The following is a 64233-nucleotide window of genomic DNA, read 5'->3' as shown; positions in this document are numbered from 1 at the left end:
AAATTGTCCTGGGCAGGAAAGGGGGAGTGGCCAGCATTGAGATGATTATGTTCGTATGGATGAAGTGCTAGGACATGCAGATATTGTAGGGTGTGTAACGCTACTCCTGGTGGAGCTGCTGGATCCTCTGTTCTTTGCCTCAACCTCCTCCAGAACCTCAGCCCCTCTGACACAACAAGCTGAGGGTACCAACATACATTATCCCAGGAAATCACTGAAAGTAATACTTTGTACCCGATAGTAGCGCTATATCACATAAAACCAGGTAGTAAAGGCAAACCTCATATATTGTCACCCAATACAGTTGGTAATTGGGCAGCATAAAACGGAATAACAATGGTAATAACGCAAAGTGTTTACCAGTAAGGACTCGGCATAAGATGACGGTTGGCCTCCAGATCAGCACAGACAGCAGCAAGGCCGTCTCAAGTACAGCAGTGAACAGTAGTGATGGGCTGAACACCCCCTGTTTGGTTCACACCAGAACTCCCGAACATGTAAAAAGTTCTGTCCCGAGCCGCGAACCCTATTAAAGTCTATGAGACCTCATTTTTGAAGGCTTATATGCAAGGTATTAGTCATAAAAAGGGTATGGGGGCTCGGGTAAAAAAAAATGTAATAAAGAAAAATAAATGAATGAAATTACATTTAAATTGCCGGCAATACAAAAATGTGAAAAAAACAACAAAAAGGCCTGAGGGTCCCCACAATCTATACCACACCCTTATCCGAGCATGCAGCCCAGCAGGTCAGGAAAGGGGGGACGAGCGAGCGGCTCCGCCCTCCTGAACCATACCAGGTCACATGCCCTCAACATGTGGGGGATGGGGACAAGGGCCTCTTCCCGACAACCCTAGGCAGTGGTTGTTGGGGTCTGTGGGCAGGGGGCTTATTGGAATCTGTAAGCCTCCTTTACCAAGAGGGTCCCCAGATTCTGCCCCCCCATTTGAATAAGCATGCCTACCCTTTCACCAAAAAAGTGCAAAAGTGAACAAAGTCAGTACAAGAGTTTTTGACAATTCCTTTATTAAAAAACAAAAATAATGTCCCCCGATATAAATCCATCATCAATCACGATGCCAGCCGCACCGCAGGATCCGAAAAAAGAAAAAAAAAATCTTCCCCCCCAGGAAAGGCTAACCGCCGAATGCCTGCTCCTTAATTAGGTAGGGACGGGGCCACCTGGTTACATCACATAGTGACACCGCCCCCTTGTGACATCATTGACCGATGCATTGTTTATTTGTCTGTAAAAAACTCTTGTACTGTCTTTATTCACTTTACACTTTTTTTGTAAGAGAGCAGAGCCCCCCACCCCAAAGCACCCTCCCATATTGAGGGCATGTGGCCTGGTATGGTTCAGGAGGGGGACTGCTCGCTCATCGCCCCCTCTTTCCTGACCTGCCAGGTGGCATGGTCGGATAAGGGTCTAATATGAATTTTGGGGAGGCCCATGCTTTTTTTTTTTTTTTTTTTAGCATGGGTTTCCCCTTAAAATCCATACTAGAACCAAAGTGCCTGGTTTTGATGGGGGCCCCTCAAACCATTTTTTTAAACATTTTTGTATTGCCAGCAATGTAAATGTCATTTCATACATTTTTTTTTTTTAGAAATGTCAGTTTTGCTGCAGCAGGTTCTATACATGGTACAGATGCGCCAATTTTCGGGCAAACTAATGCTGACCATATAGGCACAGGATTTTGGCCGTTTGCAGATTAAACAATTATTCGTTGGTCAAATTCGAAATTGCCCACTAACTGACAGAATAAACTTGTTTACGTGATCGTTTCCATGATTGTCATTACCGTTGGATAACAATAAAAACATATAAAAATTATACAAGACAGAATATTCTTATTGTTTCTATTACAACATATGCACTTTAGTTAAAACTGTACAAGTTTTCTCTTCAGATCCATCGACATTAGCCGGGCCCACGATCAAAATCGTTGGTAAAGTTGGGCCACTAACGGCACGATTGTTGAACGATCTTTAGCAAAAACGATCAGTTTTGGCTGAAATTCTTTTTTTCATAAAAGCCTTCAAAATGATTCTTCATGTTTGGGTCCCATAGACTTCAATAGGGTTTGCGGCTTGGGTCCGAACTTTTTCTCTGTAAAGCAAACACCTGAACGTGCGATGTTTGAGCTGAACTGTTCGCCCATCCCTAGTGAGCAGTAGTAAAGTTTAATCTACTGAGTGCTGGAATTATACTGCCAGAGTGCATTTATGACGGCGATGCTAGTCCTAGACCAACTGGTCATGCACTGTCTAAAATAAAAGGAGGCTGGTAGCAGAGGGGGCAGGGGAATAAAAGGGGCTTGCAGAAATATTATTATAGGAGGGGTGGTGCTTTGAGATGTTCTTCTGCCGGCTATCGCTGGAGCCCTTTAAGATCATTTTTGCACTGAACAACAGTCCCAGTTAACCTGCAGATTCCAATAAGCCCCCCCGCCCACAGACCTCCACAACCACCGGCCACGGTTTTTGGGATGAGGCCCTTGTCCCCATCAACATGGAGCAATGTGCCTTGGGGTGGGGGGCATATTGAGGGCATGTGGCCTGGTATTGTTCAGGAGGGAGGGGCCGCTCTCTCGTCCCCCCTATTCTTGACCTGCCAGGCTGCATGCCCGAGTAAGGGTCTGGTATGGATTGTGGGGGGACTCTACGCATTTTTTTTATTTTGGCATGGGGTTCGCCTCCAAATCCATACCAGTCCCTAAGGGTCTGATATGGACTGGGGGGACCCCATGCCATTTTTTTTCATTGAATAGCTGGGTGCCAGCAATTGTATCTGCGAGTCATTTTAACCACTTAAGCCCGGGACCATTTGGCTGGCCAAAGACCGGAGGACTTTTTACAATTTGGCACTGCGCTGCTTTAACCGGTAATTGCGCAGTCATGCAATGTTGTACTCAAATGAAATTTGTGACCTTTTTTTCCCACAAATAGAGCTTTCTTTTGATGGTATTTGATTGCCTCTGCGATTTTTATTTTTTGCGATATAAACGTTATAAGAAAAATCCAATAAACTCAATTTTAGTCATACATTTAGGCCAAAATGTATTCGGCCACATGTCTTTGGTAAAAAAAAGTCAATAAGCGTATATTTATTGGTTTGCACAAAAGTTATAGCGCCTACAAACTAGGGTACATTTTCTGGAATTTACACAGCTTTTAGTTTATGACTGCCTATCTCATTTCTTGAGGTGCTAAGATGGCAGGGCAGTACAAACCCCCCCCCCCCCCCCCAAATGACCCCATTTTGGAAAGTAGACACCCTAAGGAAATTGCTAAGAGGCATGTTGAGCCCATTGAATATTTTATTTTTTTGTCCCAAGTGATTGAATAATGACAAAAAAAAAAAAATATTTTTTTTTTTACAAAAAGTTGTCACTAAATGATATATTGCTCAAACAGGCCATGGACATATGTGGAATTACACCCCAAAATACATTCTGCTGCTTCTCCTGAGTACAGGGATACCACATGTGTGGGACTTCTTGGGAGCCTAGCTGCGTACGGGACCCCGAAAATCAAGCACCGCCTTCAGGATTTCTAAGGGCTTAAATTTTTGATTTCACTCCTCACTACCTATCACAGTTTCAAAGGAAATCAAATGCCCAGATGGCACAAACCCCCCCAAATGACCCCATTTTGGAAAGTAGACACCCCAAGCTATTTCCTGAGAGGCATGTTGAGTATTTTGCAGCTCTCATTTGTTTTTGAAAATTAAGAAAGAAAAGAAAAATGTATTTTTTTTTTCTTTTTTCAAATTTCAAAACTTTCTGACAAAAAGTGACGTCTCCAAAATACTCACCATGCCTCTCAGCTAATAGCTTGGGGTGTCTACTTTCCAAAATGGGGTCATTTGGGGGGGGTTTGTGCCATCTGGGCATTCCATGGCCTCCGAAACTGTGATAGGCAGTGAAGAGTGAAATAAAAAAATTGACACCCTTAGAAAGGCGGTGCTTGGTTTTCAGGGTCCCTTACGCGGCTAGGCTCCCAAAAAGTCCCACACATGTGGTATCCCCGTACTCAGGAGAAGCAACAGAATGTATTTTGGGGTGTAATTCCACATATGCCCATGGCATGCTTGAGCAATATATCATTTAGTGACAACTTTGTGCAAAAAAAAATGTAATTTTCCCGCAACTTGTGTCAAAATATAAATTATTCCATGGACTCGACATGCCTCTCAGCAAATAGCTTGGGGTGTCTACTTTCCAAAATGGGGTCATTTGGGGGGGGTTGAACTGTCCTGGCATTTTATGCACAACATTTAGAAGCTTATGTCACACATCACCCACTCTTCTAACCACTTGAAGACAAAGCCCTTTCTGACACTTTTTGTTTACATGAAAAATTTTTTTTTTTTTGCAAGAAAATTACTTTGAACCCCCAAACATTGTATATTTTTTTAAAGCAAAGGCCCTACAGAATAAAATGGTGGGTGTTTCATTTTTTTTTCACACAGTATTTGGGCAGCGATTTTTCACTATACACTATATTGCCTAAATGTTTGATGAAATAAATTGGGATCTATTAGACCCTAGATCTCTCCTCTGCTCTCAAAGCATCTGACCACACCAAGATCGGTGTGATAAAATGTTTTTCCAATTTCCCAATGGCGCTGTTTATATCCGGCAAAATCTAAGTCATGAAATGCTGGTAGCTTCCGGTTTCTTAGGCCATAGAGATGTTTGGAGCCATTCTGGTCTCTGATCAGCTCTATGGTCAGCTGGCTGAATCACCGGTTGCATTCTCAGGTTCCCTGTTGGGACAAGAGAGCCAGAGAAAACCATGGAAGACGGTGGGGGGGACTTTCCTTCCCACTGCTTGTAGAAGCAGTCTAGAGGCTAATTAGCCACTAGGATTGCTTTTACATGAAAGCCGACCACTGGCTGAAAAGAATGTTACCAAGATGATACCTAAACCCGCAGGCATTATTCTGGTATAACCACTCAAAGTCCAGCAACATACCAGTATGTTGCTGGTCCTTGCTGGGCATATATTATAATCTTTTCTTTCATGCAGCCTGTGGGCTGAATGAAAAAAAGATATTGATCCGTGGGTAAGCCCACCATTAGAATACCTCCCTTCATCCACCAACTTCTAATAATGGGCATACATGCACCGTTTTGTTTTTAACTGTGGTGGTGAAATCACCTCCTACAGCGCTGGAGTCACGGCTTTATGTATCGTGGGAGCAAACGCTGTTGCTGTCAAGATAAGTAAATCTGTGCTGCAGCCGAATGGCATACCTGCTAAGCAAATGATGGATAACAATAAAACAAAGTAACATTACAGTATAACAGTAATGCCCCGTACACACGTTCGGATTTTCCGATGGAAAATGTCCGATCGGAGCATGTGTGGGCTCCATCGGACATTTTCCATCGGATTTTCCGACACACAAAGTTGGAGAGCAGGAGATAAAATTTTCCGACAACAAAATCCGTTGTCGGAAATTCCGATCGTGTGTACACAAATCCGACGGACAAAGTGCCGCGCATGCTCAGAATAAATAAAGAGATGAAAGCTATTGGCCACTGCCCCGTTTATAGTCCCGACGTACATGTTTTACGTCACCGCATTTAAAACGATCGGATTTTCCGACAACTTTGTGTGACCGTGTGTATGCAAGACAAGTTTGAGCCAACATCCGTCGGAAAAAATCCTAGGATTTTGTTGTCGGAATGTCCAAACAAAGTCCGACCGTGTGTACGGGGCATAAGACTTACCATACCTGCAAAGCAAAAAACAGTAAAAAAAAAAAACAGTTTTTTAATGCAACCTGTGCCTAAAATATATATATGCCAAATCATGGGGGCATCCACCCGCAAAAGTTAGGAACAAATTGCTCCTCCGCCCCTGCTGCCCCCATGCTTAGGCATATATGTTCTTTTTTTTAATTGTGGTGGTGAAATCACCTCCGACAGCGCTGGAGTCATGGCTTTATGTATCGTGGGAGCAAACGCTGTTGCTGTCAAGATAAATAAATCCGCGCTGCAGCTGAATGGCGTACCTGAAAACAAAAAAATGGTTAACAAGAAAACACAGTAAACAGTAAAGTATAAAAAAATTACATACCTGAAAAGCAAACATGATAAAACATAATAACAATAAAACATTGCAGAATAGAATACAGTAAAAAAGAGCAGAATAATAAAACGACAACTAATTTTGTTTTTTTTATTTTGTATTTTTTGTGTTTTTTTATTTTTTACTTTTTTTTTTTACACTTTTTTTTGTAACTTTAACTTTTTTAACTGGTACCAGGTTTGGGTCTCTCAAAATGCGATGGCATCTTGGGAGACCCTGTGAAAGTGTGTCCTAGTCTGTGCAGTGCTGTACCCTACGCTAATACTCAACTAGTGTATGGTAGCGTTCAAAACATTCACCAATGCAAAGACCAGGATTGTCAGGACAGGAGGGACAATAACACCGGGTGTCACGCCTAAATCCACGCTTGCTGCAGACACAACATCTTTTTTGGGGGGCTCGTTGGGTAGGGGTACTCAGGAGGACATAAGGAAAATGCCTCTCATGCAGCCGGCTTACTGCATTTGGTTGGGGAAGGTGTGGTGGAGCACCGTCTGGATACAGAAGGGCTCTGACGATCTCTTCCTGGAATTTAAGGAAGGATCCAGTCCATCCTGAAGCTCTGTATAGCACATGAGCGTTCAGCAAAGCCAATTGAAATAAATAAACAGACACTTTCTTGTACCAGCGTCTGGCCTTATGGGCAACTAGGTACGGCGCCAACAACTGGTCGTTGAGGTCCACCCCTCCCATATTTTGGTTATATTCGTGGACACAGAGGGGTTTCTTCACAACACCAGTCGCCGTAGGAATTTAGACCGTTGTGTCTGCATGAAGGGAGGTAAGAACAAAAACATTCTTATTATCGCTCCACTTCACAGCGAGCAAATTATTACACTGCAAGCAGGCTCTCTCCCCCAGCCTAAGACGGGAATCTACAAGCCGCTGGGGAAAGCCCCGGCGATTAGGTCACACGGTGCCACATGCTCCAATCTGATGATCAAACAAGTGACTAAAAAGTGGCACGCTCGTATAATAATTGTCCACATACAAGTGGTACCCCTTACCGAATAAAGGTGACACCAAGTCCCACACTATCTTGCCAGCGCTTCCTATGTAGTCAGGGCAGTTTGTTGGCTCTACGTGACTATCTCTTCCCTCGTAAACCATAAAACTACTATGTATAGCCTGTGGCCCTGTCACAGAGTTTATACATCTTGACCCCGTATCTGGCACGCTTGCTGGGAAGATACTGTTAGAATGACAAGTGGCCAGAAAACGTAATCAAGGACTCATCAATGCAGACAACTTGATGGGGAGTAAACAAGTCTGCAAAACGTTGGTTGAAGTGGTTTACGAGGGGCCGAATTTTGTAGAGCCGATCGTATGCAGGGTCTCCACGAGGACGTCAGAGTTCATTGTCATTGAAGTGCATGAACCGCAAAATCTGCTCGTATCGTGCCCTGGCCATGGAAGCAGAGAACACGGGCATATGGTAAATTGGGTCAGTGGACCAATATGACCGCAACATACTCATTTTAACTATGCCCACATCGAGGGATAGGCCCAGAAAGGTCTTAAATTCGGAAACCGTAATCGACTGTTTCCACCTGAATTCCGGGTTGGCCAGTGAATGGGGGAAGTACGGGTGCTGCAGAAGTGGTGGGTTCCCAGTTAGGATTGGCAAATTCTGCAGGAAGGACACTATGGGCATGACGAGCCTGTCTTTGTCTTCTTCTTGGTGGCAGCAGGACACTACTTGTGCTTGCCACCTCGCCAGCTTGAACTGCACTTATGGGTGCTGGATGTACGGACCGGGATGTACTAAGTGCTTGCCAGTTCACCAGAAGGAATAGCGGCGCTAGTACTTCTCTGCTCCATACGAGGGACCTGCGGTTCTTGCACCTCAATAACAGCAGAAGAAGATCGGGGTCTGGTACGCCTGACCTTGGCAGGGACCACAACTCCATCGTCAGAGCTATCTGTCATGTTGCCGCTGTCCTCTACAGGATCGTATTCTGAGCCTGAATCTGACAGATGAGTGACTTCCTCTTCACTATCTGTCATGCTCAGAAACGTGTAGGTCTCTTCACTAGTGTACCTTCGATTTGACATTTTGGGCTCTAAATTTACTGGTACACTAGTGAGACTCACAGGTAAAAAAGATCCTAACTGTTAGCGACTGATTCAAACGCTACCAAAAAAACTGTTAGCGATCGCAGGGATCAGGCCTGACTCTGCAAACGCTGCAGTTATGTGTTTAGTGTTTTGTAAGTGACAGTGATCGATCGATACTGCACTTGGGTGGGCTGGGCGGAGGGGCAAAACGCAGGTGCTAGCAGGTATCTGGGCTGATCCCGCTAACACTGCGTTTTTGGGAACCCTAAACTGCTGGGGACGCTAGTATAGATCTGATCGGATCAGATATTGATCCGTTCAGATACTATACCACTAAGGGAGGCGTATGCTGCGTGCGTGGGTGTTACTGCCACTAACCTGAGGCTGCCTGGGGCGATGCAGACCCTATCTGACCCTAAAACCTAACTTGTATCACCCGCCGGGCGATCAGGGGGCTAAACCTTTATTCGGTAATAAACGGCGGGTGCCCTGACACTATAAAAAACAAACTAACTAACCAGCGTCAACCGTAACTGTTATACGGTGATCAGAGGTGAAAGGGTTAACTAGGGGGCAATCAAGGGGTTAAAACCTTTATTAGGTAGTATATGGGGGTCCTTGACGCTATAAAAAGCTAACGGTGAACCTAAATACTTACCTGGCTACCTAGCGTCACCTGTGACACTAATACAGCGATCAGAAAAAAGATCACTTAGTGACATTGGCAACAGGGGGTGATCAAGGGGTTAAACTTTTATTAGGGGGGTTAGGGGGGTACCCTAGACCTAAAGGGGTCTAACAGTAACTGCCCTACCACTTATAACAGTCACAAATGACACCAATGCAGTGATCAGTAAAAAAATAAAGACTGCTATTGGTGTCACTGTGACAGGGGGTGCAGGGGGGGGGTGATCGGGGGTGATTGGGGGGTGATTTGTGTGCCTGCGTGTTTTACTGTACGTGTAGTGTTTGGTGCACTTACTTGATGTCTTCTCTCCTCGGCGCCGGAACGAAAAGACCGACACGAGGAGAGATGACATCACTTCCTCTGCTTCTGTTTACATTACAGAAGCAGAGCAAGCATTCCATTCGTCAGGAGCGATCGTGAGGGGGTGGCCATGAATCGGTGGCCTCCCCCTCAGCACGGATCGCTCCTGTAACGAATCCGATGGCCGCAGGCAGCGGGGGAGGCCCCACGCTCGCTGGGAGGCAGGGACATACAGGTACGCCCATATGCCTGCTCGTGCCATTCTGCCCACGTACATCGGCGTGCAGTGGTCGGCAAGTGGTTAATAAAAAAGGGTAAAAAATCATCACTCACAAGTTTCAGTGTCTGAAGACCGGCACAGAGTCTTTCCAGCAGTGCTTATGGGGCTGATATGCAACGTTCGTTCCCCCTTGGCTGGAGTGCGGTCCAAGCCTCGATTTTGTTCAGGTTATGGCCGGAAGTGATGTCGGCGTTACCTAGAAGCCTCTACGCATTTCACATTCAGTCATGCGTCTTCCGGAAGCTAATGGTGCCATATATATTGTGGTATTACTTGGCCAATCATTTAGCCGCGGAACCGGAAGTGCATATACCGCCATTTTACTTACTGGACACCCATTCCCATTCTGAATCTAGTGACTTCCTTGTCTCCCCATATGTGTTGTCTCTGTGGAACCAGAGCCCGCTCACCCGAACTATATCATACTCCTCCCTTTTTTTATTTGTTAATTGTGTACTCTCCCCCATAAGAATGGCTGGAAGGGCTTCATAATCTTAACGTCACTAAGCGAGTTAATTAAAATAAGATAAAATAAAATCATCAATAATTTATTCATCACAAGTATGTTATCATTATTTAGAAATACAATGCGTTTAGACTAAACTAAAATCACCACTGTTATAAAAATGTGTATGTGTATATTTGCTCAAAAAGGGAAAACCAGGTGCTACTGGTAAATTTAAAATTGGCTATCGCCAAATTGAAAATAATTCTAAACATAGGAAATGAAAATGGGAATAAAAAAGGAAATAAAAATAGATAAAGGATCAAAAAATTTAACAATAATAAAAAAATGAATAATAAATGACAATAAAAAAAAATATATATATTAATAAAAATGAAAAAAAAAAATAAAAAAAGGAAAAAAAAAAAAATATATATATATATATATATACAATGAAAAATTGTATTAATAAAATTGGCTATGCAGACAAAAAATGTCTTTAATCTAGTAATCCTCTATAAAGCAGTTAATGTCTAGGTCCACATTTAACCCATTTTATCATATTTAATTTAAAAATCCAGTATGTTTCATTACGTGATATTTCCCTCCGTAAATTCGAGTTCCTCCAGTTCTGATCTACTTTACCTATGGTGTAAAATTTCAAATGACGTGGGTCTCTCTTATGTGTATCCCTAAAATGCTTAGAGACACTATGGTATTTGAACCCCTTTTTTATATTTCTGATATGCTCCCCTATCCTGACGGAGAGTTTCCTTGTTGTTCTCCCCACGTACTGCAGTCCACAACTACATTCCAATATGTAGTTCACATGGTTACTGCAGCACGTGATGAGTTTTTTAATATTATATTTTAACTTAGTTGTGTTAGATTGGAATTCCATTGTTTTTCTTGTTCCTTTGTTGGTAATTCTGCAGGGTTTACATTTACCACATTTGTAAAAACCTTTGTGGTTAAAAAAGGTTACCATTTTTTTGGAGGGGTCAGGCACATTTTTCACAATACCATCTCTAATTCTCCTTGCTCTTCTGTAGATGAATTTCGGTTTGGGTGGTAAAATCTTACTCAATTGGGGGTCATTACAAATGATTGGCCATTTTTTCTTTACAATTTCCTCTAGTACTTTGTACTCTGTATTGAATCCCGTTATGAATGGTACACCGTTCCTTTCTGTTTGCTTCCTGGTAGTATCTTGTAGTATAGTATCTCTATTCAAACATCCTACTTGATCTCTGGTGCGTTCCAGTTCTTTTCTTTCATAACCCTTATCCACAAACCTTTCAATTAGGACGCTTGTTTGTGCGAGATAGTCTCCCATCAGGTCACAGTTACGTTTGATCATAATGAATTGGCCTTTGGGAAAGGTTCTCTTCCACTGGGGGTGGTGACAACTGCTAAACGGCATATAGCCTTTGAGGTCCGTATCTCTGAAATGCGTTCTGGTGTTCAGCTGATCCCCATTTTTAAAAATCTCCAGGTCTAGAAAGTTTTTTTTTTTATGTACATGTACAGTAAATTTGATACCATATTGGTTTGCTCCTATATGCTCTACAAATCTATCTTTAGGTTAGGGTCAGGGTTAGGGTCAGGGTTTAGGGGTTAGGGTTTTAGGGGTTAGGGTCAGGGTCAGGGTTTCCCCTTGAAGAAAAAGGCTAAGACTCAGGAATTGGAATAGGGACCTTCCCAGAGGTCAATGGTCACAAGGCATGGCTGACACACCCCCACCAAAGTGTACCACCTACCCCAACTAAGTCAGGAAATGAACAAGTCGCAATACCAAAATTTCGGAGATTTCGAAAATTCTATATTTTGGAAATTTGGAGATTAGGTATTTCCTTTCAAATTTGGCTGTTAGTGAACGTAACAAATACAAAATTCATCCGAAGTTACGAATTATCCAAATGAATGAATGCCGCATCTAAATGTATGGAACGTAACGATCTAATAATAATAAATACTAATAAAAACTTTTATTATTAATTTGTTCCATTCTGTTTGTTTAGATGTTCCATTTGTTATTTTGGATAATTCGTAACTTCAGATAAATTTGTATTCCTTACGTTCACTAACAGTCAAATTTGAAAGGAAATTCCAATACTTGTAATTTAATAGTTATTATTTCGAACTTTACTGATTTTCTTTCTTTTTTTTCAGATTTTTGAAAATTCGAAAATCGGAAATTAGAAAATTAGAAATTTGGAAAATTGGATTTTCGAATTTCCAAATTTCCGAATTTTCGAATTTTCCAAATTTCCAAAAAAAGCAAAAAACAGAATGGAATGAAAACGAAAACAAATTTTTCAGCAGTGCACATGTCTAATAGGAAGTATCCAGGAGCAGTTGGTCTGTGAAGGCTAGTTTAAATCGCTTACTCTCCTCTCTGCATGAGTCCTTCAGAAAACTGATGCATTGCCCAAAATGAAAAGCGCAGGATTGGGGGAGTGAGAAGGTTTTGGCTATGGTTGAGAAATTGAGAGGCAGCCCGGTTTCCACATGGCATAGAGTAGAGAACTTTTGAGGCCTTTCCGTTGCCAGATGGAAAAGGCGTTGTGTTACAATCCAGGAGGGAAGCTGGGGTTCCCTTATATCGGTAGGTATCTGGACATGAAAGGGGAAAGTTTGAGGCTCTTTCTAACTTCTCGCCAGGTTATAGCAGTGTCCTGCAGCAGAAGATTATGTTGGAGTAGAGGTGGGACAGATTTCCATTTGCAGTGGAGGAGTACCGCCAGGGAGAAGGGTTGAGCCATTACAGATTCTAAGGAGTAGTTTGAGTACCGGGAGTACTGGGATATCCAGTCGAGGCCTATCCTCAGTAAGCACGCCAAATTCTAATCTCTAAGATTTGGAAGACTGATACCCCCTTCGCGTCTGGGAAGATATAGTTTTACAAATGCTATGCGTGGTCGTTTGTTTTGCCAGATGAACTTAGATATGGCCTTGTTGAGGGTTTTCGTATCTTTGATCCCGATCCATCACACATGCTGAGCCAGCATTTGGCTCCCCCAGAACACAGGAGATTCACAGGAAGACCCTAGTGGATGACCAGTGTGCTCAAAGACTCACCACTGCAGGAGATCCCTGATGTGCTTGTTTGTATATACCAAAATGTGATTGGTTTTATACTTTGTCAATTAAATGTCTACAGTCTTACATTTAGAAGGCGCCCCTACTTTTGTCTTTCTACATGTCCCTGGAGAATGCTTCTGCCTCATAGAGAAGACTTGCCCTGAGTTGTGATCATCTCCATCCCAGGATTATCTGCTGCTGAATCACCTTTTGACTTTCTGTTGGAGAAATTAGATGCTTATTTTATAATCATTTATGCCTACTTGCAAAAGATTGCTTAAGAAGCTAGGTTCATTTTTTTGAAATACATGTCAACCGCAAGCTAGTTTTGTTTCTTATCTAAGTTTGTAAGGCTAAGCTACACCTACTTCTAGGAAATTAAAATAAAGGTTAAGCCCAGACACACATGTCAACCAATCATTGTCCAGAAGAGGTGGCTAAGTCGACACTTGTAAAAGTATATAAAATTTAGGTTAATCATTTGCCAATTAGACAAGTTCAGATAGACGTCTATCAGGCTAACTGCTGTGTATGCAGCCCTATTGCACGGGTCACAGTGGTTAGAACTAATAGACAAATATCTGTACACTCGCAGTATCTTGTCTCCTCGTACAAGTCAATAAAAAGAAAACTTCTTAACTTGATCCTGAGTGAGGTCTAAGGTGAGCTTCCCTCACACTTTCCCCTTTCTGCCCATCCTCACCCTTGCCCATACACAGACTGATGGTTCCGGTATCGGTTATCATAACCTTGTGCCAATACCGTCTTATTGTATTTCCCTATCGTGTCTGGATTAGTGTCAGTGGGAGGAATAGTATTCCATTGTTGGTGTCAGTAACAGGAATTTTGTCCTATTGTTGGTGTCAGTGACAGGAATTTTTTCCTATTGTTGGTGTTAGTGACAGGAATTTTGTCCTATTGTTGGTGTCAGTGACAGGAATTTTGTCCTATTGCTGGTGTCAGTGAATGGAATAGTGCCCCAAGGGCCAGATAAAGGCAAGCAAAGGGCCGCAGTTTGGAGACCAATGGTTTATAGGATGGCTGCTCTCTACTAGGGATGAGCTTCGAGTTCGAGCCGAACCCATGTTCGACTCGAACATCGCATGCTCGACCGTTGGTCGAATTGCGAACGTTATGGGCCGTTCGCGCCAAATTTGTGTGGCGCGTCATGGCCCATAATTCACTGCGGCATTGCAGTGCATTGCTGGCTGATGATTGGCCAAGCATGCACTATGACCCGCATGCTTGGCCAATCACAGTGCCGTCTGTACAGAGAGCTGTAATTGGCCAAAGCCAGGCTTTGGCCAATTATGGCTAAGGGGGTTTAGTACACGCCCCACACTATATAAGGCCGCCTGCATGTCGGCCCTGTGTAGTGTGTTCCGGCGTTGAGAGAGAGATAGAGAGAGACAGTGTCATTTGATTTAAGTTAGAAAGAGTAGGCAGGCGAGTCAGTTATCTGCACTTACAGTGTATTGTGTATATATATATATATATATATATATATATGCATCCTAGGTGTTGTGTGTGTGTGTGTGTGTGTGTGTATATATATATATATATATATATATATATATATATATATATATATACACACTGTATTCAGTTAATCTAGATTTGTTCCTGTTATTCTCTTCCTACTGACAGGCAGGCAGGTGTTTTTATAGCATTTACAGCTACCTGAAGAAAATTGCTGGTGTTCTTCTTATCCTATTAGTACCACAGGCAGGCATCTACAGTATTTACAGTTAGTGTAGTGCGTCCTCTGCACAGTGTGCACCTAAAGCAACCTGAAGAAAGTTGGTGCTGTTCTTCTGATCCTATTAGTACCGCAGGCAGCTGCAGTATTTACAGTTAGTGTAGTGCGTCCTCTGCACAGTGAGCACCTAAAGCTACCTGAAGAAACTTGGTGTTCTTCTGATTCTATTAGTACCGCAGGCAGCTGCAGTATTTACAGTTAGTGTAGTGCGTCCTCTGCACAGTGTGCACCTAAAGCTACCTGCAGAAAATTGGTGGTGTTCTTCTGATCCTATTAGTACCACAGGAAGCTGCAGTATTTACAGTTAGTGTAGTGTGTCCTCTGCACAGTGTGCACCTAAAGCTACCTGAAAACAATTGCTGTTGTTCTGATCCTATTAATACTACAGGCAGGCAGCTGCAGTATTTACAGTTAGTGTACTGCGTACTCTGCACAGTGTTCACCTAAAGCTACCTGAAGAAAATCGGTGGTGTTCTTCTGATCCTATTAGTACCTCAGGCAGCTGCAGTATTTACAGTTAGTGTAGTGCATCCAAAGCTACCTGAAGAAAATTGGTGGTGTTCTTCTGATCCTATTAGTACCGCAGGCAGCTGCAGTATTTACAGTTAGTGTAGTGCGTCCAAAGCTACCTGAAGAAAATTGGTGGTGTTCTTCTGATCCTATTAGTACCGCAGGCAGCTGCAGTATTTACAGTTAGTGTAGTGCGTCCAAAGCTACCTGAAGAAAATTGGTGGTGTTCTTCTGATCCTATTAGTACCACAGGCAGCTGCAGTATTTACAGTTAGTGTAGTGTGTCCTCTGCACAGTGTGCACCTAAAGCTACCTGAAGAAAATTGGTGGTTATCTTCTGATCCTATTAGTACCGCAGGCAGCTGCAGTATTTACAGTTAGTGTAGTGCATCCTCTGCACAGTGTGCACCTAAAGCTACCTGATGACAATTGCTGTTGTTCTGATCCTATTAATACCACAGGCAGGCAGCTACAGTATTTACAGTTAGTGTACTGTGTCCTCTGCACAGTGTGCACCTAAAGCTACCTGAAGACAGTTGCTGGTGTTCTCACACTAATAATACTACAGGCAGGCAGTTGATTCTGCTAGCTGCAGTATCCCAGCTTTGTGCAGCTACATCTCACTGCAGGCCATTAGTATGTCTGGAAGGCCAACAAAGAGAGGCAGACAGTCACAAGCCAATAAAAGAGGGCAAGCAGGCTCTGTGTCTAGAGGCAACAGTGCTGGTCGTGGAGACGGTGCATCCTCTTCAGCATGTGGCCAAGGGACACGCTTGTCCTTTTTTTCAGCAGCTGGCCATGTTGAGCCGCAACATGCAGAAGACTTGTTAGAGTGGATGACCAAGCCATCCTCATCCTCCTCATCCTCTCTCACCCAGGTTCAGGGTGCTTTGTCTGGCAAAGCAGCTGCCAATGCGGCCTCTTCCCATGGCTCAATGGCATCAGTCACTCCTTCCCTAGCCCCACCATGTCCTCCTGAGGAGTCACCCGAACTGTTTGACCACAGTGTTGGGTACATGCTCCAGGAGGATGCCCAGCATTTTGAAGGCTCCAATGATGGTACCCAGCTAGAGGAAGGCAGTAACATGAGCCCAGAGAGAGGGGGTGCCCAAGAAGGACAGCAATCTGGCAGTCATGTTCCCCCAGCTGCAGCATACTGCCAGGTTTGCTCCAGTGATGAGGAGGGAGGGGATGATGAGGTCACTGAATCCACGTGGGTGCCTGATAGGAGAGAGGAGGAGGAGGAGGAGGAGGCACATCACCAATGAGGCAGGATGCCCTCCAGGGGCCAGCTTAAGGGCGCTGCTGTCTCTGCACATTATTCCAAAAGTTTTTGGTGTGGGCTTTTTTTGAGACTAGTGCATCAGATCGCACCACTGCTATTTGCAACATATGTCCCAAGCGTATCTCGCGTTGCCAAAACATCACCCGCTTGGGCACCACATGCTTGACCAGACATATGTCGACCTGCCATGCAATTCGTTGGCAAGCGTACCTAAAAGACCCACACCAAAGAAGAAAGAGGACCTCTCCTTGCTCCTCATCAGCTAAGATCTCCAACCCCACTATACCTTCAGTCCTCTCTGAGACCTGCACTGAGAGGAATGAAGGTGTAGAATTAGGTGTGTGGTACACCAACGTCAGATTGTACCAGGCAAATTTCCCTGCCCCAGCTGCTGCACCGCCGAAAGAAGTTCACTTCCAGCCATCCACATGCCCAGCAGTTGAATGCTAGCTTGGCTAAATTGCTAGCAATTCAACTGCTGCCTTTTCAGTTGGTAGACTCTGCCCCCTTCCGTGAGTTTGTGGAATGTGTGGTTCCTCAGTGGCAGGTTCCCAAGCACCATTTTTTATCATGGAAGGCGATTCCGTCTCTCTACCGGCATGTGGAAGGCAATGTCTTGGCCTCGCTGGACAGGCCGGTCAGCGGTAAGGTACATATTACCGCTGACTCATGATCCAGCAGCCATGGACAGGGACGTTACCTATCTTTCATGGCGCATTGGGTGACTCTGCTGGCAGCTGGGGAGGATGCAGGACAAGGTGCAGTAGTGTTGGAGGTTATTCCGCCACCACGCCTCCAAAATGCTACTACTGGTGATTCTGGCACACCTCTCTCCTCCACCCTCTCCTCTTCTTCTTCCTCCATGGCCTCTTCCTGTGCTTTGTCCTTGGAATTAGCGGTACCACGTAGGCGTTCAAGGGGCTACGCAATTATGCAGGCCAAAAGATGCCATGCGGTGCTTGAGCTGGTGTGCTTGGGGGACAGGAGCCACACTGGGGCAGAGATTCTGTCAGCTCTGCAGAAGCAGGCTCAGAGGTGGTTGACGCCACGCCAGCTTAAGGCGACAATGACACCAACCTCCTCTCTGCCCTCCAACAGGGACAACTGACCCATGTGCCCTGTTTAGCACACGTCCCTAACTTGGTGGTGCAGTGGTTCTTGGGCAGATACCCAGGCTTACAGAATGTCCTAAGGCAGGCCAGGAAAGTCTGTGTGGATTTTCGCCAGTCATATAATGCCAGTGCTCGACTGGCTGACCTCCAATAGGAATTTAATCTGCCCAAGAACCACCTAATCTGTGACATGCCCACCAGGTGGAACTCCACGTCGGCCATGCTGCAGTGGCTGCACACGCAGTAGAGGGCCATCAATGAGTACCTGTGCGACTATGGCACCAGGAAAGGTTCAGGGGAGCTTGTTTTTTTTCCCCACACCTGTGGGCCATGATCAGGGATGCATGCACTGTCCTGTCATCATTTGAGGAGGCCACGAGGATGGTGAGCAGTGACAGTGCATGCATCAGTGACACTGTCCCCCTTGTCCACCTGTTGGAGCACACGCTGCATGGAATAATGGACAGGGCACTTGAGGCAGAACAGAGGCAGGAAGAGGAGGACTTCCTTAGCTCTCAAGGCCCCCTTTATCCAGACAGTGTTCCTGCGTGCCCACCAATCACACAGGAAGAGGAGGAGGAGGAGGATTGTGTCAGCATGGAGGTGGAGCCTGGCACTCAGCATCAGCAGTCTTCAAGGGATCATTTACAGTCCCAAGAAACCCATGTACGTGGCTGGGAGGAGGTGGCTGTGGATCAGGGCTGCAAAGCCTGCGGAAGGATCCTCATATTTGTGGTATCAAGGAGAGGAATCAATACTGGCTGGCAACCCTCCTTGATCCACGTTACAAGGGTCAGGATGCGGACCTTATCTTGCCGTCACAGGGGGAGCAGAGCATGAAACATCTTCGGGAGGCCTTGCAGAAAGGTCTGTGCAATGCGTTCCCAGAGACCGGGAGGTTACAAACTCCTGTTCGTGGACAACGTGTTGCTGAGGCTTCGGTCAGTCAAAGAAGGAGCGGTGGAGAAGGTGGCTGTCTGAACTATGCGTTCAGACAATTTTTTTAGTCCACAGCCCCAAGGTATGATCGGTTCCAGCAACCATCGCTAGCGTCTGTTTTACATGGTGCAGGAATACCTAGGGGCAAGATCTGACTTGGACACCTTTCCCACTGAAAATCCTCTGGGTTACTGGGTCTTGAGGATGGATCACTGGCCAGAGCTTGCACAGTATGCAATTGAGCTACTGGCCTGTCCTGCATCCAGCGTTCTTTCAGAACGCACATTCAGTGCTGCTGGAGGCTTTGTAACCGATCACAGGGTGTGCCTCAGTCTTGGATCACCACCAGCTACCAAGCACTTGATGCTGATGTAACCGAATATTTTTTTTTTGAAATGTCAGATCCCTTCAAGACTGCCTATGCTGATGCTGAGTGACTATCCTGTTATGCTGGGTGATTATCCTCTTCCTCCTCAATGATCATGCTGATAGCTTGTAAGAACATTTTTGGTTCTGGGCACCGCCACCAGTGGCTAAGGCCCAATTTCTCAGCCCCTGTTTAACAGGGGCGTGTAATTACAATTTTTGATACAATATTTTGCAGGAGGGTTCGTTGCTGCGCTCAACTAGAGTATCTGTAAGAGGTTGCAGTGTTGTGCCACCAGCACCAGTGCCTAAGGCCCAATTTTTCAGCCCCTGTTTAACAGGGCATGTAATTACAATTTTTTATGCAATACTTTGCAGGGCTCATTCCTGCGCTCCAACTATAGCATCTGTGAGGGGTTGCAGTGTTGTGGCACCAGCACCAGTGCCTAAGGCCCAATTTTTCTTGCCCAACAGGGGCAACAGGGGCATGTAATTACAATTCTTGATCTAATATTTCACAGCAGGGCCCTGTGAGGACTTACAGTGTTGTGGCCACAACAACACCTAAGGCCCAAATTTCTGCTGAGTATATAGGGCAGGCCCCTACTTTCAAACATCTAACTTACAAACGACTCCTACTTGCAAACGGAAGGAGACAACAGGAAGTGAGATGAAATCTACCCCTAGGAAGGGAAATTCTCTTCTGTAAGAGTTAATATGGAAAAAACATTTCTCCTTTCCACTGATGCTTTCCAATCCTTGTTTCACTAAAAACACCAAATTTTCAAAAAACATTTGTCATTGGGACAAAAAGTGAGGTGAAATCTTCTGAAGAGGAGCACAGACAGCAAAACAAATGTCACAGGTGTGATAACCCTTCCCTATGTTTTCCAAAAAGCTTAAAAAAGATTTTTTGGCTGGAGCTAAACACGTTAAAAATGTACCAGTTCAAAATTACAAACAGATTCTACTTAACAACAAACCTACAGTCCCTGTCTTGTTTGCACCGCCTGTATACTGCTGTTCAGAGTATATAGGGCCTGGTGGCCCCACACCTTTCCTTATTTTAATTTGGGTGTGGGGTTCCCCTTAATATCCATACAAGACCCAAAGGGCCTGGTAATGGACTGGGGGGTACCCATGCCGTTTGTCTCACTGATTTTCATCCATATTGGCAGGACCCGACAATACATTAAAGCCGCAAGCAGTTTTAAATGACTTTTTTTCCTTTACAAATGTCATTTTGTGCAGGGACTGTTCTAAACACGGGAAACACGCGCCACTTTACAGGCATACTATAGACACCCCCCAGGTAGGATATTTAAAGGAATATTTCACTTTTTTTTCACTTTAAGCATCATTAAAATCACTGCTCCCGAAAAAACAGCCGTTTTTAAAACTTTTTTTTGCATTGATACATGTCTCCTGGGGCAGGACCCGGGTCCCCAAACTCTTTTTAGGACAATACCATGCATATAAGCCTTTAAAATTAGCACTTTTGATTTTGAACGCTTGAGTCCTATAGACTTTAATGGGGTTCTAAAGTTTGCGCGATCTTTCGGTTCTGGTGCGAACCAAGCCGGGGGGTGTTCAGCTCATTTCTAATGAGGATGTAAAAATGTATTATATATATATTAGCCGAAAGATTGAAACCCTACATGCCAGATTGTATTGAGAAGGATCAGACAGGCTTTGTTTTTCGGGGAGGGAAGCAAAAGACGATATATTAAGAACTTCTCTATTAATGCATGAAGCAAAAAAAGGGAAGAAATCTTTCCTCTTCCTATCGGTAGATGCCGAAAAGGCTTTTGATAGGTTAGTTTGGGAATATATGCTGCAGACACTACAAAAATTTGGTATAGGCCCGTGTATGCTGAGGTGGATAGAGGCATTGTACTTTAAACCTACGGCCCAAATTCAGGTTAATGGAACTCTGACAGAAAAATTTTAGACTTTATAACGGGACACATCAGGGCTGTCCACTTTCCCTTTCACTTTTTATGTTTTCCCTAGAACCTTTTTTAGAATCTATAAGAGTTAATCATGAAATTGAGGGTTTAGGAGCCGATGGACAAGAGCATAAGATATCCGCATTTATCTGCAGTTATACATAACAAATCCTGTGCAAACACTCCCAAAGATTTTGGTAGAATTGGGTGATTATGGGGCAATATTGAACCTTAAGATTAATTTGGAGAAAACAGAGATATTAAATATCTCCATTCCCCCACTAGAAAGAAGGGCCCTCGGGAACTTGTTTCCCTTTGCGTGGAAGACAAGGGGGCTGAGATACCTGGGCATATTCTTATCAACATCAACAGTAGATTTATACCAGGATAATTATCTACTTCTTTTGAATAAAATTAAACAAGATCTGAAAGGATATCCTATACATATGCACTGTACACACGGTCGGATTTTCCGACGGAAAATGTGTGATAGGACTTTGTTGTCGGAAATTTCGACCGTGTGTGGGCTCCATCACACATTTTCCATCGGAATTTCCGACATACAAAGTTTGAGAACTTGCTATAAGGTTTTTCTGTCAACAAAATCCGTTGTCTGAAATTCCGATCGTGTGTACACAAACCCGACGCACAAAGTGCAACGCATGCTCAGAATAAATTAAGAGACGAAAGCTATTGGCTACTGCCCCATTTATAGACCCAATGTACGTGTTTTACGTCACCGCGTTTAGAACGATCGGATTTTCTGACAACTTTGTGTGACCGTGTGTATGCAAGACAGGTTTGAGCCAACATCCGTCTGAAAAAATACATGGATTTTGTTGTCGAAATGTCCGATCAATGTCCGATCGTGTGTACAGGGCAATAGACTATCATGGTTCATAAGATAAGCGTGATTAAAATGATGATCCTCCCCAAGGCCTTATATATCTTTCAAAGTTTGCCAATAAATATCCCAGGGGTCTATTTTAAAACCCTTAGATTTTTGGTGCATACATTTGTATGGAATAATAGAAGTTATCGTATTGTTCATATAATAATGAGTAGACCAAAGGATAAGGGAGGAATATTCCTCCCAGACTTTGAGAAATATCATAGAGCAGCAGTACTGCGTTGAATCATAGTTTGGGTCCATAATGCCCCACATAAAAAATGGGTAAAATTGGAGGAGCACATGAGTAAATTTGTGTTGGGTCAGACTATTTGAATTCCAAGGGAATATAGGGGGTTATCTAGAGAACTGGCCCCGATTACAAGAGAAACATTAGGAGCATGGGATAATTTACATAAAAGTATATCATGGCAGTACAACAGCCCTTTGATGTCCCTGACGGCAAATAATTATTTTACTCCGGGGAAAGATAACAATCTGTATTTAAAATGGACCCACTCGGAACATCTGAGGTTAAAAGATGTTCTAAAAGGGAATGCCCTATGTCCACTACAGGAGCTACGAAAAAAATATGGCCAAATGCCATGGGATGTATGGAGATATAGACAACTCCAACATTTTATTGAATCCCTTCCTAAACCCCTTAGTTCGGACAGTAGGTTGAATCCATGGGTAAGACTAATCGATCAAGGAGGAATAAATAGACAAGGGATTTCTAGAATATATAAGCTGTTGATAGCATCTGTAGATGATGGCTCCATGTGTCCCTTGGAGAGCTGGGAAATAGAATTGCACCAGCCACTGCCGGAGGCAATGAAAGGCAAAGTACTGGATTATGTTCACTCCACTTCAATGGACACGAGGATAAAAGAAATGAATTATAAACTTTTAACTAAATGGTATTATGTTCCATCCAAGTTGCACAAGATTAACTTTGATCTATCACCCTTAAGTTGGAGGGAGTGTGGGAGGGTCGGAACTCATGCTCATATATGGTGGCAGTGCAGTGTGATCCAGCCATATTGGGTAGATGCGATAGAATTAATCAAGAAGATCAGTGGCATTGAAAGTAGGACTAGACCCTTGGCAGTATCTGTTTCATGCGATGGGGACATAAGGAAGAAGTATAGAGTAACAATTATTCCATTTCTGGGGAGTGGCTTGGCACGCAGCGGGGATGGCAGCATAGAGAGAAAGCTCCGCTCTTCCCGCAGCCCTTCAGCCACACACTGACCACTCAAATCCGGATCATGGGCAAAGCGAACCAGTCTCAGTCCAGTACACCTGCCAGGAGCTCATCCACAGTCCCGCGATCGCACAGCATACGGGACCTTTTCAGTCCGCTTGGAGCTCAGATACCTCCAAGATGGCGCCCGACGACTACGAGGATAACTACAGCAAAGACTCACAGGCAGCATCAGATGATATGGTGAGACACCACTCTCCTCCCGACCAGCCCCTGACATACGCTGATATGTCAGCATTTGTTGCTGACATAAAGAATACCTTCTCCTCTGCTGTTACGGAGCTAAAAGCAAATATGCTGGCCCTGAATGAAATGGCGCATAATGCTGAACACCTAGGGCAAAAGAGGGATAAAGCGATCGCCAGATTAGAATTTGTCTCTGATGCTCATACAGCCCAACAGAAGTTGATTGTCACCTGGAAGATTTGGACAATAGAGGTAGGAGGCACAACATCAGGGTGAGGGGGGTGCCGGAGAAAACCTCACCTGAACAAATTGTCCCAGCTCTGACCTCCATATTCAACAACCTGCTGGAGAGGCCTGTGGACACTACCATTGATTTTGAGAGAGCACACCGGGCCCTCAGGCCCAAGCCGAATGAACCGGCACTGCCTAGAGATATAATATGTTGTATTCTAAACTATAAGCTTAAAGAGGACATTTTAGCTCATGCACGTCAAAATGAGCTGATCACCATTAATGAGCAAAAAAATCACACTATTCTAGGACCTTTTGCCGATCACAATAAGCAACAGCAGGGCTCTGCATCCTCTGCTGGAAGCTCTGAGAGATCACCACCTTAATTACAGATGGAAGTTCCCATTTGCCCTATCAGTCACTCTGGATGGGGTTCCACACACCTTCAAAACCCTGGATGAGTTACCATCATTCTGCGCAGCTCTGCAATTACCACCAGTGGATCTGCCTGACTGGTACCGGGAATTCCGGTTTCCTTCAGCGCCTCCCAGCCTGCCAGTCTAACCGCACTCCACGCCGACCAAACATGTACCCAAGAAGGGGAAATATCAGAAGCAGCAAGGAGTGAACCCCATGAGATCTTCTCAAGCCACCAGGAGTACAAGAGCTAAAGAATACACCTGAGGTAACTGAACTATGTATTTTTCTCCCTTTCTCCAGATAAACTGCAATGCGGAAGTGTACGTCATAAGTTACAGTTTTGGCCATTACACCTCCCTGAGTATTTGCCTGTTGAATTTCCCACTGGAAGTGGGATCATTTCGGTTGTTTGGATGTTACCTAGGCGGGCACTTGAACGTTGCTCTTTGTTTCTTTAACCGCCATTTCAATTCTTCAAAGTACAATCATGTGGGCTCGAGGATCCACTGGGCTCTCTGTCACGGCTGTTACCATCATCCCTTATAGGGGTTCACTGGTACACAGACGGAACATATGATCGCTCTACATATATTGTTTGACAGCTTATCATTATCTATGCATTATTGCTGTACCCTCTAGATGTGTGCATGCTGCCTCTATGCACCCCCCCCCCCCCGGGGTTGTGCGGGATGCAGCATGTGCACATTCTCTAATATTCTTAAAGCTTGGTTGCCATTTCTGGAATTTTTGATACCTTCGTGGAAATCCCCAGAAGGAATGGCCCCATACAAAAACCAAAATGCATCTATGAATATAATTTGTTCATGGGGGGAGTCCACTTCAATGACCAAATGATGGAACCATACCTTGCCACAAGACGGACATACCATTGGTATAAAAAAGTCGCAATTAATTTTTTTCAATTGGCCATATACAACACATATGTAATTTGCTGCAACTCCACCCAAAAACCCAAATGCTTCCTTGGCTACAAGGAAGAAGTTTTCACTGCCCTTATATTCCCGAATGGCCCACCAGAAAATATCCGATCAGATGTTCTTGGTCGACTCTCCGAACGCCACTTTCCAGATAAACTCCCTCCCAGACCAACAGGCCAACGACGTAAAAAAAATGTAAGGTGTGTACCAGAGCAGGAGTCAGAAGAGACACATCTTATTACTGTGCCCAATGCCCTTCCGAACCAGGACTCTGCATAGGTGAATGTTTTTGCTTTTACCATACTTCAATAAAATATTAGTGAGATATGATAAAAGTAATCCTCAGTTCCTGCCTTTACACACCTTCACACCCCTTATGCCACTGCCTGCTCTGTAACTGACCCTGGCTTGTTATTTGACCATGTTTCTGCCTGCCGATTCTGTACATACTGCTGCCTGATCTGGAACTGACCTTGGACTGTTTGACCATGATATTTGCCTGCCTCTTGGACTGATCTTGTACCCTGCTACTGGACTAGTGGCATTCAACACAGGGGTCTCACATATGTGAGGGGCTCCAGAATAGTTTTTCTGGATAAAGAAAACAATTTTATTTGTTTTCTCATTCCTAGATTAGGGTCTGGAGACTCGGAGGCTTCAAAGAGATTTGGGTGGGAGAAGCCTCTACCCCTGTCCCCATTCTGTCCTGAAAGAGGCCATACTTCATACTGCTGCCTGTAGGACTTACTGCCATTATGTCTCTTCCTGTCACACTGACCACACCACATGGACCTGCCTACTACCAGGACCAATATTTTTGCCACTGCTGACAATATCTCTGCCTGCACTGACCCTGGACCTTATATGGACAGTATCCCTGCCTGCTGCCTGGACTTGTGCTGACCAAGTCCCTGCCTGCTGCCTGGACCAGTGCTATCCTCCTGTGTACAACTGCGCTACTACATCCACAGGTAATCTTTTGTTTACGCTTTGCTCAGCATAATGTATTTTGAGGTGTAATTCTTGGTATCTGCATGCTATGTGTCCCTGGAACACCTGACGGTGTTCCTTGCATGTTGGATCTCTGTATGTGGTCAGGCTGTGTAGAAGTTTCACACATGTGGTATCGCCATACTCAGGAAGAGTAGCAGAATGTAGCTTTCCAAAATGGGGTCATTTTGTGGGTGTTGTCATTGTCCTGGTGCTCCAGGGCCTTCAAAAATGTATTAGGTGGTTGAGAAATGAGATGTGTAATTTTTGCTCCTAGAACACCTGATGGCGCTCCCTGCATGTTGGGCCTCTGTATGTGGCCAGGCAGTGAAAAAGTCCCACACATGTGGTATCGTAATACTCAGGAAGAGTAGCAGAATGTATTTTGGGGTGTTGTTTTTGCTATCTAAATGCTATGTGTTGGAAATATCTTATAAACGGACAACTTTGTGTAAAAAAAATGCTTTTTCATTTTTTTTCCACATTTTCCAAAAACTTCTGGAAAAAAATGAACCATTTAAAAGACTCATTATGCCTCATAGTTTATACGTTTGGGTGTTAGCTTGACAAAATGGTGTCATTTTGTGGGTGTTTCTATTGTCCTGGTGCTCCAGGGCCTTCAAAAGTGTAATAGGCGGTTGAGAAATGAGATGTGTAATTTTTGCTCCTAGAACACCTTATGGTGCTCCCTGCATGTTGGGCCTCTCTATGTGGCCAGGCAGTGAAAAAGTCCCACACATGTGGTATTGTAATACTCAGGAGGAGTAGCAGAATGTATTTTGGGGTGTTATTTGTGGTATGCACATGCCATATGAGAGACATAAGCTATTACAATGACAATTTTGTGAAAAAATAAACATCTTAATTTTGCAAAGAATTGTGGGAAAAAATTACAACTTCAAATAACTCACCATGCCTCTTACTAAATACACTGGAATGTCTACTTTCCAAAAAGGGGTCATTTGGGGGGCATTTGTACTTTCCTGGCTTGTTAGGGTCTCAAGAAATGAGCGAAGCCGCCAGTACATCAGATGTGATACATTTTTTTATAATTTGCACCATAGCTTGTAGACTCTAAAACTTTCTCACAGACCAAATAATTTCCACTACTTTTGGGTTATTTTTACCAAAGATATGTAGCAGTATAAATTGTGCCCAAAATTTATGAAGAAAAATTACAAATTTGCAAAATATTATCACAGAAATTAAGAAAAATTTGTTTTTTTTTTCAAAATTTTCGGTCTTTTTTTCATTTATAGCGCAAAAAATAAAAAACCCAGAGGTTATCAAATGCCACCAAATGAAAGCTCTATTTGTATGAAAAAAAGGACAAAAAAATCATTTTGGTACAGTGTTGCATTACTGAGTAATTGTCATTCAAAGTGTGAGAGCACTGAAAGCTGAAAATTGGTCTGGACAGGAGGGGAGTTTAAGTGCCCAGTAAGCAAGTGGTTAAGGGTTGGACATCTAAACCCTGTTCATGGTTTGGCAGGGCTGCCATACTTAAGATGGTAATACTGCCTAGAATTCTATACCATTTCCATACCCTGCCCATACTAATCCCCTGAAGACTGGGTCTCCTTGGAGGAGGCATCGTCTACACTGCACCTGAGATTCCTCCCCTGGATTCCCAGGAAAAAACTGCCACGCAATCTGCAACATCACCCACTTGTGGGAGCGACATTGAAAACATTCCACGCGATGACAAGATGCTACAAACTGTCTTCATCCCCAGGCCCCCTCACACCCATCACCCGCAATCCAGATTTCCCACCCGGGATGGATTTACGATTATCCTTACCCTCTGACCAACAAGTGCCCCTTTTAATAACACACTGTGTTGATGCTAACAAGCTAAAAACCTTTTGCCTCTCCGAAGCAAGACTTGAGCTCCCAAAACGATTTCTCATACTGGACTTATCGCCAAGTGCACAACTATATTCACACTTCTCCTGCCAAACAACAGCTAATCAGACACACCACCTCCTTTGAACAGGTCTGCCTCTCTGGAACCCCGGTAGCCAAATCTACCTCCCTAATGTACTCTTGGCTTCAGATGCACAGAGGTGGGGAGAGCCTTGAAGCAAACTTTACCGACAAACAATGGCGACAAGCCTCAATTTTCGCACACAAATGTTCCATTGGTACAAGATTGCAAGAAATGTCTTATGAACTATTAACGCATTGGTACGCCACACCGGTTAAGGTTAAAAAGTGGTACCCACTGTCCTCAGACTCTTGTTGGAGATGTGAGCAAGCTCAGGGCACATTACTACACATCTGGCGGGACTGTCCCCTACTGAGGCCCTTCTGGAATAAGGTGTGTGAACTGATTAAACTCATCACAGACACAAAAATCTCTCTCACACCCATGTGCTACATATTGCATATTGCGGATTGCTCCACGAGACGTTACAAAAAGTCCTTGACAAGACACTTGCTGAATGCAGCAAAAATCCTTTTTCCCAGGCACTGGGAATCGAAGGACATTCCTTCCATATCCGAATGGCTTAACTCCATAGGAGATATTTATCACATGGAAGAAAACAGTAGCCATTGCCAGGGAATCCTTTGAAAAATTTAACAAACTATGGTCTCCCTGGGTGGTGTTCCGGTATTCTGACCAATATTTACAACTTGATACTGGTTGAAACCATCATTGTAGCTTGGTTCACTACTCTTTATCACCTCTAGTAGGTTGGAACACTGATTGAAAGTTCACCACTGTAGAAGATTGATGTCATTGTTTCTTTTATAGGCACTAACGATATTCATATTCGCTCTATTGACAAATCCGTCATTAGGCTCTATTACCAAGGACCTTTTATCAACGACCCTTAATTTTTTTTTTTTTTTTTTGTATAGCTCATCGTACTGGCCCAGGGCCCAGATAAGCCAACAAGACTAAAGTATTAGATTACAGGCCTTGCTGTGATCCAAGGCCAGGGTCTGGCTAGAGACTAGCTACCATTTCATTGTATATATTTATGTTTTTTTTTTATTGTTTTGTTTTCCTTTCTTGTCTTGAAAAGTTCATGACTGTTTATGTTCAATGTACTGATTTACTGTACTCACGTACACTCTGAACTCTGTAAACCATCCTTTCCTTAATAAAAATTTTATTGATAAAAAAAAACCAAAAACAATTATTCCATTTCTGTTAAATGCAGCGAAAGCATTGATTCCAAAGCACTGGAAGTTAAAGGGAATACGGAGGATAAAGGATTGGTTGAGGGAGATAAAACCATATTAATGGAAGAATTAATTAGTTCCCAAAAAGATTTGGAGACGAGATTTCATAGTACCTGGAAGAGCTGGTTAGAATTTAAACAATCCCCGGAGCATACAAGGTACAAGGTATATGGGGAGTGAGAGTGGTATTTAGGGGTTCCCCCTGGTTGTCCCTCCCCCCCTTTTCATCATCCCTCCTTCGCTCCCCCTTCATTACCCTTCCTTTACTGCTCCCCCCTTCCCCTTCACCCCTACCCCCCTTTCACTCCCTTCTACACCATTCCCTTCTTCACTTCCCTCCCTTTACACCCCTTCCCCCTATCCCTTCACTACCCCTTTCACTAACCCTCTCCCCCTTCACTCCCTCCCCCTCTTTAACCGCCCCTCTTTTTCACCCCCCCTTCACACCCCTCCCTCCACTCCTCCCCCCCGTTTCCCCCCACAGTTTGTAGAAGAGTAGTATGGGGTAGTGGGATTAGATTCCCCCTCCCCCTCTTTACTTAAATAATATATATATATATATATATATATATATATATATATATATATATATATATATATATATATATATGGGAAGGATATGTAACCACCCCCTCCCTCACCCCCCCTTTCACTCCCCTTTCTCACCCCCTTCACACCCCTTCCCTCTTACCCTTTTACTATTTCCTTCACTACCCCCTCTTCCCCTTCACTCCCTTCCCCCTCCTTCACCCCCCCCTCCACCACTCCCCCTTTTTACCACCTTCTCCTTTTCACTCCCCCCTTCACCACCACCCCCTTTTTTTTCTCCTTCTTCCATTCCTGGAGGGGGGGCTGGGGTGGGATGGTGTGGGGACTTTGACTCTCGCCTGCTCCGTTAGGTTTCTGGTACAGTCATTTTTGCTTTATGGTTTGCCCTACTTTTCTTTTATCTGGGGAAACAAAAAAAGGAGCATATGCTATGGATGGTTTCATTCTTGTGTTTTATGTGTTTTTATGAATGTAATGTAGAAATGTTTTTGGAAAAGTATGTAATGTTTTGTATTTGTATGAAAACTTAATAAAAAGATATCAAATAGAAATCACGAACTATAAACTTCAACCTTTTATTATTGGACCCCCTCAGTCGTTCTACAACTATATAACAGGCGTGATGTGCAGCTATTGTGATAGAAGAGATCATTCAGCGGTGTCACTCCCATCGCCCTCTGGTGGTCAGACTCTACTGAAAGCTGACCTTGCAGCAGCGGGCCGTTGTCATGTCCACATTGGAGCACTGACATTTACAGTTTTTATCAGACTCTACGCTCCACGACCAGCAGCCATTCGTGCAGACACAAGTCGTAGGGGTGTAACCTGAATAAAATGAGAAGAGGCAGTGATGAAATATCTGTTTATAACATTCTACAATCATACATATACACACAGCAATATACAGAAGATTGGAGCCCCCCGAGGTGCACCCCAAAAATACCCTCATATAGAGGCTTTGGGTGAATGTCCAGCACTCCCTCCTGTCATTTCCTAAAATGTTCTCACTCGGTTCTGCTGGGGAGTGACAGCGGTTCTTCTTCTCATATTTAGTCTGAGATCTCTAGGACCTCATGGGTGGTCTGAGAGCTCTAGGACCTCATGGGTGGTCTGAGATCTCTAGGACCTCATGGGTGGTCTGAGATCTCTAGGACCTCATGGGTGGTCTGGAGTGAAGGACATGTCTCTCTCACACTGATACTGAGCTCTTTTTGGGGTCTTGTGGTCACTTACCGTCAGGACAGATAGCATATAATCCTGGGGTGCTGACAGCGGTGCAGACGAGTTTAACGCTCGCCAGGACTCCAGTGGCTGGAAGAGAAGACAGAGATATGAGGAACCTACAAATGTAAATGAGAAGATATAGCCGCCCCTTCAATACTAGTGTAGCCAGGTGGCAGCTATGCCATGATGGAGTAAGACGTTACTCGGGGACAGCTGACCTAACATTCCCCTCTAGTGCCTGTTTTATCGAAGACTACCTAATTTCCTGTCAGAGGAGTGGAGAATGCCTGTCCTGGATGAAGCAGAGAATCTTGTGACATGTAGTCCTGATGCATACCTGCCAACTTTCTGGGATGGGAATGAGGGACACATATTAGCAAAAATATGTAGGCATAGGACACGCCCCCTAGCATGCCCCCTCTAAAGGTGCAGCGCCTGCGCAGTAGGAGCCGGTGGAAATAGCCGAAGCGAAATAGAGAAGAAATCAGCTGTACACGGCGCCTGTAAGAGGGCCCCTCGCGGGCTCGCTTCGCTCGCCACGCTTCAGGCACGGCCTCGCTGCACTCGCCACTTTTTTATTCCCCCTCTAGGTCCACTTGGATGGTGGGGCTTCAGCCTGGACCCAGGGCGCAGGCGCCGTGTACAGCTGATTGAAGATTTTAATCTTCGGCTATTTTCGGCGGCTGCTAGTCCTTCGTACTGCGCAAGCACGGGGGGGGGGTCCTTATCCGCCGAGGGAACTTTCTCGGCAAGACACCGGCACTCCACCCTAGTGAGTAAATAATTTGTAAAATCTGGGTCTGATTAAAAGGTGCGTCCCTATCTTATACTGGGAATGTATCCTCACTCCAACCAACCTAAAACTGCAGGCTGCACATTTTGTTAACATCGCAGTGTAAATGTAGCAGAATACTGCAATACATTTGTAAACGCCCAATTTCTTGTAGCATAATAACTCAGCCACAGTTCTTATGTCCTAGATTGACATTAAAAACATTAAACTAGCATAAAACATTACATACAAAGATAACTGTAGTATTGTGTATGTACAGTTAGATCTTTGAGATACAGAGAGGCACCGTAGAATCTACTATTAACCTCCGTTTTCTTACCTTTGGAAATGTTTTTTTTATAGTTTGCCATTTAGGTGATTACAATTTGACTGGATTTAAATCAATATTACCTGTTTGATTTTATTACAAGTTCCGCTGTTGCTATGATTATATGCGATGATATGCGATTTTGTATATAATGTTTTATGCTAGTTTAATGTTTTTAATGTCAATCTAGGACATAAGAACTGTGGCTGAGTTATTATGCTACAAGAAATTGGGCATTTACAGATGTATTGCAGTATTCTGCTACATTTACACTGCGATGTTAATAAAATGTACAGCCTGCAGATTTAGGTTGGTTGGAGTGAGGATACGTTCCCAGTATAAGATAGGGATGCACCTTTTAATCAGACCCAGATTTTACAAATTATTTACTCACTAGGGCGGAGTGCCGGCCGCACTCCACCCCCTGTCTCTAAGATAAATTCTGTTCAACATGCCGTGAAGTCACGCTCTTTGAAAAAGTCTCAATGACGAAACTTGTCAGAGCTTGATACCACGGCAACCGTTATCATGTGAGGATGCAGTGCGCGCTAAGCCTGAAGCTTCAGACATGAGAGGGAGGAAGTGCCGATCAGCTGAGACTGGTTGACACGCAGTGCGCTCCAAGCTCGTTGTTTTCTGTTATTGGTGGGATGAAGGGCTGATCGGCTTTGAGTGAGTATCATCCATCCAGTCTGTAACCAGCTCCCTTGTGCTTTGAGAGAAGCTATTTTGAGTTATCCACTATTACCAACCAACTGAAAGCTAGAAGGCTATCCTCTGAAAGGACCTGCGCCCACTGATTTTTACAGTTTATTTTATTTTATTTTCCATTATTTGTTTAATAAATTATCAAAACGGTACTGGACTATTTTGGGGTCTCTTTTTTACATATGGACATTGTTGCTGGTGTTTGACTATCAACCCTGGAGGACTTTGGGAGTAATCGGAGTGAGGATACTATCCAAGGCCTATTAACCTCTTGGTTCCGGTGAGTTTGAACCCCTTGCGGGGTGTGTGCAGCACAAGGTGTCCTAACAGATGGTGAAAGGTGCACTCATCAGATCTACTATACGTTTAAGAGACTCCAGATTGTGTCCTAGCCTTTGTGTCTTTGCTGGAATTTTCCTGCCTGCATTTGTTTTGCCTGCATTTTACAAAGACTTTTTGATTTATCAGTCAGCATTTAGGACTGAGAATAGCGCCGCTTTGATGGGTTAAGGGTTGATATATAGTGATTATTTACTCATCCATATTTATATTTTTTTTTGTATTTAGTGGCTGCTGAGAGATATCTCATTTAGAATCAGGTGACATCAGGTCAAATCACTGCGGTTTATATTTTCCATCTTCTTATACCTAATATTCTTAAGCGCTGAGATAGGAGGATTGTAGTAGGGCATATTGTCTCATTTTTGTCTGTATATATATATATATATATATATATATATATATATATATATATACAGTCAGTCTCACCCATAGTGCAGTTTCTGCTACTTTACACTGCCACAATACAGTGCACCCATATTTGTTATTACACTTCTGTTGGTGTACACAGTACCGTGCACCCCTAGTGCAGTTGCTACTAATTTTCTGGTTGTGTACACAATACAGTGTAGTGTGGTTTTGCTAAACAAAATTTACAGCATGTCTGGAAGGCCACCAAGGAAAGGCAGACACTCACAGGCCACTAAAAGAGGGCAAGCAGGCTCTGGGTCTACAGTCAACAGTGCTGGTCGTGGACACAGTGCATCCTCAGCACGTGGCCGTGGGTCACGATTGTCCTTTTTTTCTGCAGCTGGCCGTGTTATTGAGTCACAACATGCAGAAGAGTTGGTGGAATGGATAACAAAGCCGTCCTCATCCTCCTCATCCTCTGTGACCCAGGCTCAGAGTAGTTTGCCTGCCAATGCAGCTGCCAAAGCGGCCTATTCCATCGGCTCCATGTCAACAGTCACTCCTTCCCTAGCCCCACCATCATGCATGGAGGACTCCCCCGAACAATTTGACCACAGTGTCAGGTACATGCTGCAGGAGGATGCGCAGCAATTTGAAGGCTCCGATGATGGTACCCAGGTTGAGGAAGGGAGTAACGTGAGCCTAGAGAGAGGGGTGCCCAAGAAGGACAAGAAACTGGCAGTCATGTTCCCCCAGCTGCAGCATACTGCCAAGTTTGCTCTAGTGACAAGGAGGGAGGGGATGATGAGGTCACTGACTCTACTTGGGTGCCTGATAGAAGAGAGGAGGAGGAGGCACATCTCCAACGAGGTAGGATGAGGATTTGGTGTGGGCCTTTTTTGACACGTGTGCAGCAGATTGCACCGTTGCTGTTTGCAACCTATGTCTGAAGTGTATCAAGCGTGGCCAAAACAGCAGCCCCTTGGGCACCACATGCTTGACCAGACATATGAAGACCTCCCATGCAGTCTGTTGGCAACAGCACTTAAAAGACCCACATCAAAGAACAAAGAGTACCCCTCCTTGCTCCTCATCAGCTGGCATCTCCAACCCCACTATACCTCCAGTCCTCTCAGAAACCTGCACTGAGAGGAATGAAGGTATAGAAATAGGTGTCCCAAGTACTTGCAGCCAATCTGCTAGAGGTACACCAACATCTGATTTTAGCAGGAAAATTTCTCTACCCCAGTTGCTAAACCGTCAAAAGAAATTCAGTCCCAGCCATCCACATGCTCAGTGTCTGAATGCTAGCTTGGCCAAATTGCTAGCACTGCAACTGCTACCTTTTCAGCTGATAGACTCTGCCCCCTTTCGTGAATTTGTTGAATGTGCGGTACCTCAGTGGCAGGTTCCCAAATGCCATTTCTTTTTACGGAAGGCCATTCCGGCTCTCTACCAGCATGTGGAAGGCAATGTCTTGGCCCTGTTGGACAGGGCTGTCAGCAGTAAGGTGCATATTACCGCTGACTCATGGTCCAGCAGGCATGGACAGGGATGTCACTTTTCTTTCACGGTGCACTGGGTAACTCTGCTGGCAGCTGGGAAGGATGCAGGACAGGGTTTTCGTATTGTTGGAGCTTGTTCCACCACCACGTCTCCAAAATGCTAGTGGTGGTTCTGCCACAGCTCTCTCCTCCACCCCATCCTCCTCTTCTTCCTCTATGGCCTCTTTCTCTGCAGATTGTCCTCTGAACCAGCGGTGCTCTGTAGGCGTTCAAGGGGCTACGCAAGCACTCAGGCAAAAAGATGCCATGCGGTGCTTGAGTTGGTTTGCTTAGGGGACAGGATCCATACTGGGGCAGAGATCCTATCAGCTCTGCAGGGGCAGGCTCAGAGGTGGTTGATGCCACACCAGCTTCAGCCAGGAATGGTTGCATGCGACAATGGCACCAACCTCCTCTCCGCCCTCCAACAGAGACACTTGAACCATGTTCCCTGTTTGGCTCATGTCCTGAATTTGGTGGTGCAGCGGTTCTTGAGCAGGTACCTGGGCTTACAGGATCCTCTGAGGCAAGACAGGAAAGTCTGTGGTAATTTCCGCTGGTCATATAATGCCAGTGCTTAGCTTGCCGACCTTCAAAGGGAATGCAACCTGCCCAAGAACCGCCTCATTTGTGACATGCCCACCAGGTGGAACTCAACGTTGGCAATGCGGCAGCAGCTGCACACGCAGCAGAGGGCCATCAATGACTACCTGTGTGAGTATGGCACCAGGACAGGTTCAGGGGAGCTTGGCTTTTTTTGCCACGCCAGTGGCTACTGATCAAGGATGCATGCACTGTCTTGTCACCATTTGAGGAGGCCACGAGGCTGGTGAGCAGTGACAGTGCATGCATCAGTGATACTGTCCCTCTTGTCTTCCTGTTGGAGCACATGCTTCATGGAATAATGAACAAGGCACTTGAGGCAGAACAGTGGGAGGAAGAGGAGGACTTCCTTACCTTTCAAGGCCCCCTTTATCCACATAGTATTCTGCCAATCACACAGGAAGAAGAAGAGGAGGAGGAGGAGGATTCTGTCAGCATGGAGGTGGAGGATAACACTCAGCATCAGCAGCAGTCTTCAAGGGATCATTTTCAGTCCCCAGAAACCCATGGAGTTGTACGTGGCTGGGAGGAGGTGGTTGCGGATCATGTGATCCTTAGTGACCCAGAGGACTCAGGATCGAATGCCTCTGCAAACTTATGCTGCATGGCCTCCCTGATCCTGCAAAGCCTGCGAAAGGACCCTCGGATTCGTGGTATCAAGGAGAGGGATCATTACTGGCTGGCAACCCTTCTTAATCCACGTTACAAGGGTAAGGTTGCAGAACTTAACAGCCTTCGCAGAGTCAGTCTTGGATCACCAGCTACCAAGCACCTGATGCTGATGTAACCGATTGATTCCTGCGCTCAACAAGAGTGTCTGTGAGGCTTTACAGTGTTGTGCCACCACCACCGCCTGAGGCCCAATTTTTATGCCCCTGTTTAACAGGGGCATGTAATTACAATTTTTGATCAAATATTTCACAGCAGGGCTCGTTCCTGCACTCTACAAGAGAATCTGTAAGGGGTTACAGTGTTGTGGAACCACCACCACTGCCTAAGGCCCAATTTTTCTGCCCCTGTTTTACAGGGGCGTGTAATTACATTTTTTGACCTAATATTTCACAGCAGGGCCCGTTCTTGTACTCAACAAGAGTAACTGTGAGGGCTTACAGTGTTGTGGCACCACCAAGACCTAAGGCCCAATTTTCTGCAGAGTGTATAGGGCAGGCTTTTCAAACATCCGACTTACAAACGACTCCTTACAAAAAGAGGGAGACAGGAGGTGAGAGGAAATCTACCCATAGGAAGGGAAATTCTCTCAAGTAAGAGTTAATATTGGGGAAAAGGTGACTCCCCACTAATGCTTTATCAACAATCCTTATTTCCCTAATAACGCAAAATTTTCAAAATCCAATTGTCATTGGGGCAGAAAGTGAGGTGAAATCTTCTGAACAGGGGCACAGACAGCAAAACAAATGTCACAGGGGTGATAACCCTTCCATATGTTTTCCAAAAAGCTTAAAAATAGATTTTTTGGCTGGAGCTACACTTAAAAAATGTACCTGTTCAAAATTACAAACAGATTCTACTTAACAACAAACCTACAGTCCCTGTCTTGTTTGTACCGCCTGTATACTGCTGTTCAGAGTATATAGGGCCTGGGGGCCCCACTCCTTTCCTTTTTTTCTTATTTGGGTGCGGGGTTCCCCTTAATATCTATACAATACCCAAAGGGCCTGGTAATGGGCTGGGGGGGTACCCATGATGTTTTTCTCAATAATTTTCATACATATTGCCAGGACCCGACATTACATTAAAGCCGCAAGCAGTTTTAAATGATTTTTTTCCTTTAGAAATGTCATTTTGCTGTCAGACTGTTCTAAACACGGGAAACATGCGCCCCTTTACAGGCATACTATAGACACCCCCCAGATATGAAATTTAAAGGAATATTTAACTTTTATTGTTTCACTTTAAGCATTATTAAAATCACTGCTCCCGAAAAAACGTTAGTTTTTAAAGCTTTTTTTGCATTGATACATGTCCCCTGGGGCAAGACCCGGGTCCCCAAACCCTTTTTATGACAATAACTTGTAAATTAGCACTTTTGATTTTTCACGAGGGGTGAACCTGGCAGAGCTGCACGGGCAGAAGGGGCGCTGGGAGACAGTACAAGGGGACTGAAGAACAGCAGGGAACAGGAGAAGAGCACGAGGGGGAGGGGAACCAGAGAACAGCATGGAGACCAGAGCATAGGGGGGACCCGGAGAAGAGCATGAGGACCTGAGAAGAGCACAGGGGGGACTGGAGAACAGCACAGGGGGGGGGGAATGGAGAACAGAATGGGGGGACTGGAGAACAGCACAGGGGGACCAGAGAACAGCACAGGGGGGGACCGGAGAACAGCACAGGGGGGGACCGGAGAACAGCACAGGGGGGCTAAAGAACAGCACGGGGGGGGGACCAGCGAACAGCATGGGGGGGACCGGAGAACAGCTCAGGGGGGGACCGGAGAACAGCTCAGGGGGGACCAGAGAAAAGCACGGGGGGAATGGAGAACAGCACGGGGGGGACCAGGGAACAGCACGGGGGGGGATGGAGTACAGCACTGGGGGGGTGGAGAACAGCTCAGGGGGGGACCGGAGAACAGCATGGGGGGAATGGAGAACAGCACAGGGGGGGGACCGGAGAACAGCACAGGGGGGCTAAAGAACAGCACGGGGGGGACCGGCGAACAGCACGGGGGGGACCGGCGAACAGCACGGGGGGGGATGGAGTACAGCACTGGGGGGGTGGAGAACAGCTCAGGGGGGGACCGGAGAACAGCACGGGGGGAATGGAGAACAGCACAGGGGGGGGACCGGAGAACAGCACAGGGGGGCTAAAGAACAGCACGGGGGGGACCGGCGAACAGCATGGGGGGGACCGGAGAACAGCTCAGGGGGGGACCGGAGAACAGCTCAGGGGGGGACCGGAGAACAGCACGGGGGGGCTAAAGAACAGCACGGGGGAGACCGGCGAACAGCATGGGGGGGACCGGAGAACAGCTCAGGGGGGGACCGGAGAACAGCTCAGGGGGGGACCGGAGAACAGCACGGGGGGAATGGAGAACAGCACAGGGGGGTCCGGAGAACAGCATTGGGGGGGACCGGAGAACAGCTCGGGGGGGGACCGGAGAACAGCACAGGGGGGGACCGGAGAACAGCACAGGGGGGACCAGGGAACAGCACGGGGGGGGACCGGAGAACAGCTCAGGGGGGGGACCGGAGAACAGCACGGGGGGAATGGAGAACAGCACAGGGGGGGGACCAGGGAACAGCACGGGGGGGGGGAATGGAGAACAGCACAGGGGGGAACCAGAGAACAGCATGGGGTGAGGGACTGAAGCGGAGCACAGGTGGGACCAGATGACAGCAGGGGCTTGGAGAAGCGAGCCTCTCAGTGCACTGTGCCGATAAGGGTCGGCAGGTAAAGGTCGGCAGGAGAGGACACTGACAGATGAGATTATACCCTGGATGGAAGGAAGACACATCCTTAGATATCAGGGCAGGGTTCATGCTGGGACTTGTAGTCCTTCACTTTTGGGGGATGTGACTCTTCTGATGCCCTTCATGTTCTTCTTGCAGCCGCTGAATGCCGGCTTTTACTCCTTTACTTCCTGCAGGCATTCAGTGGCTGCAAGAAGAACATGGAGGGCATCAGTTCCTCTATATCCAGGTTCAGAGGGGGAGTATGGAGTATGAGGCTGGGTTGCAATGGTGACCACTGTAGTTGCACCGCTGCAGTGGAGATAAAAAAAAAATTCTGGCAGGTTGAAGGAGCAATGAATGGAGTGCTGGCAAGATTCTGAGGCTGTGATAGTAGATGAGAGATGGGCCACTGCTGAGAGGATTGCTTAGCATACAGAGGGGTTAAGAAGACTAGTAGGTGAGAAGGTGGCAGAACATGAAAGGCTGAGGATGAAGGAGGAGGAGGAGGAGGGGGGCTGCTGCAGGTGTAGTGAGAGCCAAAGAAGTAGTGGGAGAGAAGAGACAGTGACCAGCTGGACAGAAGGTGTGAGGAGTTATCATGTGTGCAATGATGCAGGAAACATCTTCAGCTCTGAGGGGTTCATGATGGGACCTGTAGTTCTTCAGTTTTGGGGGGGTCACATCCCCCAAAAGTGAAGGACTACAAGTCCCAACATGAACCCTGCCCTGATATCTAAGGATGTGTCCTCCTTCCATCCAGGGTGTAATCTCATCTGTCAGTGTCCTCTCCTGCTGACCCTTATCTGTTGGCCGTCCTCTCTGCACAGTACACTGAGAGGCTCGCTCCAGGCTGACACACACACTGAGCTCCTGAGAAGTGCTGACAGTTCAGCACAGAACTCTGGCTGCTGGGGGAGAGCTGACTGAAGATTTTATCCCCAATGGATCCGTCATGTTGGTGAGTGTTTTGCATTTTACTTGCCTTTCTACCATCTCTCCTTTCGTTTGTGCACTGCAGTCTGCCTCAGATGTTTCTTCTGCATGTCGCTGCCTGGCTGGACTCGAGAACATACAGGGAGGAGGTGGGTGGAGCTAAACAGTAGGTGCGGAGGAGGAAGTTAAATCTCCTCCGCTGTGAATGCTGGGTCTCTGCCTCTCTCCTGCTCGTGATGTCACTGGTTGCTAGATGCCAAGCAGGCGGCAAATAGCAACCAGTTTGGGCACTGAGCCAGCAGCGGTGGTTAATAAAGTAAAAACCATGCAAAGGCTATTTTATGGGCATTAGATCGGGGGGCAATTCCTGGACCCTGTATTGTCCTGGAATGAGGATGCCCGGGACCGGGACAGAGCCAACAATTGCGGGAAGGTCCCGCGGAATCCGGGACGGTTGGGAGGTATGCCGATGTCATTAGACAAAAGGTTTCCACACCACTCATTGAATTACACCTTCCAAGTGGCTGAACCACACAATGGACTTATGGGAGAGACTATATGTATTTGAATGTATTTGAATGAAATCAGCGGACTCGCTCTCATGGCCCCGGGGATTTCACACAGAGCGTCAGAGCCAGCTCTGCTATTATTACTCACAAAACAAGCTGATCGGAAGGTGTTGGCCAATGGATGACCGCCGGCACCCGCTGATCAGCGAGGAGGAAGACAGGACAAAGCTCTTTCTATGTAACCAATGCAGAGCTCTGTCCTGTCAGCGGGAGGATGTGCCAGTTTTTATTTCCCTGCAAAGCACTTCCCTTTGTCAAAGCAGCACACAAAACACATAAACACTGGCTAGGCACACAGGTAACCCTTTGATCACCCTAGATATTTAACCCCTTCCCAGCCAGTGTCATTAGTACAGTGACAGTGTTTATTTTAGCACTGATCACTGTATTATGTCACTGGTTCCCACAAAGTGTCAGTTAGTGTCAGACTGCTCGCCATACTATCACAGTCCCGCTATAAGTCGCTGATCACCACCATTACTGTAAAAAATAAAAATATATACAAATTCCAATATATACTATATTACCAGAAGTATTGGGACACCTGCCTTTACACACACATGAACTTTAATGACATCCCAGTCTTAGTCTGTAGGGTTCAATATTGAGTTGGCTCCGCCCTTTGCAGCTTCAACAGCTTCAACTTTTCTGGGAAGGCCGTCCACAAGGTTTAGGAGGGTGTCTATGGAAATGTTTCACCATTCTTCCAGAAGAGCATTTGTGAGGTCACTCACTGATGTTGGACGAGAAGGCGTGGCTCACAGTCAGTCTCCACTCTAATTCATCCCAAAGGTAATCTGTTGGGTTGAGGTCAGGACTCTGTGCAGGCCAGTCAAGCTCCTTCACCCCAAACTCTCTCATCCATGTTATTATGGATCTTGCTTTGTGCACTGGTCCAAATCATTTGGTGGGGGGGTTATGGTGTGGGGTTGTTTTTCAGGGGTTGGGTTTCCAGATGTATGGATATGTCTAAGAACATTTAGTACCCCGAATCCCTGATGAGAAACAGTATGAGTGAGGGCTCCTGGCCCCCAGGTATTTTATTTCCCACCATACCCTCCCCAACCCTGTATTCTCCCCCCTGTCTATGTATTAACCACCTCCCTACCGGCCACTGTATATATATACGTCCTGGAAGGGAGGTGGTTATACTGGGATTATGGTTGAGGTTAGAGTCACAATCCAGGTATCAATTTTTTTCAGCAGGCGATTCTCTTTCAAGTAGAGAGAACACTGGAACACTTTTACAAAGGGAGGAAGGGGGTCCCACCCCCACCCCCTCCCACAGCCACTGTCATTACTGGGCTCTCCCGAGTGATCGGGAAGCCCGGGAGCGATCCAACCAGCAGCATCCATCTCTGGCCACACAGTGAGAGGAACTGAAGCTGTTCCATCTGTGTAATGTCAGAACCGGCAAGCGTTGACGATGTCGTCGGTTCTGGCTCTTTGTTGCTATGGGGCCAGGGAAACAGCTGATCAGACCAATCTGTGTCTGCTGCATTGGAGCCAAAAGGAGTACCTGTCAGTGCTATTGCAGTCAAAAGGGACGTTTACTTTCTGTTTGACAGCAATAAAAGTGATGAAAAATCATTATTTTGAAAAAATACTGTAAAATTAAATAGAATGAAACAAAATAAATAATTAAAAAATTTTAATGCACTCCCGCCACCCCATGATTTCACACAGCAGCCAACGCAGGCGTCTGTCCCACACGCATGAGTAAACAGTGATCATGTCCTGCCTTGAGGCACACATTTGCAACTGGGACTTTTTCTCAAAGTGGGGCTATTTCTATAAGTGGGAGCACTTCTGACTCTGCACTCATCATTATCTGATTGATTTTCTCATCTGAAAATCTCTTCTCTCATCCTACAGGTATGTGCTACCTGAACCATCTCCCCCAAAAACTGAAACACTGCTATCTGCTTTTCTTATGTCTATTTAATAATTACATTTTTGCTTAACAGTCTGTAGACCTGTCCACATTACAATGCTTTATTATCGCCCTTGTCTTACCCAAAATTATGGCCCGTTTAACTTTAGTTCCCTCTTGCTAGCCTGTTTCTGAAGTAAGAATTTTGCCCTGTTAACCAGCCAAACTTTATTACCTCCTGATTTGTAATTGAAATCCACCCACACCCCACCCCTTTCAGTATAAATATAAGCTTCTTTTGGGGCTATTTCTATAAGTGGGGGCACTTCTGAGTCTGCACTTCTGAGGCTGCACTTCTGAGTCTGCACTTCTGAGTCTGCACTTCTGACTCTGCACTTCTGACTCTGCACTTCAGCGAATGAACACAAGAAAAAACTTTGAAAAATACCATATAGACATCAGGAGACCTTGTTTACCTCTTCGGCTCTTTCTAACATGCACTCTCTACCACTCCTTTTGACAGCTCTGACCTCTATCCTAAAACTATCTCTCCTTCACCCCTCTTCTCCCCCCCACAGTATATATATATATATATATATATATATATATATCACCCTCACTTCTGTCCTCTCCTTATTACTGCACCCACCAACTCTTGCTAATACTAAAGCCACACACACTAAAAATCTCCAAGACCCTGGGGCATGTCCCTTCATATAAATCCCACTCCCATATCACCTCTCTCACTCTCCTGTTTCTCCTATCCCCTGGAGATATATCCCCAAACCCTGGGCCTCCATCATTTAACTGTACCCCATGCACCCATCACCCTGCACCCTCTGGCAGCAGCCGCAATCAACACAATTTAGTTCCTATTTCTATTCTTCCCAAGACCAGACTCCCTTTCTCTTGTGCCCTTTGGAATTCCTGCTCTGTCTGTAACAAACTCACCTCTCTTTATGACCTCATTATCGCCAACTCATTAAATCTACTCGCCATTACTGAAACCTGGCTTCATGAATCCGACACTGCATCTTCTGCTGCCCTATCCCATGGTGGTCTTCTCTGGACTCACTCCCCCAGATCCAGTGGTCCACATAGCACCTTTCAGGTACTTCAGCCACCTCCCTTTCTGTCACTCTCCTCTTTCAAAGCACACTGCATTCTTTTCACTCCAGTTTCTCTAAGGATAGCTGTGATCTACTGGCCCCCTGGCCCAGTATCAACCTTTCCTGATGACTTCTCTGCCTGTCTACCCTACTTTCTTTTCTCTGAAATCCCCACATTCATTCTCGGGGACTTCAACATCCCTATTAATAATAACACTCCTGACCCTTCCAAACTTCTCAGCCTAACATCCTTCTTTGACCTGAAGCAATGGATACACGCTCCTACTCACTCCGAAGGTAATACCCTTGACTTAATTTTCTCTCACCTTTGCACTCCATGCAACCTCTCTAACTATCCATTCCCTCTCTCTTATAACCACCTTATTAGTTTCACTCTCTCCCTCTCCTCCACCTCCTCTCCCTCCAACCACCTAAAAGTTACCCGTCATCTCAACCATTCTCTTCTCTACTCTGCTATCAACAACCTCTACGACAAAATCTCACCCCTATCCTGCACCAACCTAGCCACTTTTGTCTACAACACCTCACTTCTAGCCTCACTGGCTCCCCTCACTACACACAGAATCAGGCCCCGACCCCTTCAACCTTGGCAAACAGATGATACTAGAAGTCTGAAAAAACATAGTCGTGCTCACGAGCTCCTGTGGTGTAAGACTAAGTCTCTCAGGGAGATTTCAACCAATATAAATCTACCCTCCAAAAATACAATTCCAGCCTCCTCACTGCTAAGCAGACCTATTTTATCACTCTCATTAGAAATGTATCATCCTGTCCCTGTCAACTCTTCTCTACCTTCAACTCTCTACTTTGTCCTCCACCCGCCAACTCACTCACTGCCCAGGAGATCGCCAATCACTTCAAACAGAAGATTGATACAATTCGCGAGGAGATCTCTACTGTTCAGATACCCTCCACGCTTTACACTTCATGCCCACAGGCACAATCATTACTTTCCTCTTTCAACCCCACCAATATAGAAGAGGTTGCTAAACTACATGCTAATGTCCACCTTACCACCTGCCCTCTGGATCCTGTTCCCTCACAAATGCTACGTTCACCCTCTGGCTCTATGCTACACTCTCTAACCCACATCTTCAATCTCTCCCTCTCATCTGGCAGCTTCCCTAACTCTCTAAAACATGCACTTGTCAGACCCATACTTAAAAAGCCCTCACTGGACCCAACCAATCCTAACAACCTATGCCCCATCTCCTTGCTCCCCTTCTTATCCAAACTCCTCGAACGTCTGGTCTACAACCGACTGAGCATCCACCTCGCTGATAATGGCCTTCTCGATCCCCTTCAGTCTGGATTTCATCCTCAACACTCCACAGAAACTGCTCTCCTAAAACTAACAAACGATCTACTAATGGCCAAAACCAATCGATCCTATTCTGTACTCCTACTCCTGGACCTCCCTGTTGCCTTTGATACAGTTGACCACCCCCTCCTCCTCAAAAAACTCCATGCCATTGGTCTCCGTCACTGTACTCTTCGCTAGTTCTCTTCCTACTTATCCAACCACACCTTTAGCGTTTCTAACAACTCTACTTCCTCCTCTCCTCTTCCTTTCTCTGTTGGGGTTCCCCAGGGTTCTGTTATTGGACCTCTCCTATTTTCTATCTACACCTCCTCCCTGGGTCCCAATACCACCTCTACGCTGATGACACCCAAATCTATTTCTCTACCCCTCAGCTCACTCCCTCTGTCTCCTCACGTATCACTAATTTACTATCAGATATATCAGTCTGGATGTCACACCACTTCCTCAAACTCAATCTATCCAAAACCGAGCTTATAATTTTTCCTCCCCCATGTGCCCCTTCCCCTGATCTCTCTGTCAAAATCAATGGCACAACTAGAAGACCACATGCCAAGGTTCTAGGTGTAGTCCTGGACTCTGAACTCTCCTTTAAGCAACACGTCCAATCACTGTCCAAATCCTGCCGCCTCAACCTCCGCAACATCTCCAAAATACGCCCCTTTCTAGTCATTGACACCACAAAGCTCTTAATTCACTCACTGGTCATCTCTCGCCTCTACTACTGCAACTCCCTTCTCATTGCCTTACCTCTACAAAGTCTATCACCTCTTTAATCCATCATGAATGCTGCTGCCAGACTTATCCACCTTACCAATCGCTCTGTGTCTGCCTCTCCTCTCTGTCAATACCTCCACTGGCTTCCGCTCGGCCAAATAATTAAATTCAAAATTCTAACAACTACGTACAAAGCCATCCACAATTTTGCCCCCAGCTACATCACTAGCTTAGTCTCTAAATACCAACCTAATCATTCTCTTCGTTCCTCTCAAGACCTCCTGCTCTCCAGCTCCCTCATCACCTCCTCCCATGCTCGCCTTCAGGACTTTTCCAAAGCCTCTCCAATCCTATGGAATGCCCTACCCCAATCTGTCTGCTTATCTCCTAATTTATTAGCTTTCGGACGATCCCTGAAAACCCTTCTCTTCAGAGAAGCCTACCCTACCCACACCTAACAACTGTATTTCCATTTTCTCCATCAGCTCATCCCCCACAGTTATTACCTTTTGTTTCTACTTGACCCTCCCTTCTAGATTGTAAGCTCTAAGGATCAAGGCCCTCTGATCCCTCCTGTATTGTTTTGTATTGTAACTGTAATGTCTGCCCTCATGTTGTAAAGCGATGCGCAAACCGTTGGCGCTATATAAATCCTGTATAATAATAATAATAAAAATCACAACACACATGTGAGATATCACTGTGATCATCAGAGCGAGAGCAATAATTCTGGCACCATATCTCCTCTGTAACTCTAAACTGATAACCTGCAAAGGCTTTTAAAGCATCACCTAAGGATAATTTAAATTACCGTCATTTGTCACCATTCCATGAGCGTGTATAATTTAAAGCATGACATGTTGGGTATCTATTTACTCGGCATAACATCATCTTTTACATTATCCCAAAAAATTGGGCTTACTTTTCTGTTTTTTTTTTAATTCATTAAAGTGTATCTTTTACATTTTGGGTTTGAAAGACCGCTGTGCAAATACCGTGTGACATTAAATATTTTAATGACCACCATTTTATTCTCTAGGGTCTCTGCTTAAAACAAAATATATACAGTGGAACCTTGGAATTACAAGCATAATCTGTTTCAGGAGAATGCTTATAATCCAAACCACTTGCATATCAAAGTGAGTTTCCTCATAGAAGTCAATGGAAACAAAGATAATTTGTTCTGCATTGACGTCTATTGCATGCAATACTGCATGTGGCCAGAGGTGGGGGGGTGCCGGAGAGCCTTTGGAAATATTCGGGGACAGCTTGGCAGAACTCAGAAACCCTCGGAAAGGCTTGGAAACACTCGGGAACGGAGTATTTCCGAGTGTTTCCCAGTATTTCTGAGTGATTCTGAGTATTTCCAAATGGCTCTGAACCATTCCGAGGGTCACCGGTGCCCCCGCAACTCTGGCCAAATGCAGTACTGCACACCCTATTGGCTTGAATTCTGCTCGTTTTGCGAGACAACATTTTTTTTATAAAATGTGCTTGCCTTTCAAAACGCTCATTAAGCATGTTACCAAGGTTCCATTGTAATTAGTGGGGGTTCTAAGTAATATGCTAGTAAAAAAAAAGTCGATTTTTACATGTGTATGAGAAATGCCAGAATTGGCCCGGTATTGAGTTTGTTAAGCTACCTCTGCTACCTTTTCTTCTGTCACCCCTCTGTTCCCTACAACAGGTACAGAAGAGGAAGAGTTAAGTGTAGTGCACGCATGGAGTCAGTGCTAGGTGCATAGCGGGGCTACATACCGTTACTGGGAGTGAGGTAGCGGTGATACATTGGACAGGTGGAGGGGGCATTGGTTCTTAATGTCCCTCCTCCATTCATCACTGACCATGGTGGTGTAAATAATATTAAAAGAGTTTACTAAAGTTCAGTTGTCTGCTCAAGTAAGGGTACCCCATGTGTAAGGTGGTGACCCTAACCAAAGTTTCTAGTGTACCCCAACTAAGAGGGAAACATGAAGGAAGTGTCACCCGCCTACCCATCAATCTCCCCTTACACCAATTCAACTTACGAGCACTACATTCAGCTGTCCAACCATTGGAGGCTCACCATTACTGGACCTACAGGACAAGAAACCGCAAATGTCCTTTTTTGCATTCAGCCTTGTAACCGACCATCATTCTGGTTGGATTGTTGGGTTCCAAGTACCTTGTGGGCTTCACCCCCCCCAGTATTTGATAAAAGCTGGGTCTGCCCTAACAAAGCCCTGAGAGAACTTTTTGGTGGTGTAGTTTGATTCAGAAGTACAAAGCAAAAAGATACATAGCGGATTAAGAAATGTGTTCTCATCATGAAGAGCGGAGTGTGACCTACCCGTAGATTTCATGATGTTGGTGAGGGCGGGACAACTGTCATCTGCTGTGACCACATGCAGGAGAAAGAAACAAAGCAGAAGCTTCATCTTCATCTTTAGAGTCCAGGAACACCTGAGAAGGACGGAGAATCTGTGGAGAACAGGATGTTCTGTGTACAAATATGGTGAAAAACTATGATACAAAATATCACATGACTAACAGATAACATCACAAGGAATCCCAACATCCGTCTACACTGGGAGACAAAATCATTTCACTTTTCCTTATTGATACATTTTCCCGTCTCCCTCCCCATCACGGAGAAGTTTCACCAGGAACCTGAAGTATCAGTTATGGTGAAACGTTCCTCCTCTGGCTTCCTCCACAGATAATAATCCATTTCACCAACCTTAAGATGAAGAAACCAGGATGAGTCTGGAGTAACTTTATAAATTGGAGTTTTGTACCATCGGGATATATTTGGGAAAATTACAGAAGAGGAATTTGTCCCCTCCATTTACTTCTGGTGTGATGTCCCTTAGACTTTCCTATATAGATAGTAATGGGGATAATTGGATGAGTGAACATGTTCCACTCCTTTAGTAAATCTGCCTGAGCTCTATATGGTACAGTATTATTATTATTATTCAGGAATAATATGGCACCAACATTATAAATGTAGACCGTACACCAGTAACCAATCATTATGCCAGGGGTATAAAGATTCAGGACCCCCATACAGGACTGAGACCTCCTCCTCCCTCCTCCATAACACTTACCTGATGGATACGAGAGAAGTTCTACATCTCCTGAAGGTGAGGAGACACTTATATACCTGATGGGGAACGACCTTCCACCAATCACAGTAGGACAGGAGTCACCTTCCTCAATAACCCCTCCCCTGCTGGAATCCAGCCCCCTCCCTGCAGGGAACAGAAAAGAATGTGTATTCTCCCAGATACAATCATATCTTATGTGAGCCCACAGAGCTGACACTCCAAGATTTCACACAAACACATGTGTGTATATCTGCAGGATTGTAGTGGCATGTTCTGATTTTATAAACTGAGAGCATATACCATAGCGCAGTACAGAGAAAACTTACACTCTAATGTCCCCTCCCCCCACAGTCACACACTATTATTATTTTACATTTATATAGCGCTGACATGTACCGCAGTGCTGTACAGAGATCACTGAGCCAGTCACATCAGTCTCTGCACCCAAGGAGCTTCTCCACCAGGTGGTGCTGTTTTGCAAAATGCTGTTGGCTTACTCTACTGGGATCTCAGCTAGAGGAAACATCAAGCCTGGGATTGTCCTGCAGGTTTCTCCCCCAGCCCCTATGCAGTGGGTGGGGGGAGATGAAGGTGGAGGCTCTCCAGAGGCACTGAGGCCTACTCCATGTGCTCAAGCTGCAATGGATCCTGGGCCTGTCCCTATGCAAGAGGAGATCTTACCAGTCCTCCAGGATAGAGTGGTGAACAGACTTCGCCGCTTTCCTAAAGAGGAACAGAAACTTTCTGACATGACAGAAGATCTCAGAAAAAAGAAATCTCTGCATAGTAAGTCTGCAAACAGTAAGAGGGAAGTATCCAAGCTGAAGTCAATGGGGGAGGCATTGAACAGGAGAAGTTGGTTGCTTCTCTGAAGGAGAGCACCGGTGTGTTCAGAGAAAAGTGTGAGAATGAGGAGAGATTCCAACAGATGGAGGAGAGTGCCTGTGCCAGTACCAGCCAGAGGGTGGATGCCACAGCAATGGGGACAGTATGGATGGGGGGTAAGGAAGTGGCTTCATATGATGGCCCCAGTACTACCCCTGTCTCAGGATCTGTTGCACCTGAGTCAGTATCTGCCCCCCTCTCTCTCCAGCAGCCTGGGTCATGTCAGGAGGAGGTTGAGGAAAATGACAGGTTGCTGCAGACCATTACAGAAATGGAATCTCCCTTAAGTGGCACCAACCCATCAGATGAAGATCATGGGAATGCAGGAAAAGATGGCATGTATCCAGACAGAGAAGTTTCTGCTGGCTGTGAGGAGTCCCAAATGGACATTAACAGTGTGGAGCAGGAATGTCGCATGAACATTGAAAATGTAGAGCAGGAATGTCGCATGACTAACCAGATTTCAGATGTTCCTATGCAGCCAGTTAATGTATCATCCGTCCCAGTTATGAACTATGCTAAGGCTGTGTCAGGACAAAGTCATGCTGCTGGTGGTGGATGGGAGCCAGTTGTGCGATTTTCACCTAACGCACCTTCTTCCATTAAACACAGGAATGTGGTACAGCTCAGGTGGGAAGGAGGAGGTATTCCACCTATCAGGAGGGAGGTTGTGGATAAGATCCTAAGTATGGAATTTAAGGCAGAGGATATTTATGCTCTCATCAGTCCGACTGGTTCCTATGAATATGATTTACCATTTGTGCGTCCAGAGTCGCTGGATCTGTTTTGGAAGCGGTTTGAGCATGTATATAGGGACCAGCCGGACTGGAAGGGGCTTGTCCCCAAAGTTGTCTAACGTCAGCGCTTGATTAAGGATGTGACTATCCTGACTAGGAATGAGTCTACACCCCCTGAGGATTTATGGGTCTGGTTGAGGAGGTTTGGTGAAACGTTGTGTCCCCTAAAAAAGATTGTGGAGGATAGAGGAACTGGATGGGTGGGTGGTCAGTGTCAATGAGGTTAAGTGTGTGTGGGAATGTGGTCCAGCATTTGCCCTCCTCTGCTTTTATTGGTAGAGATAGGATTACTGTCTTCTACCCTGGTTAACCTAAGCTGTGCCATAAATGTGGAGTCAAGGAACATTTCTCCTCTAAATGTCCAGAACAGAAGTGTTCTTTGTGCCAGGAACTGGGGCATCTGGCAAGGGACTGTAACATCATTAAATGTGACCTATGTGATAAGGTTGGTCACCCTTATAGCCGGTGCCCTTAGGCTTTGCACAACAACCCCAAGTTAGTGGAGGAATTCTTCCGTCCGGATAGAGAAGAGTCTGGGTTGGCGGAGGTTGTACCAGGGGATCCTAGTGACTCTGTCCTGTCAGAATCTGTCTGTGATGCCGTCTGTGCTGCCAGTGTCCCCCCAGTCTTTGGTTCCCCAGTCAGTGTCAGAAAGTGGTTGTAAAAAACAATCATTTTTTCAGGAGCAGTAATTTTAATTATGCTCAAAGTACAACAAAAAAACAAAAAATTCCTTTATAAATGGTGCCTGGGGGTCCCCTTATTCTGCCTGTAAAGTGGCACATCTGTAGCATATATAGAACATGCTGCAGCATAAATGAAATTTTTAAAGAACAAAGAAAATGAGTCACATCCCATTTAAAATGACTCACGGTTACAATTGCCGGAACTAGGGATGAGCCGAACACCCCCCTGTTCGGTTCGCACCAGAACATGCGAAAAGGAAAAAAGTTTGTTCGAACATGCAAACACCGTTAAAGTCTATGGGACATGAACATGAATAATCAAAAGTGCTAATTTTAAAGGCTTATATGCAAGTTATTGTCATAAAAATTGTTTGGGGACCTGGGTCCTGCCCCAGGGGACATGGATCGATGCAAAAAAAGTTTGAAAAACGGCCGTTTTTTCAGGAGCAGTGATTTTAATAATGCTTAAAGTCAAACAATAAAAGTATAATATCCCTTTAAATTTCGTAGCTGGGGGGTGTCTATAGTATGCCTGTAAAGGGGCGCATGTTTCCCGTGTTTAAAACAGTCTGACAGCAAAATGACATTTCAAAGGAAAAAAGTCATTTAAAACTACTCGCGGCTATTGCATTGCCGGTCCGACAATACACATAGAAGTTCATTGATAAAAACGGCTTTGGAATTCCCCGCAGGGGAACCCCGAACCAAAATTAAAAAAAAAAATGACGTGGGGGTTCCCCTAAATTCCATACCAGGCCCTTTAGGTCTGGTATGGATATTAAGGGGATCCCCGGCCAAAATTTAAAAAAAAAAAATGATGTGGGGGTCCCCCTAAATTCCATACCAGACCATTCAGGTCTGGTATGGATTTTAAGGGGAACCCCGTGCCAAAAAAAAAAAAACGAAGTGGGGTCCCCCCAATAATCCATACCAGACCCTTATCCGAGCATGCAACCTGGCAGGCCGCAGGAAAAGAGGGGGGGATGAGAGAGCGCCCCCCTCCTGAACCGTACCAGGCCACATGCCCTCAACATTGGGAAGGTGCTTTGGGGTAGCCCCCCCAAAACACCTTGTCCCCATGTTGATGGGGACATGGGCCTCATCCCCACAACCCTTGCCCAGTGGTTGTGGGGGTTTGCGGACGAGGGGCTTATCGGAATCTGGAAGCCCCCTTTAACAAGGGGACCCCCATATCTCGACCCCCCGTGTGAAATGGTAAGGGGTACTTATCCCTACCATTTCACTAAAAAACTGTCAAAAATGTTAAAAATGACAAGAGACAGTTTTTGACAATTCCTTTATTTAAATGCTTCTTCTTTCTTCTATCTTCCTTCATCTTCTTCTTCTTCTTCTGGTTCTTCTGGCTCTTCTGGTTCTTCCTCCGGCGTTCTCGTCCAGCATCCCCTCCGCGGCGTCTTCTATCTTCTTCTCCTCGGGCCGCTCCACACCCATGGCATAGGGGGAGCCTCCCGCTCTTCTCTTCATCTTCTTCTCTTCTTCATCTTCTTCTTCATCTTCTTCTCTGCTTCATCTTCTTCTCTTCTTCTCTTCTTCATTTTCTTCTCCGGGCCACTCTGCATCCATGCTGGCATGGATGGAGGCTCTTGCTGTGTGACGGTGTCTCCTCGTCTGACGGTTCTTAAATAACGGGGGGCGGGGCCACCCGGTGACCCCGCCCCCTCTGACGCACGGTGACTTGACGGGACTTCCCTGTGACATCACGGGGAATGCCACAGGGAAGTCCCGTCATGTCCCATGTGTCAGAGGGGGGAGGGGTCACCGGGTAGCCCCGCCCCCCGTTATTTAAGAACCGTCAGACGAGGAGATGCCGTCACACAGCGGGAGCCTCCCTCCATGCCAGCATGGATGCGGAGCGGCCCGGAGAAGAAGATGAAGAAGATGAAGAAGAGAAGAACAAAAGAAGATGAAGAAGAAGATGAAGAAGATGAAGAAGAAGATGAAGAAGAGAAGAAGATGAAGAGAAGAGCGGGAGCCTCCCCCCATGCCATGGGTGCGGAGCGGCCCGAGGAGAAGAAGATAGAAGACGCCGCGGAGGAGATGCTGGACGAGAACACCGGAGGAAGAACCAGAAGAGCCAGAAGAACCAGAAGAAGAAGATGAAGGAAGATAGAAGAAAGAAGAAGCATTTAAATAAAGAAATTGTCAAAAACTGTCTCTTGTCATTTTTAACATTTTTGACAGTTTTTTAGTGAAATGGTAGGGGTAGTACCCCCTTACTATTTCACACAGGGGGGGTCTGGGGGTCCCCTTGTTAAAGGGGGCTTCCAGATTCCAATAAGCCCCCCGCCCGCAGACCCCCACAACCACCGGCCAGGGTTGTGGGGATGAGGCCCTTGTCCTCATCAACATGGGGACATGGTGTTTTGGGGGGCTACCCCAAAGCACCCTCCCAATGTTGAGGGCATGTGGCCTGGTACGTTTCAGGAGGGGGGGCGCTCTCTCGTCCCCCCCTCTTTTCCTGCGGCCTGCCAGGTTGCGTGCTCGGATAAGGGCCGGGTATGGAATTTAGGGGGACCCCCACGTCATTTTTTTTTTAAATTTTGGTTCGGGGTTCCCCTGTGGGGAATTCTCGTGCCGTTTTTATCAATGAACTTCTATGTGTATTGTTGGACCGGCAATGCAATAGCCGCGAGTAGTTTTAAATGGCTTTTTTCCTTTGAAATGTCATTTTGCTGTCAGACTGTTCTAAACACGGGAAACATCGCCCCTTTACAGGCATACTATAGACACCCCCCAGCTACGAAATTTAAAGGGATATTACACTTTTATTGTTTGACTTTAAGCATTATCAAAATCACTGCTCCTGAAAAAACAGCCGTTTTTAAAACTTTTTTTTGCATTGATCCATGTCCCCTGGGGCAGGACACGGGTCCCCAAACACTTTTTATGACAATAACTTGCATATAAGCCTTTAAAATTAGCACTTTTGATTTCTTCCATAGACTTTTAAAGGGTGTTCCGTGGCATTCAAATTTGCCGCGAACACCCCAAATTGTTCGCTGTTCGGAAAACTTGCGAACAGCCAATGTTCGAGTCGAACATGAGTTCGACTCGAACTCGAAGCTCATCTCTAGCCGGCACCCAGCTATTAAAAAAATAAAGGAAAAAAACAGCGTGGGTTCTCCCCCAGTCCTTACCAGACCCTTATCTGGGCATGCAGCCTGGCAGGTCAGGAAAGGTGGGGGGACAAGCGGGCGGACACTCCATCTTGAACAATACCAGGCCACATGCCCTCAACAAGGGTGGGTGCTTTGGGATCAAGGGCCTCATCCCCACAACCGTGGCCAGTGGTTGTGGGGGTCTGTGGGCAGGGGGGCTTATTAGAATCTGCAGGTTAACTGGGACTGTTGTTTAGTGCAAAGATGATATTAAAGGGCCCCATCGATAGCCGGCAGAAAAACATCTCAAAGCACTGTCCTTCCTATATTAATATTTCTGAAAGCCCCCTTTGTTCCCCTTCCCCCTCCGCTACCATCTTCTTTTCTTTTAGACCGTGCATGACCAGTCGGTCTAGGACTAGCATCGCCACCATAGATGCGCTTCTGTCAGTATAATTCCAGCACTCAGTAGATTAAATTTTATTACTGCTCACTAGGGATGGGCGAACAGTTCAGCCCGAACATCGCCCTTTCAGGTGTTTGCCGAACAGAAAAAAAGTTCAGACCCGAGCCGCAAACCCTATTAAAGTCTATTGGGACCCAAACATGAAAAATCAAAAATCCCCATTTTGAAGGCTTATATGCAAGTTATTGGCCATAAAAAGGGTATGGGGGTCCGGTTACTGCCTTGGGGGACACGTATGAATGCAATCAATGCATCACGTACCCGTACGTCGCACCTTTAAGAGCCGCCAGTGGGCTCACGCCACCAAAGGCTCGCTCCCGCTGCACGTTGGAGGACCCGATGCGCGTGGCTGGCTGGCATGATCGCCGCCGGCCACGCACGATCGCGTGCGTGAGAGCCAGCATGGGGATTTGTGTGTGTAAACACACAAATCCCTGTGCTGTCAGAGGAGAGAAGACAGATCGTGTGTTTCTACTAAGTAGAAACAGCGATCTGTCATCTCTCCTAGTTAGTCCAATACCCACATAGTTAGAACACAGTGAGGGAACACACACTTCACCCCTTGATCGCCCCCTAGTGTTAACCCCTTCCCTGCCAGTGACATTTACATAGTAATCAGTGCATTTTTATAGCACTGATCGCTGTATAAATGCCAATGGTCCCAAAAATGTTTCAAAACTGCTGCAATGTCACAGTCACAATAAAAATCGCAGATCGCCGCCATTACTAATAAAAATAAATAATAATAAAAATGCCATAAATCTATCCCCTATTTTGTAGACGCTATAACTTTTGTGCAAACCAATCAATATAACGCTAATTGTCATTTTTTTTACAAAAAATATGTAGAAGAATATATATTGGCCTAAACTGAGGAAGAAATTCGTTTTTTTATATATTTTTGGGGGATATTTATTATAGTAAAAAGTAAAAAATATTGCATTTTTTTTCAAAATTGTCGCTTTTTTTTGTTTATAGCGCAAGAAAATAAAAACGGCGGAGGTGATCAAATACCACCAAAAGAAAGCTCTATTTGTGGGAAAAAAAGACGTCAATTTTGTTTGGGTACAACGTCGCACGACCGCGCAATTGTCAGTTAAAGCAACGCAGTGCCGAATCGCAAAAAAAGGCCTGGTCAGGAAGGGGGTAAAATCTCCCATGGCTGAAGCGGTTCATTTTTATTTATTTTTTTTATTCTTTCTTTTTTTACAAATTTTTAAACTTTTTTTTTACATACTTTGAGCGGGAGCAGTGCAGTGTTACCATCGTGACACTGTACTACTCTGGGGAGGTGATCAGGATTTTTTTTTACACATTTTTTACAATGATTGCAATGATGATCACTGTTAGAAGCAATCATATTTATGAATGGCATCCAGTCATTGCTAGTGTGTACTATTGAGATAGCTGTGATTGGCCAAAGCTATCATATGGTATAGTCCCTGTCTGTACCATGTGATCACTGCGACCAATCACAGAGATCATCACAATTGTTCACAATGAATAGCTATGAATGAAAGCCATTCATTGCATACAACTGTCATGTGATCTGCTGTGATTGCTCACAGTGATCTCATGATACAGAGGCCAAACCCAGTACAATGATCTGCCATCCGCTGTGTCTGGTGGACATAGTGGGGGACAGATCAAGCCACAGCATGGCTGCTAGAGCAGGCAGGAGGTGTGCGCATGTATGCAGGGCTGCTGTTAGGAATAATGGGGCCCCGTACAGCCTTCCTGACTGGGTTCCACCAACCCCACCTAAACCTCCTCTCCCCCAGGTGCAGCAGAACAGCAGCACCATCCGCCTATGCCCTAAAAATAACAAAAAAGGTTCCTCCTCTGCTTCCACCTCCTGGGCCCCTCTGTTAATTTGATGGGGCCCAGGGAAACGTCATTTAAGCCCTGGTAAGCATGTATGAGTGGGGGGTGTGGTCTAGTAAAATCAATGTATTAGTTTAGACAGAAATGAACAATAAAGCAGCCTTGGGCCCCCCTTGTTTAGCTGATGGGGCCCGGGCCCAGAACCTCAGGACTGGTTGTACTGCCTTATCAGTGGCCCTGCATGGATGACATCATATGATGTCCACCCGGGATAATAGTACTCCCGCTCCGCCATCTTTCTACAATAGACCGGGCGAGAAGGGCTGAAATCTGATAACCATGTGTTAGGTTTTTTAAAGCCTGAGCTATAATAGCTTGGAGACCATATAGACCCCAGAGTGAGGGTCCTTCTATGTGAGAAATATCCATCTTCCTTCAGAAAGTAAAGCCTGTGATGTAAGATTGAGGTCAGTAGTTGGAAGAATAGGATGATATTCCTCTGAATAATTGGTTAGAAATGTAACTCTCCAGGCGTCAGGGGTCATGACGTGAGGCGTCAGATGTAAAGGGAGGAGCCTGATGTGTGCCAGCCGGCGAGCTGGCGGGTTCCCACACAGACAAGCCGTTACCCGCATGGTGGCGAAGGAGAGGAGGAGTGCCGTGCGTGGCTTCGGCTTTTTTTGACACTGACAGCGCTGCTACTCAGCCGCTCCGGGGTCCGGACTCGTGCGGCGGAGAGCGTGCTTGACACGGAGCCAACGGGTAGCGAGGCACACGGAGTGGTAGGTGTATCTGCCCACCCCCCCGACTCTGTCCAGGAAGCTCAGACCCGGGAGTATCATGGACTGCGGAGACGGCTGAACACAGAGGCTGACGTAGGAGGGTCTGCCTGGATATCTATTCCATCCCTGGATCGCACAGCTACACTGTAAACTCCCAAGTGTCCAACGGGAAGGTTCGTGGTAAGGACTGCTCGGCCTTTTAAAGCACCTGGATACAGGTAAGAGAGGATTGACAGGGAAGATATCTCCATTATGGTGAAGATCCAAATTTGAAGGTACATTACGGGACTGGTAATCTGAATGTTGACGTGCTATTAACTCTGTCTCTGCCATTATACCTGCGCTGGGAGATCCCTGGGGGAGACAGGTGTGTTGTGGCCAGGAGAGGAGGAGCTGCAGGACGAGGTATAGAGAAGATATCTCAAGAACTGTAATCCCGCTGTATTGAAGCCATTAATCAAGTTCAGCTGGACACCTGTGAGGGGCGAAAGCAGGGAGAGGAGCGAGGAGGAGGGTTGAATAGGAACCCTGCAGGGACCCCCCCTGGTGCAACACGCTCCTACAGGCCACAGTGGGTAAAGTTCAGTAGGCTGTGGTCTCCGAAATAAAAAGTGTAGATTTCTTGCAGTAGATGCTGAGCCCGTTGATCATTACTGTCAACCCCGGCAGAGTCTTCTGGAACCACCATGAGTAAAGCTGCGTCTAAATCCGGAAAGGGGGGGCACCTAAAACCCCAAAAGATAACACCAAGGGGAGTACAATTAAACAATACCTGGCCCAGGGGGCAAGCCTTAAGAATACTAACCCCGAGACCCAAAAGACAGGCAAAACGGACAAAAAGAAGGGATTGGATGGAAAGAGGGGGGAGACCCCAGATCAATCCAGGGATGAATTAACAATGGAAAGCGATCTAGAAATAACTAGATCAGAAGACCACAGGACAGAAGCCCAATTCCCCACAAAAAACAAAATCTTAGAAATGTTTAAAACCCTGGAAATCTCAATTAAAACCGAGATAAATATGCTGAGGACAGACCTGGGAAACCTGTTGGCCAGAGTCGAGATGACAGAGGACAAAATAGACAAACAAGCCCAGGAGCTATGCGACCTAAAAGAACAAATTAAAATTACCCAACAAAATCAAGTAAAAATCCTATATAGGCTTGAGGACCAAGGAAATAGAAACCGAAGACAAAACCTGAGAATCCGAGCGGTACCGGAAACGAGGGGGGAGAATTTGAGGAAAGTAATAACTGCAATTTTTAGCCCCCTTCTAGAAGTGGGAGTTGATGAGTTTCCAAATATAGAAAGGGTACACCGGATAGGGAGATTAAACACTACAAGAACGGAAAGAACTCGGGATATAATAGTAAGATTTAGATACTATGAGGACAAAGCCAAAATCTGGGTAAAGTTAAGAGGAAAACCCCCCCTGCAATATTTGGGAGCAAAGATCCAAGTTTTTGCAGACCTGGCACAGGACACATTGGTGAGGAGATGCTACCTGAAACCCCTGCTGGAGCAGATGTTGAAACAGAATGTAAAATATACCTGGGGGTTTCCGGCATGCTTTTTAGGATTTAAGGATGGAAGATCTGCCAGGTTAAGATTCCCGGAAGAACTGGGGGATTTTTGCAGAAAATTGGGCTTACAAGTCCCTCTGTTGCTGGACTGGTTTAATGAGCAGAGGGCAGACCAGGGGTCAGGACATGGTTAGAAACGCAAAGTTTCATAAGTGTGGGGGTGGGGGTCTGTGGGGGGGGGGTCCGGGGGGGATATGGGGAAGAATGGTCAGTGCGGTGGGAGAAAGTTTTGCAGAGAGGGGTGCCCCCTGGGGAGACGGTCAGCCCCCCCAGCAGTCCTGGTCCTTTGCCCCAATATAATGGGCTTTCTTCATCATTGTCGGGCACCTGGACAGTGTTCAGTTTGTGCAACAGAGCTAGCCATCCCAATGCAGTAAATTTTCGTCAATTTTGCAAATAAATAATTGTTCTTCATAAAATTAGGTCAAAATGTATTATGCTGCATTTCCTTGGTAAAAATAACCCAAAATCAGTGTATAGTACCTTGAAAAAGTATTCATATCCCTTGAAATTTTCCACATTTTGTCATGTTATAAACAAAAACGTAAATGTATTTTATTGGGATTTTATGTGATAGACCAACACAAAGTGACACATAATTGTGAAGTGGAAGGAAAATGATAAATGATACAAATAAATATGTGAAAAGTGTGGGGGGCCATTTGTATGGCGCCCCCCGGAGTCAATACTTTGTAGAACCCCCTTTCTCTGCAATTACAGCTGCAAGTTTTTTGGGGATGTCTCTACCAGCTTTGCACATCTAGATAGGGACATTTTTGCCCATTCTTCTTTGTAAAATATCTCAAGCTCTGTCAGATTGGATGGAGAGCGTCTGTGAACAGCAATTTTCAAGTCTTGCCACAGATTCTCAATGTGATTTAGGTCTGGACTGTGACTGGGCCATTCTAACACATGAATATGCGTTGATCTAAACCATTCCATTGTAGCTCTGGCTGTATGTTTAGGGTTGTTGTCCTGCTGGAAGGTGAACCTCTGCTCTCAAGTCTTTTGCAGACTCTAATGCCGCGTACACACGGTCGGACTTTTCGTCTACAAAAGTCCAACGGACGCCGACGGACTAAAGCTGGCTGGTAATCCGATCGTGTGTGGGCTTCTCCGGACTTTCAGCAGACTTTTTCAGCCTCAAATCCGACGGACTTTAGATTTGAAACATGCTTCAAATCTTTACGTCGTAACTACGACGGACCCCGAAATCCGCTCGTCTGTGTGCTAGTCCGACGGACAAAAACCCATGCTAGGGCAGCTATTGGCTACTGGCTATGAACTTCCTTATTTTAGTCCGGTGTACGTCATCACGTACGAATCCGTCGGACTTTTGTGTGGTCCTGTGTAGGCAAGTCCATTCGTTAGAAAGTCTGCTGCAAGTCCGCGGAAAGTCCGCCGGAAGTCTGTCGGACAGGCTGTCGGACTTTTGTAGACGAAAAGTCCGACCGTGTGTACGCGGCATAACAGGTTTTCTTCTAAGATTGTCCTGTATTTGGCTCCATCCATCTTCCCATCAACTCTGATCAGCTTCCCTGTCCCTGCTGAAGAAAAGCATCCCCACCACATGATGCTGCCACCACCATGTTTCACGTCGGGGATGGTGTGTTCAGGGAGATTTTCTGCCACACATAGCGTTTTGCTTTTAGTAAAAAAAAAAAAAGAAAAAAAGAATGGGCAAACAGTTCGGCCCGAGCATGAGTTGGCTGCTCAGAAGTTCTCCAAACAGAATTATAGGGTCGTTCGACCATTTGTTCAGTCCAACGAACAACCACAATGCACCGCGCCACCGCACAGTGCATTGAAAGCCCTAATTGGGGTACATGGCATTAAACTTGCAGTAACACAATGAAATATATGGTGTTGAAGTTGCAGTAATGCAATTAAATATACAGCGTTAAACTTGCAGTAACACACAGAACTATATTGCGTTAAATGTGCAGTAACGCACAGAACTATAAGACATTAAATTTGCAGTGACGCAATGAAATATACAGCGTTAAACCTGCAGTAACACACATAAATATATGGTGTTAAACTTGCAGTAACACACAGAACTATATGGCGTTAAATTTACAGTAACGCAATGAAGTATATGGCATTAAATGTGCACTGATGAGGCGGCACTGATGGGCTCTGATGAGGAGGCACTGACGGGCACTGATAGATGGCACTCATGAGGTGGCACTGATGGGCACTGATGAGGAGGCAATGACGGGCACTGATATGCAGCACTGATGAACACTGATAGGCGGCAGTGATGGGCAACCTTTATAGGCACTGATATGCAGCACTGATGTGGCACTGATGGGCACTGATAGGCAGCACTGATGTGGCACTGATGAGGAGGCACTTACAGTATGTGCAGCACTGATGGGCAGCCTTTATGGGCACTGATAGGTGGCACTAATGTGCATTGATTGGCAGCACTAATGTGCACTGATAGGTGGCACTGATGAGGTGCCACTGATGCGGAGGCACTTACAGTTTGTGCAGCACTGATGGGCACTGATAGCCGGCACTAATGTGCACTGATAGGTGGCACTGATGATCATACACTGACAGGCATCACTGATGGGCACTGATTGGCATCACTGATGGGCACTGATTGGCATCACTGATAGGCACCGGTGGGCATCACTGGTGTGCATCACAGGTGGGCAGTGGTGGGCATCTCTGAGGGAGATGCACTGATAGGAAAGCTCTTCATTGGCTCTCCTCTATTCACACGCTGTCAGCACGAGTAGAAGAATGCCAATAACCAGCACTTCCTGGTTATACTGTGATCAGCTGTGATTGGACACATAATACTATAAAACAAAACATTAAACACATAAAACTTGCAGTAACGCGATGAAATATACAGCGTTAAACTTGCAGTAACGCACAGAGCTATATGTCGTTAAACATGCAGCAATGCTCAAAACTATATGGCGTTAAATTTACAGTGACGCAATGAAATATATGGCGCTAAACCTGCAGTAATGCAAAGATTTATATGGCGTTAAAGTTGCAGTAAAGCAATGAAATATACAGCGTTAAACTTGCAGTGACACTCAGAACTATATGGTGTTAAACTTGCAGTAACGCAATGAAATATATGTCGTTAAACTTGCCATAACGCACAGAACTATATGGCGCTAAACTCGCACTTCCTCTAAACTATGGAGATTAAACACCAACTTATTAAATAACCCTATCTACCTGTGTTTCCTGGGAATTTGTTTGAAATCGTAGGTTTCTCCACTGTGAGGCAGACCAGCTGCCTCCTACTACACCATCCTGTCCCCTCCACAACGCGTGTTGATACAGAGAAATTATGTATCTTCCTCAGGGGGATGCTGTTTGGACGGTGAGTTTGTCTGTTAAATAATCGGCCGGCAGCCATTTTCTTGTGGCCTGAGGACATTCTATTGTCCATAGGTATGATCTACTTCAATAGCTGTGTTGGCTTTCACACCCGAATACTATACAAACCTAAGCACAGCAATATGGGTCCACCTAATACTCTATCTTACCGTGGTCCCATGCATGCAGTTAAAATATCAGTTTGTGGAGCAAACCCACCATCTACTCCCAAATCTCAAAACAGCAAATGTTATAAAAAACTAAATATTTACATATAATGAAAACATTCTATGAAATAGAGTATTAAATATAACCTGGGACATGTATACATCAATCACATTGCTAATCACAGGTGCTAACGTTTACCGAGATTAGAGTATTCTACACAAAGATACATAATATAACTAAAAAAAATATATAAAAAATATTGGATTGATCATAACTTAATATTTTAGATAAAATCACAACATATTACCAGCAAATTAAAGGGATACCAACCTGTGCTTACACAAGGGGAACTGTGAGCCTCACTAACACTAATAAGGCTAAAGCTCTCATTCTACAGTTAACCTGCTTTAATTGCATCGCCAATGGCTTAGTAAGCACCTTTTCTTAATCTTAAGGGGGACCCCCTACATGTGCATTCAATAGTTACTAAGAAAACATTTCAGATCAAATTCTTTATTTCATCCACCTGGCCAAAGGGAACCTAGTTGGTGTATCCACCAAGATTCCCTCTTGCTAATTTCTCTTACAAAGTTAGAACCCCTCCAGTGATGCTTAGGGGCCTCAGTGCCCCAAAATTGCATTCCTTCTGGATTCTCAATTTGTTTGTCCCTAAAGTGGATGGATAAATGATATTTGTCATATCCTTGACGGATATTTCTCACATGCTCTTCCATTCTCACTTTCGATGCTCTCTTTGTCCTACCTATGTATAACATATTACATGGACACTTGATTGCATAGATCACCCCTATGGTGTCACATGAAATAAAATCCCTGATATCGTATGAATAGCTATTTTGGTGATTACTAAGGGATTTTAATTTTCTAACATTTTTAGGGACCCTCGCACAGCTATAACATCTGCCACACCCATGGAACTCATTGATATCCCAAAACATCTTTGGTTTAGCTAGGGGTGTTACAATGACATTGTGTACAAGCCTATCCCTTAGGTTGGGGGCTCGCGTTTGTATACAATCCTGGGTTTATCTGGTAAATTGCCTTTCAGATGTGCATCTTGTTTCAAAACCTCCCGATATCTCCTGATAATATTTTCCACGTCCTTTTCTTTATCGTACATCACAGGACACAGAGCACCATAGTAATTAGTATGTGGGTTATACGCCCACCTTCAGGTGATGGACACTGGCATAATCAAGACAAGAAGTCCCCCCTCCTATATAACCCCTACCATCCAGGGATCACCTCAGTTTCTTCGCCAGTGTCTAATGGTGTTGGTCACGGTTAAACTGTATGCCCCATGAAATGGCCTGGACAGGTCACGGGGCTACGCTATCGGATCCATTAAAAAAGTCTATAACAAAGGCAAAAGTGGATGGTACCTGAGCCTCGGTACGGAAGAACAAGGTCCTGCTTCTCTCAGGAGAGCTGGGCCCTGGGATCCAGCACCTTGGCGCTATACAGGTCCAAGGCAGTGGACCCTACGTTCAGGGGGGACCCCATCTGGCATGACACCAACCCGCCGTGATGGTTGAAAATTGGGTCACTGTGATATTTCCAGTAGTACCCTGTGGCGGGAAGGGTAAGTTAGGAAGATCCTGGGTTTTTCCTATGGACTTCTTTTGAGTGGATGGTGTCTTGCCAGGTTTTGACCACTAGAGGGTGTAAATATATGTAACTCATGTTAACATCCCATGCTTACCTGTTGGAATGTGTCAGCAGCGCTTGTGGAGGATGGCTGCTCCTTTTTTCCTGTCTGGTCAGCCACCTGTTAGGGGGGGCGATTTTGGGACCCCACCTATCACCAGGTCTATGGGGAGTCGTACGATGCTCCATCCTGCTTACAGCGCATATTGGTGAGGGGCACCCCTCTACTCCTCCTCCCCTCCCCTACCTCTCCCCGAGTTTCCATTATGGATCGCGCATGTGTGCAGGAGCTTCCTCTTTTTTGCTCTGTCAGAGAGGATGCCACTGGGGGGCGGGTCACATTGTTGCCAACGTGCACGTGGATCGGCGTACGCGTGTCTTCACGGTGCAGGCACGGACTGGCAGTTTCTTTATTTAAGCTTAGCCTGTGCATGCTGAGTGTGGGTACAGG

General features: G+C 45.5%; 1 protein-coding gene across 2 annotated transcripts; it reads right to left on the bottom strand.

Annotated features, from left to right (window-relative positions):
* Positions 1 to 30103: 30103 nt before the first annotated feature.
* Positions 30104 to 48481, bottom strand: LOC141127155 (resistin-like gamma). Of its 2 annotated transcripts, none has more exons than XM_073613373.1 (4): positions 48454 to 48481; positions 47694 to 47843; positions 30776 to 30853; positions 30104 to 30367 (listed from the first exon to the last, which is right to left on the bottom strand). In XM_073613373.1, the coding sequence occupies exons 2-4, from the start codon at positions 47785 to 47787 to the stop codon at positions 30234 to 30236; spliced, it is 306 nt and encodes a 101-aa protein (XP_073469474.1). In that variant the 5' UTR covers positions 47788 to 47843; positions 48454 to 48481; the 3' UTR covers positions 30104 to 30233. The 2 variants fall into 2 exon arrangements, with proteins under 2 accessions (XP_073469474.1, XP_073469482.1); XM_073613381.1 differs by having other exon boundaries at positions 47694 to 47824; positions 48454 to 48479.
* Positions 48482 to 64233: the final 15752 nt, after the last annotated feature.

This window comes from Aquarana catesbeiana, linkage group LG01, assembly GCF_042186555.1.
Source record: "Aquarana catesbeiana isolate 2022-GZ linkage group LG01, ASM4218655v1, whole genome shotgun sequence".
NCBI classification, from domain to species: Eukaryota; Metazoa; Chordata; class Amphibia; order Anura; family Ranidae; genus Aquarana; species Aquarana catesbeiana.
This window is presented reverse-complemented; position numbering and strand designations above follow the sequence as displayed.

What these genes read in the sequence shown, in the direction of transcription:
- LOC141127155 (XM_073613373.1), bottom strand. Translation starts at nt 47,787, where the DNA reads ATGAAGATGAAGCTTCTGCTTTGTTTCTTTCTCCTGCATGTGGTCACA. An exon ending in CAACATCATGAAATCTACGG is followed by an intron (nt 30,854 to 47,693) that starts GTAGGTCACACT and finishes CTTCTCTTCCAG; the next exon opens with CCACTGGAGTCCTGGCGAGC. An exon ending in ATATGCTATCTGTCCTGACG is followed by an intron (nt 30,368 to 30,775) that starts GTAAGTGACCAC and finishes CATTTTATTCAG; the next exon opens with GTTACACCCCTACGACTTGT.